This window comes from Larus michahellis, chromosome 3 (genome assembly GCF_964199755.1).
Source record: "Larus michahellis chromosome 3, bLarMic1.1, whole genome shotgun sequence".
Taxonomy (NCBI): Eukaryota; Metazoa; Chordata; class Aves; order Charadriiformes; family Laridae; genus Larus; species Larus michahellis.
The window spans coordinates 112,053,147-112,125,235 of NC_133898.1; the positions used below are offsets into that span (position 1 = coordinate 112,053,147).

Sequence of the window (72,089 nt, forward strand, 5' to 3'; positions counted from 1 at the left end):
GTCCTCCGGGGCTGTGCTCAGGGAATGAGGTTCGGATGGATATCTTCACAGGGACAGCTTATACAGGCTGCGTTTTCGCAGGTGTATCTTGGTGTTTGATAAAGTTGTTTCCTATTTTCTTGGCTAAATAATTGCTGTTAGGTGAAGCCAGAGGGAATGGGAGGCATCGTTACGTTGTCTCGGGAGCAGAGGAGGGGATACAGTCAGCATGCCGGAGTGCAGATCGGTACCATGGGGGAGCTGTGCATCTGCTGCATCTCCTTGCCTCTTTTGGGAGTTTGCCTTGGGCGGCTTTCTAAGGGCTTGTTAGCAAGGCAGCCATTAACTCTCAAGAACTGGAACAGCGTTTGTGATGGCCTGTGATAAGCTGAGCTCCAACAATTGAGCTCTGATACTGATTTATTAAGGAGTTTGGGTATTGCCAATTTTTACCCCCTGGGAAAATCTGCTTGGGAATGTTGCTGATACCATTGGATGTTTTGCCAAACCAAGGGAAGAATTAGGGCCTTGTCATCTCACAACAACATTTTTAAATAGCCATTGTGCTTTAAAATAGGTGTTATGTTTAATCTTTTTACAGACACAAAGGTAATGCCAGCTGCCTATGGAAAGAGTAGAAGAATTTGCCTGAAGGCTCCTAAAATGTATAAACATAATTTTTCCTGTTTTCTAACAGAAGACTAGTTCTTGTCCTTTTACAATCAGTTTCCTTTTTGTCTATATGGTTTTGATTGGTTTCGATCCAAGACTTCTACCTGTAGTTGTGTCAACATGGTGTTTAACCTGAGCTTAAAGCCTGGGTGAATGTTGGGTTGTGGGTCAAGACGAGGTAGCTGGTCTAGCTGGTGTGTTTTGCTGTATACCCTACCCTCTGAAGCCTGTCCCGCTCCATCCCGCAAGGGTGGCTGAAAGGCTTGGGAATTGGCTCTTCAAGTGCTACAGTTTTTCAGGCAGGTGTATAGACGTAATGGAAAACTTTTAGCTCAACAGCCAACAGCTACCGCAACCTGGTGGTGGCTTAAGCTGCTCCCACGCAGTCCACGCGTCAGTGCCATAGTTTGCACATAGTAGCCCGATTTAGATGATGCACCAATGTGACCACACAGCTTCCAGTTGGCTTTCTGAGTGGGCAAAGGATGCTTATGCCTTTCTGTAAGGGGGCTGTGCCCTTTTCTCTCTCTTAGGTGAGAGAAAACCATGTATTTGCTTATTTTCCCCTCTCCTAGAGAAAACACTTTCACTGCATTGATAGTGTTAGCCCTTTTTCTTCTGAACTCTGGTCATTTATGTTTATTTTTCACTTCTGTTTCCCCAGTGTTTAATCCTACCTCTTCTACTAACTTTCCCTGAAATGGATGCGTTTCTCCCTTGAATTCTGTTTCTGGCCTGAAAGTTATTTGCCTGTGTTTACAGGCAGAGTAGATATGTATGTAAATGATCGTTGCCTTTGCCATCGTAATGTGATCTTCAAAGGCTTGGACTGCAGTCACTTTGCTGCATTCTTTACATCAAACATTTCTCTTGGCAAGTTGCTGCCAGCAGAGTGCTGTAAGGGCCTGATCCTGCTAATTGACTTCTGCTCCCGCTGAACTAATGGGGCTTGTGTATGCATAAACCCGCACTTTCAAATGAGAGCTGTGTGGTCCTTACGCAGTTAGGTTCATGTTCTGCCATTTTGTCCTTTCTTTACTGATGTAATCTGGAAGTGATCAGCAGTTCTTTTCATGGCCATTTGGTGTTGATGGGGGTGGAGGAGGGTAGTTAGGTTCCAGTCCAACGTGGAAACAAGGTGCTTTAGGAGAGGTCTGCCTATATGAAGGTTGCCGACAGCGAGTCCTGAGTATGAGGCACCTCTGCAGTGCTGTGGTATCTGCAGAGCCCATTTTTGTCGTCTTCGCCAGCAAAGCCGCTCAGCGTGTGCGGTGCTCTGGCCTGACAAAACTGGTTGCACACTCCAGGGACGGGCAGAGGTTTGCTGGGAGAGAGGAGATGACATGTCGTGAGCAGAGCAGGGAAAAGGTGCGTCAGTGCCATGTGTCATCAGCTTGTATTGCGGTCCCCACTGTGGCATGACGTCCTCTGTGGAGTGGACCTGCACCTCCTGTGGGAGCAGATGAAAAGGGTGGGAAAGATGCTATTACAGCTTTCTCTAGTCCCCCCAGTCTAAAAGCTTTTTGCTGTTCTGATGCTTTTCTGGTCTTGGGACTCTGGAAGACGGAAAGGGAACCTCCCGCTACTGCCCTAGCTGCCATCCTGGTCTTACAATAAGAGGTCACATACTGGGAGGCACCCAGGCTCCCGTCCCGTGGGTGCTCGCTTACAGCATGGCCCCTCAAACCCTGTCTGGGGAAACGGAGCGGGGAGCAGTGGCATCAGCAGGGGTGTGGGGGCAGATGGTTTGCAAGGCTTTTTTTTGTTGAAGAAGCTTATTGGACCTACAGCCGTACAAATATAGCAGCTATTCATTAGAGGGTATTAATTGGCGTAGTCATAAGCGGTGTTCTGTATTTGCCCTGGAAACTGAGAGTGAAGCCAGTAATATCTGTTGAGGCATAAACTGCTGTAACAGAGAGAGGTGTTCACAAAATCCCACAATCAGCTGGCCCCATTCTTTTCCTGCCCAAACATCAGTGGAGTGCTACAGTTTGCCCAGGGCTCACACTAGCTGTTTAAGATGAAACCCAGAGTTGTACGACTATTTGGAAGAAAAACAAACCCCAAAATTTTGTGAAGAAGTTTTATTTTGGATTATTTAGCACTTACGTTATTGTGGAGTGTTGGGACTCAGCTCTGAAATAGTTGCATGTTTTACTCAACAAGTCAAGAATGCTGCAGCCAATTGCAAGAAGAGAGAGAATTTCTTTAGGTAAGGGGAGAGTGTGTTAATTATCCGCAGAAGATGCTCACATTCGGTGTTGCATTTCATGTGTTTTCATATCTGCTGAAGCACAGTAGGAGAAACGCTGTGCTGGGGCAGCGTGCGTGCATGGCTGAGAGCTGAATAGATGTAAATGGTTAAAAAGGGGTTCTCCGCTAGAGAGGAGGAGGGGAGAGTAAGAGTGCATTCCCAAAAAAGTACATTCCCAAAATAAAAAGCTTACATCATGGACCTCTTCAGCTTTCCCACACTTCTTTCCTAATTATTGTCCTGCAGGACAGCTGATCTATTTCAAACAGGAAGCTGTTTACAGATAACACTTGCAACTGTTTTGTCTGATTTGTTGAACTGTGGAAAAGCAAAAGACAACCTCTTTTCAAATTAAAAACTGTCAGACTTCTGTAAACAGCAGCAATGAGGTTCATCTGTGCAGTGTCCCTGCAGGCACAGAGCGCTCGGCAGTTCCCGTTTTCTCAGCAACCATAAGGTAAGAGACTTTTATACTTTCACTCTTCAGAAGCACGTAGAGGGAAAAGCCTGGGTGTTTATTAGGGGGCTGCCTTGTAAGCGGCAGAATGCAGTTGGTGATCCCCACAGAGTAGGGGAAGGGAAGGGAAATAAGAACTCGCTCGATTCTATCAGATAACGTCGGACCTTTCTGTTGAGAAGTTCCCATGTGGGTTAGATCGCTGAATTCCTGTTTAGTGTGGGGTTTGTCTTTAAAACGTACAAATGCCATTGGAAGAGCTCGCCTTCCTTTGGGCAGGGAAGGACAAAGGAGTATATGAATTTTAATTTTTCCTACAATTCAAACTTACTGCAGCTCGTTAATGGGTTGTGATTCCCAGTAACAGATAATCAATATGTCAGTTTAACTTTGGAAATATTAAGTGCTTTTCTCCATCCTACTTTTATTCCCAAGCGGCTGGCTATTTTCCACTTTAAAAAGTGAGCTTTTAATACAGCTGCAAAGCAGGGAATGAAGATTGGCATTGCAGAAGCGAAGCAGATGACAGAAGATCCAGTAAGAGCTAAAATTACACCACTGGGTAATTAAGAGCAAACTCAGTGAAAACCAAATCAAGTTGGTAGTAGGAATGCTTAATAAAATTTAAGGATGTAAAATCTTGATCTAAATGAGCTGGGATATGAGAGTGAGCCATGCTTCAGTAACTAGGAGGCCACATGCCTGCTTTTCAGGCATGAGATAGGATTCATAAAGGGACTTGTGAGTTTCCGTTCTGACCTCTGCGCGTGCATACCTACGTATGTGCTCAGTAGGGGCAGTGAAATTTAGGAGGGGGATTGTTTCCTGGCAAAATCAAATCACTGTGGAGAACTGAAATCCCCAACTTCACATGCCATACAGTGAAACTGAAAGAGCCTCTGGACTGGAAATACTACAACTTTGATCCTTGGGTATTGAAAGACTTGAAAAATGTAAAGGGAAACTATTGCCATGTCCTCTGTAGCTGAGGTCTTTTTTAATTTCATATAAATATGATCATTTATGTGATCATGGTCATTTAAGGCATTATAATGATCAGAGAATATGAAACAAACACTGACTTAAAGGTCACATAACAATGATACTAGGACCTTTTAATCTGTGAAACTTGATGGGCATCCCTAAAATTTTTATTCCTCCACTGATGCAGCATAAATAAGGTATGGAGATGTTGCAGGCAAGAAGTAATACTTCCAAGTTGGGTATTCCTTTTAAAAAACTTTGGACCGTCTTTCAGAAAATTCTTGGATGTATCTGTTAAAATGGAATTATTATTTTAATTAATACATGACAAAGAATATGTAACTCAAATTCATAGTCAAAATGGCATTTTAAACATGGTGTATTCCTAGAGTCAGCAGAGAATCACACTGTGGAAGCAGCAGAAATCTACTGTGTAATTTATAAATTGTACGTTGTGTTGAAGGCTATTTTTTCTAATGACTTTTGAGTGATTTTGCACTGTTTCTAAAGCTCTGTTTAGTCATCTTTAGGGCTGTCCAAGAACTCTTGAACCTTCTTTTGAAGTAGGAAGGCTTTTGGCGAAGTAGCTTTTTAAAGAAAAGTGTCAGTTTTCCGGGGTAGTTTAGTTCTTTTGTCAAAGTATTTTGGCTGAAAACCAGAAGAGTTTAGCCAAAAATACTCTCATGGTGTCTCCTGGGAAGTGTAGTTTGCGCTTTGCATTGCATTTCACTGCTGGCTGGGCTTCACAGTTGAACCACGTTTCCCATAAGGGCATGTGGTCAGGGTCTCGCTGTTTTCATTTCCCTTGATGAGAGGAGCATTTAGGATGTATTTTGGGAAAGGTAGTCTGATGGAAGAGGTCACGGACTAGGCTCGTAAGGTGTCAACTGCAGGAAAAGTCCCTTGGATTCCTGGTTGATAACTAGCTGGCAGCTCTTAATGTTCAAGCGCTTCCTTCTAGTTTGCACGTGAGCTACAGACCATCCGCTATGTGGGCCTCGAGAGCACGACCCTTTGAGAGGGCTTGATGTGTCAGTAAAAGGCTTAAAGCTTTTTGATGTTTTTAGCAACACAAACACCCGTACAAGGGAGAGGTTGATTTAAAAAAGTTTCTAAGACTTTGTTAGTGCTTCTGCCAACTTTTCTGTAAGAAATGCTCCATTTTATACAGTGGGAACTGAAAGCTGCAGGGGAGTATGGCTGGATTTTGAGAGCTAGGTAAACTCTTAAGTCAAGTGGAAAACAACCTACTCAGTCTGAAGCGTTAGAAAGAGGTGGCTTTGAAAATCCAATGAACAAAAAACTAGTCCTGGTTGATTTGCCTGTAGTTGTGTAAGACGTCTGTAGACAAGAAGAGAATTGAAGTTGGTCTGCTGAAGTTCATCGCTGGACTGGTTAATTGTTTATTAGGATCCAAGGATCCTTAGCTGCTCTGACTTGTTTGGATGCTGCTTCCTCAAAACTCTATCAGAAGATTGGTCAGGAGGTCTATAAGTTGTCCCGGAGGCCAGAACAGAGCAGTAAGACAGATGGCGAGGAGTTTTAGGGTTTACATTGGTTTCCGTCTGTACTGAATCATGGAATGTTTTGGGTTGGAAGAGACTTTTAAAGATCATCTAGTCCACATTTCATTCAGGTGCTTTATTGTTGGACATGAATAAATCATTTCACAATGCTGCAAGTTAGATACCTGGCTCCAGACCAAGAATCCACATTGTTTACATGCTATATGGAGCAAATGGAGGAGAGCTAAGTGCTGAAGAAAGGGACTCGCCACAGCCAGCAAAGTGTGTGATGGCCACAGCAGCCAGCTGGAAAATACTTGTGAGGGAGATGCTCTGGGATTCCCTCTGCTGGATGTGGCTGTGGATAAATTCACCACCGTTTGTGCCGAGTGCCTGCAGGAACTTGTGTTCCAGAAGCTGGAACCTTGCCTTGAATGTATGTGTCCAGTTGCCCTTCAGGCATGGGAACTTTGAAAACTGGCTCTGAAAAAACAGTTCTCTACAGTTCTGTTTGAAGAATGGACTGCTGCTACCCACCTGTCACGTAATCTACTGACCAGGAGCACTCACCTGGGAAGTGAAGCAGGAGATGTGCATGCAGCTCATAGCACTGCTTCAAACCCCCACCTTCCACCTGCTGGAAAGGTGCCACTGACTGACACAATAATTCGGGATTGGGACCACTGAACATCCAAGATTGTGTCCACAGCTCCTAAGGCGGTTTCTGATGTTGACACTGCTTTGATTTTAGAAAAGAAAAAAGAGAAAGCCTAAGCAGTCCAGGGGAGCCTATTCCTTTGATATGAGCACTCCTGTAAAAAGTTAGTCTGTAAGAAGGAAGCATCTCCCCACCATGTTTTGGAAGGGAATGTCAGTGTTTTCTGTTAAGCTTCCTGCTTACAGTGTGCTTAGAGGAGACTGAAGGAGTTTGGATGCACTTCCTTAATGGGCATAAATGGTCTATGGGGGAGAATAGTGTCTTGTCACTCTCTTTGGGCAAGTCGTTGGCCATCTCTGGTCTGTGCTGTAAGAAACGCTTAGGCACCCAGGTGAGTTTCCCGGCAAAACCACAGGCACCTCCTGCTTCTTAAGGTGGCTGAATTGTTAGGAGAAGGTTTTGGATGCTTTGTTTTGACTTGGAAAGAGGCCACAGATACAGATTCAGTGCTAGTGTTGCCAGTGTTGACTTAAGCAACTCTCATCTCAAGGTTCAGGGGTGAAGAATGGGGACAAAGGATGGAGAGTGGAAAGAGAAATGGCTTCAACTCTGGCTGGTTTTTGAGTGGGGACCTTGAAGAATGAAGCTGTGTCAGTAGCTGTGCTTAGGTTCCTGGTGCTCGCCTTTGGTCTTAAGCATGGCTCACTCTGTGATTATTTTTTATTTTTCTTTTTGGTCCTATTAGTATGATTCCCTAAGTGTGGAATAACCATAAATAATAACAACAAGAAATCCTACAGATAGCACTCTAAGATTTTCAGTTTAATTTGAGTGATTTTTCAGGCTTAGCTGGGGATCCCTCCAAATTTTTCCGTGATAGTGCTGATGATTTTAGCAGATATTGAAACTTGCTGATAATAGGCATGCGTTTATTCATCTGTGGTGGACTCCTTAGAAATAGCCTATGGGCCTCCAAGAGACCATGGATCAGGCGTAGATTTGGTCTCCATCTGATCTGAATGCTGGGGGCTCATTTCTGCTCATTTCTGTGCTGTGAGGGCTCGACAATGAAGCTTACATGAAGTAGTGGTTGTCTGGCTAAAGAATGCACTGCACAGACACAGAAGGGCTCATAAATCATTCACCTTCACTAAGAAGGCACCAAGATAACTCACATCCATTTTGCAAGGCTTCACAAGCACTTCTTTCTTTAAATGAGTCTTGTACAGCAAAGGCTGTTGGTTATATGAGAGTTAAGGGGAGAGAAGAAAGCATTGAAGTTTTTGTAAGGACATTACTTAATGTAAGTAAAGTTTTTGTGATCGTTGTCAGAGAAGCATTTATAAGAGATCATCTAACATTTGGGTATTAAACCAAAAAGCTTTAAAAAAAAAATATGTAAAGAAACTGGCAATGTCAGATGGCACAGTAGTTATGGCCAATCAAAACAAAAACATCAGACAAGAATGTAATGAAGACCTAGCACAGGAAGTGGCAAAAAGTGTCTTATTACATAGAAAAAGAAAAAAAACAACTCTCGATGAGCTCTCTTGTCAGAAGGGTGTTAACGAGAAAACAGGTCTCTGATGGCTGACTCTTTAGTGGAGTTATATACAAGAAACAGTAAGGAAACGGACACTGAGAACATGTAGTAGAGTGTGCTGCAGAGACTCCAGGGTGGTGGATCTGTCGGCAGCATCCACAGATGTGTTTGCAATGCTTCTCTCTAGTTCTGTGATGAACTTGCAGTTTAAAGCCAATGCAGAGATGAGGTGAGATGATATAACAAGACCCATGGTATGAACTGCAGGTGAAAAACCTCTTTGTTGGACGTTTTCTTTCTTTGCTGCCAGAATAGTTTGGGCTGGAAGGGGCCTTGAAAGGTTGTCTAGACCAACCCCTCTGCAATGAGCAGGGACATCTTCAACTAGATCAGGTTGCTCAGAGCCCCGTAACCTGAACTGACCTTGAATGTTTCCAGGGATGGGGCATCTACCACCTCTCCAGGCAACCTGTTCCAGTGTTTCACCACCCTCATTGTAAAAAATGTCTTCCTTATATCTAGTCTACCTAGCTCTTTTAGTTTAAACCCATTACCCCTTGTCCTATCACAACAGGCCTTGCTAAAACGTTTGTCCCAGTCTTTCCTGTATCCCCCTTTAAGTACTAAAAGGCTACAATAAGGTCTCTCCAGAGCTTTCTCTTCTCCAGGCTGAACAACCCCAACTCTCTCAGCCTGTCCTCACAGGAGAGGTGCTCCAGCCCTCTGAACATTTTTGTGGTTCTCCTCTGGACCCGCTCCAACAGGTCCATGTCTTTCCTGTGCTGAGGGCTCCAGAGCTGGATGCAGTACTCCAGGTGGGGTCTCACAAGAGCAGGGCAGAGGGGCAGAATCACCTCCCTCAACCTGCTGGCCACACTCCTTTTGATGCAGCCCAGGATGAGGTTGGCCTTCTGGGCTGCAAGCACACATTGCCAGGTCATGTCCAGCTTTTCATCCACCAGTACCCACAAGCTCTTCTTGGCAGGGCTACTCTCAATCCTTTCCCCCCCCAGCCTGTACTGATACCGGGGGTCGCCCTGACCTTGCACTTGGCCTTATTGAACCTCATGAGGTTCACACAGGCCCACTTCTCGAGCTTGTCCAGGTCCCTCTGGATGTCATCCCATCCCTCAGGTGTGTCAACCACAACACTCAGCTTGGTGTCATCTGCAAACTTGCTGAGGGTGCACTTGATCCCATTGTCTATGTCATTGATGAAGCTATTGAAGGGTACTGGTCCCAGTGTGGGCTCCTGAGGGAGTCCCAGGCACAGAGGTGGGGCTGACAGGTCAGTAGTTCCCAGTGTCCTCCTTTCTACCGTTTTTAAAAAGGGGTGCAATGGTTCCCTTTTTGCAGTCACTGGGAACTCTACCCGACTGCCATGACTTTTCAGATATCATGGAAAGTGTCTTGGCAACTGCCTCAGCCAATTCCCTCCGGACTCTGGGATGTGTCTCATCAGGTCCCGTACACTTCTGTATGTTCAGGTTCCTCAGGTGGTCATGAACCTGATCTCTTACAGGGGGAGGGTCTTTTCTCCCCCAGTCCTTGCCTTGTGGTCCTTGCCTCAAGAGGTGTGGGGCGAGAGGTTGCCAGTGAAGACTGAGGCAAAGAAGTTGAGTACCTCAGCCTTCTCCTTGTCTGTTGTTACCAGTTTGCCAGTCTTTGTCATCAGCGTGGGGTACACTTTCTTTGACCTTCCTTTTCTGGCTGACATACCTGTAGAAGCCCTTCTTATTCTTTGCATCCCTTACCAAGCTCAGCTCCAGCTGCATCCTGGCCCCATCCCTACCCAACTGGTCAGAGTAAAGTTTAATATCCTCGTGTCAGAATTGCTTTTTGTGTAATTGTGGAGTGCCCAAAACTCTATATTCACTCCCTACTTCCCTTTCTTTTTTTATAAATGTTACATAAAATCTTCATGAATGTGTGGACACCTAACAGTAATTCATAATTAAATAGTTCAGAATTAGTTTAAAATCCTTAGACAACATACATAGCTATTTCCTTATGTCTGCTCCATTTAAATAGCTCTGAACGTAATCCTAAAGTTTAAATCTTCAAGGGAGGATTATAGATTTTTCAGTACCATCTTTCTTTTGAAATTTCAAGGGCAGTCCTTGAAAGGACAAGGCATGTTTCTCCACCGGGCACTCACAGATAATCTTTGCTTGTTATGTTGAAGAAATAGCAAAGAGGAACCTGAGTTATCTAAAGAAGGCCTTGTGAAGTTCTTGGGTAGAATGTGAGAATTTCTGCCAATTTCCAAATCTCTTCATGTCTTCAGTATCACTTCTCCAGAATTATTCAAGTTGGACTATTTAAGTTTAAATTGTCTGTGTGTCATATGTGGAGGTAACTGTATTATCTTCACAAGTTCTGTGGAGATAGGTAAACAGGTTACATACCAGAAGTGCTTTAAATAACCATTGATTTTGACATAGACCACGTCCACTGCTACATCTACTCCTACATCTACTCCTACAGTGCTATGCGTATAACGAAAACTTAATACACTGTTGAAAAAGAGTGCTCCATCGATGCTGGGGCAGTTTTACTGTCAACTTGAAACCCTCCACCTGAAGAGAGACTAGTTGGGCATCCCATGTCTTGCAAATCCTGTTCAGTTTCTGGATGATGTTTGTCAAGCTTGTGTAAGCAACGCCAACTTGATGTGCCCAGGGAAGTTGCTGTATCAGCTACAACAACGTGTGTGCCTCCTTTCTTGTAAAACAAATCTGTTGGCACCTGATGACAGGGTCTGTCAGGTGCTTTTTTAATGGTTCTGATCACAATAGTTTTCACCCTGTCTCCTAAGCAGCTCTCTATTTAAACATGTGTTTGCCCGTTTTTGTTAGAGAATCTGCTGAGTACCAAAGCGGGTGGAGATGCCAGTAGTTATCACTTACTTAACATAGCTTGTTCTATTCCTGCCTAGAAAAGTACATTATTTAAATAAAGAAATGTCTCAGGGCAGTTGGTTAGATGGAAGGACTTTAATAAAAAAAAAATCCCAAAGGGAGCTGTCATCCTCAAGAATCTTTTGGTAGTAGAAGCATCTTGGCGTGCAGATAAGGGAAGTAATGCCTTCAGTTTATATGAATTGTTTATATGAATTGCTTCTTTGCGAAACGTGTTCTGTGCATTCTGTCTGTTTCTGAATTCACATTTCTTTTCCAAAATGAGACGAGTTTGTCAAAAGCATGCAAACCCACTTGTAATCATGTAATTTTTCTCAATATTTCTAAGTCTTTGTAGACCACTGCATTGTACATGGCGATGGATTTTGAATGCACGTTGCATGGTATAAGAGCTGCTCTGGGAGATGTTTTACCACTGAGAGATATTCTTTCAGCTGGCTTCCATTTGGCATACCCTCTAAGCAGGATCATGACTGTTGCCAATGATATGGCCTGATTAGTGAAAGTCTGCTGTAGCATACTAGTGTAAGAATGTTTTCACTTCTGAGAACTTTGTTAATGTCCAGTCATCTGCAGGAATTGCATATCTTGGCACGTGCTTTTACTCAGTCACATCAGATCCATACAAACCTGTTTTTTTTTCTCCACTATATTTTGCTTCTACAAGCATCTCTACAGACTAACCGTATATTTTCTCTTAATCTGGGGAGCCGCTTTGGTAGGTTCCCCTTACTTTGGTCGTCTTGCCCTTATCTGCACTTGGAAAGGTGTTTCAGGGCTCTAAGAGCGAAATGACATGGAATAGCACTATTGCTATCAAGGTTCACCCTTCACTTGGCCAGTGAAGATACGTGGCTGTATTTCCTGTGAGGCTTGCTTTTTTGCTCTCATGCTCATGTTTTTCTCTTGCATTGAGGCTTGGCCGTTTTACTGAAGGTGTTGTTGGTCTTTGTGACAGCAATACAATTTATTTCCCTCCTTTTCCTGGCTCCTGGGAGCTGATATGAAAGGTTCAGCATAGGATCGCACGTAGAGTGTTATTTGCTCCCTGCACATCCCCAGCTTGAGAATAAAAATAGCCTTTTATTGAAATTGCATTGACACTGCCCCACTTCAAATGCAAGATTGTGATCATGCATGCTTACGGACCCTGGTGTTTTGTTGTTTTGAGGGTATCATTCTGAGAAGTATGTCCTTGTCATTTGAGGATAACACTCTTGGATCATTTCCATGACTCTTGGTGGCTTGCATGCTATTGCAAAACGCCTCATGTTGTTGTATCTCCTATGCTCTGTATCTTTTGCTGGATATTATTTTCCAGTGCAGCCTGGTATGTTGCCTTATCTTTCCTCCTTTTAAAATGTTCCCACTCTAATTATGTGTTGGGGTGTTTTTTTCTGGTGAATTTAGTCCCTTTAATTCCTTCACTCACGCATCTTTCTGTTTTCTGTATACTGCTGGCATGCCAGCGCACAGTTTTGTAACACGCTGAAGGCCATGTCAGCTGCTGCCAAGGGCATTTCTTTCCCTGGCTGGCAACACTTTTCACAGGAATGATGGCCATTTTACCCTCACCAGGAACCAAGGAACTAAATCAACTGCAAAATAACATTGCAAAAAGAGGAATAGCTTTCTGCTGGCACAGCAGCCTGTGCTAGCTGATGATGGGATCAGCTGGCGGTCGGTGGCAGTACGGAGAAGGGGAAGGTAATGTGTGAGTGCAGGGGGAGCCAGGCTGCTGTTAGCCCTCCCATAGCTTAGCTTAGCTAATTAGTGATGGTGGCATTCACCTAACTCTACATATCTACAAGGATGAGCTGGTCATACTGGGCAATGACTAGATATCTCCAAAGTCAATTATCTGTCCTGTTTTAGGATTAAATTAATCCCCACACCAAGGTGCTTTTCTCTGACTTGATTATATGGGGAGCTCAGGGTGATTTTCTCGGTCTGAGCACCTAAGACAGAATGGTTGAATCTCTCCCAAGGGTCTGCATATAACTTCTGCTAGCTTGAGATCTAGATCTAAGCAAAGTTGTCTTGATAAATAGACATCTGCTGATGTCTCTGTCTTGTGGCTCACTTTTTGAGGTGTCATACTTGCAGCATTGGGAAGGACTGGGCAGCAGTCAAGTGGCTTCTCTTTATTCTTAGAACCTCCTTTAAACGTATCCGTCGCATATCTAATGTGTGAGCAAATGGGGGCAAATGCTGTTTCTGCTCTATTGTGTTTGCTCTCCTCCTCAGTGAGGAGTAGGATGCTGGGACAACCAAAAGCAAACCTTTCTCCCATCCACTTGCACTCTGGGGTGGTGCCATCTCTCTCTCTGTCCTTTCTCTGCTCCTCTCCCCTCGTGGGGCCTCTCTGGTTTTTCACTTTTGTGTTGTGTTTCTCCCACTACTTGCCTACATCCTGTGCCTCTTGTCTTTACTCCTCCTCTAGCCTCACAAACTGCTTTGCTTAGATTTTGTATTCTGTCTGGGTGTTCCTGACCTGTTCATGTGTTTACGCGTGTGTCAATTGTGGGACATAAAACCAGAAAGCAGGGAAGGAAGAACACTCATTTTGCCCTTTTTTAGTCTACTGTACTACCACTAGGCTTGAGATGGCTTCTTTACCAGCTTTCTCCCCATCTTGCCTTCCATCCCTTAATGTGGGATGCCTGATTATAATCTAATCTCAGCTGCTGTGTCCATCCAATGGGAGCAATTACTCTCCTGGGGAACTGGAGCGGTGGGTTCAAATCTTTCTAAGTTAAGGATGTTCCATAGCTGGTTCTTCTCTCCTTTTGGATCAATACTTGAGTGGCATTTCTGTTGTGCAAAAGGCATGTGCCACTGCTGATGTATCTGGGGTGACTGGATGGGGCCTCGATAGACCATTCTGCCTCTTCTCTGCACCTCCAAGTACGTAGCTGTGGGACTGGGACCACCCTCCCCAGGTTAAGTTTGCCTTTTTGAGCCTGTCCAGTGCCCTCAAGAAGACAACTGTCAGGCCAACATGGAAAACTTCTAAGTACCTGGAGGGCAGGAATATGTTGGAAAGCATAAGTTGGTTGAATTAAGCACTTAAGTATTGCACAAATATCCCAACCTCTGCAGCCAGTCCTAAGCGTCTGTGGATGTGGAGGACTGAAAACTGATGCCTTAAAGCTTCAGAAATAAGGTGACAAAGGCATATGTAAATAATATGTACTTATTCATGTGAAGAAATGTGCCCTGCAGTGTTCTCCACATCATTCACTCATTCTTGATGAATCCTCGGTGTTTTATTTCCTACAGATATGTGAGTGTAGATAGCGTCAGCTTCTCATGTGGATGCTTTATAGGAGTGGGGCTGAACTGAGACAATTTAGACACAGGTTTTAGAAGAACCAACAGCTGTATTTGAACCCTGTATTATTTTTTTTTTATTATTTTGTGGTAGTTAAGAGTACTGAAAAATTAATCTGACATATATCAAGGATGGCACCCAAAATCACAAATTATTTCTGTAAGTTATAGCTGCAAATGAGGCTACAGCAGAGATCTTGTCATCTAATAGGGATTTTGATTAAAACCCTGTGGGAGAAATTTTGTTTAGCATTTCTAGTTTTCTCTGACAGATACACAGAGAAAGATAAAATTCTACCTGAATGTTAGTCTCTACCATCTAAAAAAGCCATACAGAGATACTGTGAGAGATTTGGCACTCGGGGCAAGAAATCAGGTGGGTCCCATCTCCCTCTAGTTACAGGTTTTGAAAGCATACTTACCCCTTCTGGCACTATTTTCATCTCCCCCTTGCTGAAGCTCTGATTTTATATTTTCAGCACAGGTGAAAGTAAGTTAGTTCTGACATAAACTCATTGACTTCAGCAGGACTACATCAGGAAGAAATTTGTCTCAATTTTTAAAAACATTCTTCTGGATGAAAAGTGGGGCTGCTATTCCTACGCGTGACAAGGGCACCTACGTTGTACAGTCAGAACTAATAGTCCCTCACACCTCACAAACATGGGATGAGGAAATAGCTCTATTGAGCCAGAATTAAGTGTACTTTGGGGAGTAACCAATGACTTCCTATCAGTTAAACTCTGAGGTAATGTTGGCTTCCCATCAGCTTAGACTCACTCTTTTGTCCTCTGCAGCAAACCTTGCTGTTCTTCAGCATCATCAGGACCTGAAATGTGTTATGTCTCTGCTTTATGCTACTCCATGCTCCATAGATTTCACAGAGACTTGGTAGCAGAGGCAGTTATGGTCCTCATTTTTGAATTTCTATAGTGTTAATGTTTAGGGATATTTTTTTTTTTAAATCTTTCAAGCCCGTTGCTTTAACCTTTAAATCAACACGTAGAATTTAACTTCAGAGCATTGCGATGTTATGGAAATGACCACCCATTGTTTAGCAGCTTTAAAATGGATTCTGATTTTTATATTCTGTCTAAATGGTGAACTCTTGATTACCCAAGGTAATGCACAAGGGAGCTGGGAGGACAAATGAGAGAAATGCTTAGATAAAGTAAAAGCGTAGCTGCACAAAACATCTGTAGGTTAGGATGATCAGCAAGGCTGTAATGGAGAAAGAAGAGGTCAGTGACACAAGTTTCATCTCCAGTGTGAAAGACATCTTCTCCAGGGAATGATCTGCAGCCCTTGGGCCAAGGGGTGAAAAGCAGCTTGGATGCGCAGCGCTGGAGGCTTTGTCCCTTCTGTTTCTCCTTGCTTCCCCCAGAAACGTGTCCCTGATCTGCGCTGGGCCCTGGTGCTACCCTTGTAGCCTTGGGACTTAATTACTTTTTTCTTTTTCTTTTTTTTTGGCTTTTATCTGTTTGAAATAGTGTGAGGTCTGTGTCCCAGCCTGGTATTTCACTGGCATGATTTTGTGGGCATGTGTTGCATCCGTAAGGATGCGGCTTAGGGCCGGCTGGGGCATTTAAGGATACACAGGCTGACAGTTCTGGGAGGTGTTGGGATGCGGATGACGAGGACTTGAAAAGTCAGGGGAGTGAAAATTGTTGAAAGCTGTTGATGCGTCTGTAGTGGTGACTCAAACCTGCTTGAGAAAAATCACCCACCAAATGTGGCTGTGGCTCTGCAGATTTGTGTGCCTGACTGTACCGGGGCGCACTCAACTCGGAATATAGATCAGTCAGCTCAGATCCCTGAGAATGAAGGGGGTTTTAAAAATAATAATAATAAAAAAATCATAATAAGAGTGAAAACAACTCAGCAATAGTGAAATAAAACCAGCTCAAAGAGGAGTCCTATAGGACTATACAGAGGATTGCAGCCACTCTGTAGCTGTTTGCTGGCTGAGCATTAATGCCAGCGAGCATCGTTCCCCTTCTGTGTTTCTCAGCCATTTGGATTCAGCTAGGCAGATCGTCTGCGTTGTTGCTTCTAGGTCCAAAATGACGGCGTGCAATAAGCCATCGGCCCTGGCGGAGCAGCCGCTGCCAGACACAGGGTCTTCACGCAGGAGGCGTTTGCTGGCTGAAGTGATCTCCAAGCTTTCCACCCACAGCTGGGGGTGAGCCGGGGGGACTCAAGGAGTGCTGGGTGCCAGCTGGCCTGGCTGGTCCTGCAGCGGTTTTGAGCGAGTTTGTGGTGCCGCGGGGATGCTCCGATGACCTCTCGAGAACTTGTCACTTGAAACCTGGCTTAATAAACCTCTGCTCTCTTGGCAACTGAGGCAGATTCCCTAAAGCTGGCAGGTCTCAAAAGTTGTTTTGAAATTATTTTGCTGGTTGCGTTGGTACGTTTCCATTCCTAATGGGAATAGAGGCATTTTGCTATTATATTTTTTTAAAGGAAAGACCATGTAAATTTTGCCTCTTCCTCCTCCTCTTCTCACTTTTTTTTTTTTTCCAAAGCTTTCAGCTTACACTGATTTAATGTCTACCGCTATAAGTGCTGCAAATTTGACTCCTGACCCCTGCATAGATAGTGAGATAATAGTCATAATTTCACAAGTGCTGAATGTCTCTAAGTTTCTCTCTGGCATTGGTTTTACCAACTCTGGAGATACTCCAGATACCAGGGCGAAGACAGTGTTTGAAAACACAGGCTGGCATCTCTTTCTGAGGATCAGTTTCAGTGGGATTTAGTTTTCTAAATGCCTTTATGAGTCTGGATCTGAAAGGACTTGAAGGTAGGTCAGAAAGGCAAGGAATTTTCCAGGATTTTAAAATGAAAGGTACTGCTGCAACGCATACCTAGAGATCAAACTCTCATTTCAATCATATAAGGCAATTTTAGCTGCAGAAGAGGTGGTTTCTTTTTAAAGCAGAAAAAGGTGGAGAAAGTGATATCCAAAGTGCTTTTGGTTTGATTTCTACTACTAATGTGTCCCTTTACTGCAGCTGCAGACTCTATAAAGTATTTAATTTGAAACCTCTTCAGAGATTTCCTCTGTCAGTGTCTTTTCTCAGACCGAGGAAATTTCCCGAGTATTCATGTGGGTCCGGGTGTTGTGACCTGACCGACACTAAGAAACTCCGTTTTCCTAGACCATTTTCTCTGCGAGTCAAGCTATTGCGAGGTAGGATTAGGTGTATCCCTTGTGTGTCTGAGGCTTGTAAGCCCTGCAGCAGTAGCAGACAGTGGGGAATGTGATGAAGCTTCATTGGAGGTTTCATTTTCCCTAGAAAATCCTTCATATCTGGCTGCTGAGCAGAGCCACCAAGCAGCCCGGGCTGTTCTCTACTGCTCGGTGCCTGTCTCATCTCTGAGCTGTGTAGGAGTTTGCAAAGGCAGATTAATATTTAACATACCTGGAGGCTTTCATCTTTTAGTTGTAGTCTGGATACATCTAAAACCTTATGAAATGCAACCAGAGGAAGTGATGCTGCCTTTTTATTCACTAATGCAGAGACTGGAGCACCCTCCTAATTTCAATTCTTTCTTCCGTCTGAGGGCATTTCATTCCCCTCCGACTCATCTGTCGAGAATCCTTATCACCAGCCTGCTGGGTGCTCATGCTGAAACCACCTAATTTCCAGGCTTTCAACTACGTACCTAAACCACTTGGCTTGAAAGCCTCTTTGTCTGATCTTCTTCTGGATCCTGAAGTGCCCCTGCTACAAAGAAAAGGTGGGATGTCCTGCAGGCTGGTGGCTGGGTGCTTTCCTGGGCTGTGGGGTGGGAGCTGCAGGCTAAGGCAGACCCGTGTCCTCCGTTTTCTCAGCCCACAGAGCATCTGTGTGGCTGTTGTCCAGGATGGTCCCACTCCCTGTCCTGCAAAGGTGGCTACTGCTTTGGGTTAACACCTACGTTCAGGTGTCTGCGAGTCTGGAAGACTTCCAGGCGTGAGTCTCTGCCACGTCCTCCTGGCTGGCTGAGGCAATGACAGCTCATTGCTTTCCCACATAGGGAGTGTTGGTCCCCATCCCAGTCCCAGGCATTGTGAAGCCTGTTTTTGCCATGGACCCTCTCATTTTCCAGTCTACCAGCATTGGCTATTCATGTCCCAAGTCTGGTCCTAGAAACCTTTGAAGGGAAGATCTGGAGAAACACCTCTTCAACCTTTCCTCTTGGCTAGATTTTGCTGCCCCCTCTTTTGCTTGCTGACTGTTACGAATCACGGACTTGACAAAAAATGTCAGGACAGTCCACCGTGGATACTATGAGCTCCTCTGGGCCACAAAGCGCACCAAGATGCAGTGCCTTGTACCCTGGGGTTAGGAACCTGGGGAGATGTGGCCAGATTCAAGCTTCATATATGTGAAGTAATTTGTTTGGTGTGCGCATGAGGATATTTGGGAGAAGAGTGCCATCACAGAGATCTGATACTTCAAAACTATATCAAGACTGTGGTCAAATAGTTTGTATAACCTTAGAAGACTAAGCTGTAAAGTGGCCAGTGGCCTGACGTGGTTTCTAGTAGTCTGGTCTGGTTCCATGCATAGGCAAAGGAGGCAGTAGCCCAAGACAGCAGAGGACAGCAACACAGCAAGCACTTTCCTGATGGTTTTGTCTGTCAGAGCCCTGAGGAGCTGGGCTGGTTGCTGCTTCTCTATGGCAGTAGAAGCTTTATATCCAAATTTGAATTACTCTTCTCTTTCCCCCCCCAGCTATTGCTGTGTTCTCTGTGTCTACCTTTATGGTGTGCCTTCTCCAGCTCTGGTTCCTCATCCTTGGGTGGCGACATTCAATTTTGCCTGCACTCTTGAAAAGCCTGAAGTGATGTTGCTGCAATTGTGAAAAAATGTAACATGGCCAAAATATTTGAGCAGTCAAGGTTTGTACTTCTGTAGGTTTCTCTGCTCCTAGCAATACCTGAGCTGGGTATTTTAAAGCTGATTCAGACATGTATATATGAGCTGTAGTCATCTTAGTTGTGGTAGCATAAGCAAAATTTTGGGAACTGAGCACTCGTGAAAGGAGAGAAAAAAAAAAAAATACTGTAAGCATCTGTATATGACTGAGTGTTGTCCCTCCAGAACCTGCACCCTAAGTATGAGATAAGACTTTGTTAATGATATTATTACTTAGTAGTCTGGCAGGAGAGTTGGTGAGGGTACAAAATGCATCTCTAGTAAGACTGTGTATATTGCCATCTGCTAGACTGAAAGGTAATAGGAAATTGAAACAGGAGCCTTGAAAATAACCTTACATTACATTACAGCTTAGTGGAAACTTCCTTTTTTTTGGTCCATGCTCTCCTGGGTCTTCTTTCTGGTTGGCAGACCTCGTCTATGAAGTAGTTCATGCCTGTCCCATTACAGGAGTTGTGAAAATCCCCAGGTAGTCCCTGTTCCTCCCTTTCTCCAGGGGAGGATTACGCAGCACCAATGATCATCTCTGCTGTTTCCTGCCCCAGTGTAGTAGTCCATTAGAGTACGACTGTATCAAGATCCCTTGACCCGGGAGCTCTTCCCAGGTCCAAGCATAGACTCCACCTTTTTCAGGCGTGGTTCTCCTGCTGCACCTCACTGGGAAAGCTGGGGAAGGGATTTGGGTCAAAAGGGGCTCACAGCACACACCGGTCTGTGCCCCAAACCTGGATGATCAGTGAGAATTGGCGGGGGGGGAGTGGGGGGTGTCTTGTGGAGCACCCCTGCCCTGCGGTGTGGATGTAGCATCAGACGGTGTAGCGAGGATGTTGTGAGGCAGAGCAACCTCTCCTGTAACTCACGTCATGCCTTCCCTACATGAGGAGGGAAACAAAATCTGCTCCCATCTGACCTCCCTGCTGCAGTCGACTTGTTTTATCTCCTAGAGGATAATGGAAGCACTAGCCGGACAGCAGTTCAGAGGGATAATTTATTCCCTCAACTCCAAAGTCATCTACTTAGTCTTGCTGCTAAGACATCTATTAAATATATCAGAGATGATGGTGGAATTTAAAATTAGAGCAAGGCTTTTTAATAGCATAGGCAAAACAGAATTTTGCTGCACATGGAGGGGAGCCTGCTGCCTTCTTGCTCCATGCCTTAAGTTCTGGTATCTGCTTCACCAGCTCATTCTCACCCTGAAGCTCCTTATTATCCTGTCCCTTCATAACTGAAAAGCAGTTATGCCTTCTGGCCATCCCCAAAACAACAGACTCCCCCCTTTCCTTGACCCCCAGCATGTTGAGACACACAGACCCATGTACTGGCCCCACCTGTGCCTAATCCTTCTTGGCTTATTTTTGCAGGGAATCGGACAGTGGGGAGTAACATAGCCCAGTCTTCTTGCTCTAGATGTAAAATGCGCACATCTGTATTGTGGCTATAAAAGTTGATGTACATGTACTTTCTCTTGAAAACCTGATATGACTTTCAGCTTGTTTGTGTAGTACAGAGCCTGGGTGAAAGAAGGACTGGAAAAACATATCAGAAGTACATTAATAACACTTTTGTCAAAGAGTATTTCTACAGACTCCCTAAATATCGGCTTTTGATGGTCCCTTCACGCAAACTCCACTTCTGCACTGTTGTTTTCTGAGAGATCTCTTCACAGGCTAATACCAGGCAAGCCATTTCACTTGCAGGCTTAGACAAGGGTAGTTTCAGAGGTGAATCTTTTCAGGATTTATTGAAGGCCCTGATGTAACTTCATTGTATGATAGAGTGAAATACTATCTCCCTTCCACCCTCAATGAGTTACAAGAGGGCTATTGTATCAGACAACTTGCTGGGCACAATTTCGGTGCTCAGATAGATGGGAAGTGAAATTTCAGGCCTTTAGGTTGGTCTTATCATCCACTGAATTGCCTCTTTAGAGCAGTGTGCTCTCTTTCTAAGTGGCAACTTAGTACAAACATCTTCCAGTGCAAACCCGTGTACTGTATTTTCTCCTTTCACCTTTCCAGATCCCTGCCTCCAATGAGAAGTTGTGAACACAGAATTGCCTGTTATTAGCATTGCTTATCTTCCTACTTCTTAACTATGTTTATTCTGAGCTTTATCTTACCCGGTCTAACTCCAAAACAAACTGCTGAATGCACTGCTGCGTGTTTCATGTATGTCTGTGGAACACACAACCTGCTCGGAGGACCTGCCCTTGTCCTTCTCATGCTGTGTGGGTTATGGCATGCCAAAATACATTGCATTTGTAGTAGGACGCTGCATACATTCAGAAACTGTTGAAAGTCTTTGGAATTCTTATAACTGTTTATTCATTCTTTTGTTTAGGAGTCGGTGACCTGTAAGTGCTCATTATGAAGAGAGATCTGGTTTTCTTGGTGACTCTAATTAGCCTTGCCTTCCTGTCACTGCTAAGGTCTGGATATCCTCAACATATTGCAGAGGAGTCCTGCTCTGTTCAAATTCTTGTTCCAGGCCTCAAAGGTAATGTGGACGTCTACTCCATCATTCAAATACTAATCCTTTCTTTCTAACAAACAGGCTCATTTGCACCACTGACTGTTTCTAGCAGAGACAAAGAAGGTGCCTTTCAGTTGTCCTCTTATTTGTCCCATTCATAGCCTCCTTAAAAATGGAGTTTTAATGTTCATAAGAGGAACTTAAGTTTGTTAAAATGAACATGGTTCAGAGAATGCATGCCATAGTTTCCCGGACTTGCTTCTGATCAGTAGCGCTTGTTACTCTGATACGCTGCCTGGTTGCTTTCTCTGTATTTGTACTCGCGAATGGTGCACATACCCCAAGACTGTAAATCAGGCCCTACTTTATATCCGGAGAGGTTTTCATTGCCATTTTGTGATGTACTAATGGGAAGTATTTTGTATTTTCTAGTCTTCTGCTTGTCTTCCCTTCGTTTATAAATGCTTAAGTGCCTTTTAGAAGAAATAACAAATTAGCTAGATTTTTGGCATTTTTATAGTTTCTGTTGACAAAAGCAACATTTTTACAAAATATACCCCCAACCTATTGCCCCCAAAAGATGGCATAATAAATTACTGATATTTTCGTAGCAAAAAATGTGTTAAACTACTTTAGATAGGAAATCAACAGCTGGGAATAATTAGCATTTTAAAGCAACAGCATCTACTATGGTGTGAAATCCTATCCCTGTTTAGCCAATAACAGTAATTCTTATTATGTAGGCTATGGTATTTCTATTGTTGTGTAACACCCGTGAGCATGGGGAAATACCTATTAACTAAGAACAAAAAACCCTATGAAAACTACCAGTTTATCATTAATGATAAAGAAATGCACAGTTTAAGAACTGCACAACTAACCTTCCAGTTTTTCCAGCAGTTATGCATTGTAGTGTCACAAAACTCGCCCAACGATATCGATGCCACTAAGATTATCTAGCACAAACGTGGGCTTTACCCAATTGCCTGAGGACCACAGTATGGACTGCAGGCCCTGTCTGTGCTGGGTAATTGATTGGTGAGGGCAAGGCTCAGTTCTGTCCTGCAATTGTTTATACAGTTAAATTGCGAGCACGGCCTGGCCACACGTTTGGCTGTGGCGTAAACTGTCCTCTTCAGACATTGCCCGGTTTGGATGCGGCAAGAGAATTAGGCTGTAGGGATGTGGGTTGTGCTTGGGCAGTTGGCTTCAGGACCAAAAAAGCTCTCCTGTTTTTTTTTTTTTAATTATTATTATTGATGCAGCTTTGGATGCCTGAACAGACCCAAAATATGTATATATATTTTTTTTTTTTATTTTACTTCAGTAAGCGGCCTTTGAGGCCTTAATATTTACACCTTCTGCAGATGTTCTAGTTAGAAAGAACACTACACCCAGGTCTTCTGAGGCTTGACTAAGCCTTAAGTAAAACTGTTGTATTTGTTTGATATATTTGAAGTGAAATAGGCATAAGATAGTACTGTTGATGTGTCTCACAGAGGAGAACACAATCAAGTTAAATATATGTTTTCTAAAGTCAGGAAGATCAGTCGAAGGGTCAGACCCCACAGCACTGGGGACCGAAGCTTTGAAATGATTTTTCATTTCAAACAAGTTGACAAGCTTTGATAAATTTTGTAACTTCTTTGCATTAGTTTCCTTATTTGTGTAATCAGTCAAAATTAACATCTGTGATTACTATTTTTATGAAAGGACCGTTATTATTATTATATGCAGCGGAGTTTTTTTTAAAACGTATAAACAGTGCAGGACCCTGGCCCTTTGTCAGAAGGCAATCCTGTGCCAGGAAACAACAGAGAGGCCTGAAAACCATCATGTGTTAATGATCTCACTCTGCTTCATGGGATGTAAGCCTTGAAAAGTGAGAGAGATTGATGTACAAATTCAGCGAAGCACAAAATGGCCCGATACAGCCCTAGTTAATGTGAAATCCCTAAAAAGCTATCAATGCTCCAGCTACGCTGTCAGGGGGACTGGCTCAGAGAATTGGTAATGAGATACTGCTGTCCTCCGCTGGCGCAACTCCAACCTGTTTCGGTGGCCAAGGCTTCCTTTAAACTGAGCATATATGTGGCCGCGTGCCCAAATTTCAGCTCCCACGCAGTGGGATTCGCTCACTGCAGCTTTCGGGATCTGCCCCGTCTTCTCCTCTGCTGGGCTGCCAGCAACATCTCCAATGCTGGAGGGACAGAGCCCCGCACCACTGCTGGGCACGAGCCTGTCGGGATTTGGGAAAAATAGGCAAAGGGAAGAAGTGGAAGAAAGGAATGGAGACCATGGGGTGTGTGAAAGGGAAAAAACAGGAGGAGAGGGTTAAGCCCAAGAGGTGGTGCAGGAAGTGGAGCCCAAATGGGGTGGTGAAGGAGAAAGGCACCAGGGAAAAGCACCCAAAAGCAGGGGAGCATAACGGAGACATTTTAGAAGAACAGGAAGAGGTAAAGGGGAAAAAAAAAAAAAAAGAAGGGCACAAAAATGAAACTGAGTGGAGAGACTGGAAACTCAAAAAAAAAAAAAAAAAAAAAAAAAAAGATGACACAAATCCAATTAGGACTCCACAGAATAAAAGGGGGAATCGGAAGGGGGATGAGATGAGAATGGAGGTGGAAACAGAAGATGAAGAAAGCCAGTAAAGACACCAAGAATAGAAAAAGGCACAAATGAGTTTAAGGTCAGCCACTTAGGTCTTAGGGACTGATTTTTTTTATTTTTTATAACCTCAACAGTATAAAGGAGTAAGATGAAATGCAGAGGGAAAAATACCATGGCTCTGAGAATCCAGACAGCAGACTGATCTGTGTTTTAGAAAGCCAAAAAATATTAATAATGGGAAAAGTGTATTGTTTGTGAAGAAGGGATGGATGATGAAGCCTCCCTACATTGCTCACTCATATTCTTCCTAAAGTCTGCTTCCTTTTGATAGCCACATGAGATTGAAGTTACTACTATTGTGGAGAAAAAAATAACATAGAACAATCCTTCAAAGCCTGAATTCTCAGTTTGCCACCTTGTTTTGTCTCCCTTTTAGAATCTAAAGCAGGAATTGTCTTAATAGTCTCAATGGCATACAATATATAAAAAAGTTGATGGTACATAAATAAAATAAACCCAATTTTTTTACGCCCACACTTGATGCGTCTACTCACACAAGGAATATGAGTAACAGAAGAAAGTTATATTTGGCGTGCTATTTTCATTATAGTAGACGTTACAGCTTAAGGTAGGCAGGATGCAGACATAATCAGAGACAAATCCTGTCCCACAGAATTCACAAAATTGACAAGCAAATTGAGGCACATTGACAGCAATGGTAAGATAAATCACCTGAATTATGAAAGATCTTTCCCAGAGATGACAGGCGAAGAAGCTTCTAGTAGTGTCAGGGTTGTGCCTGATACCTGCGATCCTGCTGCAGCTCAGTTGGGCACCGGGGCTGCACTTCTTTTGGGGGGGTGTGGGGCAACACATCAGTGTGGAGCACTGCGGGGCACATCTCACCCCGTCTCACCTGTGTGGGCAAGAGCTGCATTGCGTGGAAGAAGGTGCTCTTTTGTGCCATAGGGCTGGAGCAAAAAGCCGCCCGGGCGGGGATGGAGAGGAGGCTAAGCAGGACGTGTATGACTGCAAAGGGACTGTGGCTAGTGGAGGAGGCCACGGGGGAGCAACAGGGTAAGGACCACCATGCACCAATCCCAACCTCCTGCTCCAAAGGGACTGGGTGTAACATGTGGCACAGGGGCTGGATTCCAGAAAGGCCGTGCAGAGGCGTCTTTCTCTAAGTTCATTTGTTTGCTTTTTTTTCCTAATTCAGGAATCAGAAGTTAAAAATCAGCTTTAATTGGTGATAAATTAAATTGATTGAAATTCCTTGACAGAAAACTGTTTTGTTGCCCATGACACCTGCACAGGCTTTGCTTCCTCAGCTTGCACAGGCCTCAGGGTGCCTACAGCAAAAATAGGGACTTAAACACGGCAAAACTGAACTGGACCACGGATCAGTCCCTCTTGGCCAAGGTCTTGCCACTTAAAACAGCTAGATAACAAAAAAAATGCAGAGTGGCCTGTAGCTGAGCCTGTAATGGGGTAATCTCCTCCCAGGGAAAGTTTCTTAAACACCCACACTAAGGAATGCAGTGTCATCTTATTATAGGAATAAATGCAGGCAAGTGTAATGGCCTGAAGCAAGAGTGATCTATTTTATTGATCCCTAATGCACAGCTTTCACTCTGAAGAACGTGTAAAGCAATAGGCTGTAATAGCCTGCTCTCAGCCTCCAGAGAACAGGGAAAAGTCATTGTCAGGATTTATCTTTGGGAAGCAAAGAACTCATAACCAGCCCTGAGGGGGGAAAGGCAATCATACAAAGCCTATTGGTTACCTGATAATAAAAGAAGTGACGTTCCCAAATGTGCCAAATAATAGCCTGTTTCATACTAACAATATTATTCACTAGGGATTATGTGAAGTTTGTCCTCATTAAGGTCAGAGAACGGCCTATTTTTGCATGTCTGAAGGCAGGGAAGATGGTCTGGAGCCTGCTGGCAGCCTGAAGAAGGAAAATATAACAGATGGAGGGCCGAGTTCAGCTCACAGCCACCTCTCTCTACAATAAGGGGGGAGAGAGAGAGCTGGAGGCTGCATATTTGAAACGTGCCATATTGTGGCTTGTTTTCACATGTCGTGTCTATAGTCCCTCTCTGAACCACAGCTGCCAGCTATGCCAGAGAGCAGAGCTTGAGGGGTGCATGGTACGTGTTTACTTTCCTGCTGTGGTGCTCACTTCATCTTCCTGGAGAGCTGCTGATGCTCGCTCTCCTCTGTAGAAGTACGGCGTTGGGGCAGCAGGTGCGTTGTGCTAGCTCTGGCTTCTAGATCCTGGCAGTTTCTTTTCTGTGGAAGGCATAGAATTTTCTTCTCCTTTGTGTAAATCCCTTTTGTAAAGGTGGCTATGCAAATCATTCTTTAAACTTCTATTTGTTTAAGGGATTTTAATTTTATGTCAATGGCAAGCTACAATAGCAGTACAATAGCAGGGGGCGAAACAAGCTAAGCATCCCCAAATTTCCAATGAAAGGCACCAGCGTGGCAAACATTTACAGAAACTGATGTTTAAATATGCTGAATGTAATAAGGCACCATGAGCCACGTGCACCTAAGTACAATGCACAGTGGTTTGTACCACGGACATTAAAAGGCACAGCATATAACTGAGAATATGGATCAGGAGATACTCTCTCATGCTTAAAAATGATCCTCTAAATAACAGATGTAGCAATGCCTTCCTCTAGACCTGATCCATCCTTACTCTGTAAACAGAATAAACTTGTTTCTTTTTTTTTTTTTTTTAATTCGAGGTTATAGTTAAGTCATTTTTACTTGAAACTTAAGCATGTTCTCAGCAGACACTCAGGAAGTGTTTGGTGAACACAGACACAGAAGTTTATGTGCTAAGTTGGGGCCTAGTTCTGAAGCTTATACTTAAGTGAATTGTGCTGTTGGGCTTTTTGGAAGTTGATGGTATGAGTAACATCCACAAAACTAGACCCACTTATGAGACTTTGTTAATGTATTGACTTTGGTTTTGTCAGTGTGTATGCCAATTGCAGGAGACTGTTTTCCGTGCATCAAGTAAAGCTGTTAAGTCAGATGGTATCTGCTTATCTGCTTTTGTTTTTTTCCCCCCTCTTGTTATAGTAGGTTTTTATTTTCACTGAGGAGAATGGCGCTCTTGTCACTGCTGCCAACAGAGAATAGTCCTGGTTTAATATGATTGTTCTTTTTGTTTGCTTTTGTATCGACAGGAGACGCTGGAGAAAAGGGGGAGAAAGGGGCTCCGGGTCGTCCAGGCAGAGTTGGGCCTCCAGGAGAAAAAGGTAACTTTGTTTTAAAGGAGATATTTTGAAAGTCATTCCTGACCAAATGCTGCTTTTCCTTCTGAGGCCGTGATGATGGGGATCCTCTCTCCCTTTGCTGGGTGACAAAATCATCCTTGGGCATTCTTCTATAGCGTTGTGGTTTAATGCTGGTAGGCAGCTCAGCACCACGCGGCTGCTCGCTCACTCCTGATGGGACGGGAAAGAGAATTGGAAGGGTAAAAGTGAGAAAACTCATGGGTTGAGATAAAGACAGTTTAATAAGTAAAGCAAAAGCTGTGTGTGCAAGCAAAGCAAAACAAGGAATTCATTCACTGCTTCCCATCGCAGGCAGGTGCCATCCCCAGGACAGCAGGGCTCCATCACACGTAACAGTTACTTGGGAAGACAAACGCCATCACTCTGAACATCTCCCCTTCCTCCTCCTTCCCACAGTTTTTATTGCTGAGCAGTACATCATATGGTATGGAATATTGCTTGGGTCAGTTGGGGTCAGCTGTCCCAGTTGTGTCCCCTCCCAGCCTCTTGTGCACCCCCAGCCTACTCGCTGGTGGGGTGGTGTGAGGAGCAGAAAAGGCCTTGGCGCTGTATAAGCATTGCTCAGCAACAACTAAAACATCCCCGTGTTATCAACACTGTTTTGGTGACAAATCTAAAATATAACACCCTATCAGCTGCGATAAAGAAAATTAACTCTATCCTAGCCAAAACCAATACAGCTGTATGCATGCATTTGTAGACTAACTATTGGTTTCCGGTCAAAAAGATCCATTTTGGAAAAAAAAAAAAAATCTTGATTTTGTAGAAAGGTCTCTGTGAAGAAAGTCATCATAATGTCATCTTCATAATTTATCTTCCGCAAATGAAAACATTATATTAGATCAGAGGGAAAAAATAATGAGGCTTAATTTTCTTGTTTCCTTTTGTTTGTAAATGGGAACACTCCCCATACCTTAATTAAAACCACTGAAGGAAGGCAGAGATGACCATGAGTGATTCCACATTTTTGGGGTTACAATTCAGAAATATTTATGGACACATAATGGTAATGTTGTTTGCATTGTAGTTCAAAAATATTTGGAGCTCTTGAGAGCTCCAAATAGTATTCGGTCATACAGCTGAGAGAAATGTGGTATTTCTGTCTTGCAGGAAATCTGTCTTTTCACATTTGTTTTTCTCCTGAAGCAAGGAAGAAATTTGACCTTCATAGGTTTTACAGGAGTGCACATTCTGGAAAATTCACATTAGGACTAGTCAAAACCTTTTATTTCAATATTGAAATTAAATATTTGAAATTCCTGTCATCAGAACAATGGAGTAAGTTTTTACTGAACTGAATTTACAAGCTTCCTTTCAAAGCAATTGCAGTGGTAATTTATGCTTCCTTGTGATGAGGCATGATCTGTTACGTAGTTCTGCTGGGCAGTTACAGGACTCTGATACCTGCCGTTTTCCCTGGAACCAAAATCCATGGCTAGAGCTCTTCCCCCTACAATGCATTGAAAAATTTATAACTCCCATGAGGGGTGTGTGTGTTCAGTCAGTGTATTTCCCTTATGGAGATGTACTCTTCAAGGACAACTCTTACAAAAAATATTGGAAACTAAAATTTCAACTCTCACAAGGTAATGCAGCATGAAGAGAAGTTAAAGTACCACAGAATAATTTAGGTTAAAAGGTCATAAAGAGCTTATCTAGTCCAATCTCCTGCTTAAATCAGGGCAGACTTCAAATTTAGATCAGGTCACTCAGGGTCTTGTCTAGTAGACTTTTGAAGATCTCCAAGGATGGAGATTCCACCTCCTTTTTGATCAGTTTGTTCACCAGTGTCATCACGAAAGACCTTTTCCTTAGGGCCAACTGAAGTTTTTTGTGTTGTAACTTGTGATTGTTGCCTCCTGTCCTTTTCCTATGTCTCTGAGAAGAGAAATATCTTCTCTACAAACCACTTGTAGGTAGAGGAAGACTGCAATTATGTCCCCCCTTACCTTCCTCTGCTCCAGGCTAAATAAAACCATCTTCCTCAGCTGGACTCCAGTTTGCTTTTCTTGTATGAGGGCCCAAAAGTCTCTGGGTCCTTTTATGCAAAGGGATTTTTTAGCCAGCCATTGGCCAGCCTTCATCAATGCATTGCAGGTGAAGAACTTAGCATCTGGCTGAACTCATGATATTCCTGCAGCTTGTCAATGTCCTCCTGACTGCCACCAAGTGCTCCTGCCAGCATGGGATGTCTTGCTGACTCACAGAGGTTCTTTCCACTTATTCCTTTCTGTCCCGGATTAAGGACTGGTTCCTGAGGAATCGCACTCTTTTCAGCTGCTGATTAGACTTTGGCAGCCTTGCAACAGCATCAGATAGCCCTCTCAGCACCCTTGAATGCCCTCTGGCCAGTGCCATGGACCTGTGTACATCCAGCGAAAGTAGTCCCTAACTCAATTGTCCTCTACCATAAGTAGCATGTCCTCCCCAAATCTTTGCTACCAGACATGTAGAACTGGAAGGCCAGAGAGCAGACCTTGCCAGGGGAGACCAAGGCAAAGAAAGCACTAAGTAACTTAGCCATTCCTGTCTCCTTTGTCACTAGGTTGCCTTCCTCCTGACCAGCATGCCCATGTTATCCTTGATATCTCTTTTACTGCTGTACTGTCTTTCATGTTGTACTTCATACACATAGCTGAGTTCAACTCCAGCTGAACTTTGGCCTTCCTCGCTTCCTCCCTGCTTGCCTGGGGAATACTTCTATATTACCCTTTGGTAGCCTGCCCCGGTGTCCACCTCCTGAATGCTTCCTTTCTGCATTTGGTCTCAGTCAACAGCTCCCTATTCAGCCAAGCTGGCCTTCTGCCATAGCTGCTCATTTCCCTGTACATTGCAATGGATGGTTCTTATGCTTTAAGGAAATTGTTCCTTAAGATTGAGAAGCTCTTTCTGGGCCCCTTGGAACTTCATAGGAACCTCTAGTAGGATCCTGCCTATGAGTTCCCAGAACAAGCCAAAGTCCAGAAAGCCAGGGCTTTTATCCTGCTGCTTGCCTTCCTCACTTCCCTCAGAATCTTGAAAGCTGTCATCTCATGAAGGCAGTCATGATCACTGCAGCCAAGGCTACTGTTGTCTATCATATCCACAACCAGAGGGTATGTGAATAACAGGTCTAGGAGACTACCTACTCTAGCTGGAAACCCAGTACCTGCATCAGATACTTGTCCCTGATGCACTTTCTGGATTGATTGCTCCTCATGGTGCTGCTCTCGTGGAAGATGCTGAAGCTCCAATTACGGAGCTTCTTCCAGTTGTTAAAAGAACTCTTCACATCTAGTCCCACTTCTCGACAAGAGAGTCTGTAATGAATGCCCAACACGACGGTCGCCTTGCTGGCCTCCCCTCTAAATCTGACTTACATGCTTTCAACATACCAGTTGCCTGTTATGAAGCAAAGTTCTATGCATTCAAGGTGCCCACCATGCAGAGCAAAACCCTTGCCTTGTTCTCCCTGCCTGTCCTTCCTAAAGAGCCAGTACCCACCCACTGCAGTACTCCTGTTCTGGCTGTCCCATCATACCTGGGTGATTGATGTCATTGAATGGACTCTCAGTTCCACCTGTTTGTTTCTCAGGCTGTGATCACTTTTGTACAAGCGTTTGAGATGGGCACCTGGTCACACTGTTTTCTCACGGGGAGCTGGAGAGCTTCTCCCATCGCGCTGTCTTGCATGTTTCTCTAGCTTGGCATTTTGTTAAATCAATTAAAAATGTTTTGGGCCATCTGAGAAGTGGAAGTACTCTTTTTCAGTCAGGCTAATCCATGATGTAACGTTTCATTTATATATTTTATACGGCAAAATTGCATTTATTTGGAAAATCACTCTCATAAGGAATGCTTGAATAAAAACAATGATAATTTTCCCAGTTTTCCATACCTCCAAAAGTCCAAAATTCTGAGAAGACTGAAAGAAGAAACACTAAAGTGAAAATTCACCGCAAGAAAACATACTTGAAACAGAAAAGGGATAAAAGAAAATTGAATATTAATGCATACCATATCTGTATTTTTCCAGGCAGTGCTTTCAGGTTAGACACAGGCAAAATTCTTACTGCTTCTGTAGCAACATATTTTTTCCGCTTTCATTTGTGCATCCAGATTTGACTTGACACGTGTATGTTCTTCGAGTATTTGGTAAACAGCTTTATTTTAGCATAGTAAGAAATTTCTACAAACAAGCTCCTGTTTAAAATGAATTCTAATGAAGTAATCTTTTCATTATTGCTGTACATTTTGCAGATATTTGTCTTCATCAACTTCTTTCCACAAATGCTCCTTCAAAGAAAAATAAATTGTTACCTTGAAACCAATTTGGACTATATGGTGCCAGATTTCATCATGATACCGTGTCCAGCGTCACAGTGTTGACTGGATAAGCAAACAGATTTCACAGATGTGATTTCTACCATATGGAAAGGACAGAGAAGGATACCCAGCCTTGACCTAGAATACCCTTTCAGTCTCCTGACTTTTCAGTCAGGTTAACCTCCACAGACAGCGTGTACTGCCCAGACCTGAAGTTAAGCTCATGCATAAATACTTTTCTAGACTCTCAAGCCAAACGAGAGTGACTCAACTGTATATTCTTTTCCAGCAGTCCAAGGGTTTTCCCATTTGTTAACCAGAAGCTGGAACTTAGAGGCAAAAATAAAATATAACAACATTCTTGGGAAAAATCATGTGAGCTGCTAACACTGAAATATCCGATACACTGATGTCTTTTTCATATTTGATTGTTCGTCTTTTTATGGATGGGTAGGAACTGAGCATCATCTGGAGGCTGATAATTTGTTCACAGTTTTGGTCTCAGAAATAACCTTTTTTCCTGGACAGATTATCTAATATACATTCATGACCTGCTATTGGCTTCACTTTTTTTCTCTGTTTTTGATCTCTTGATGGGCAGTACACCACTGATGTCCTTCAAAGTGCTGTCCAAGTATTTTAAAATCTCAGTTGGTGTAAAGCTTAGACTTGTGATCCAGGTACGTAACGCATAGCTTAGCGGGTAATGAAAGATGGAGAAAATTGTGGCCTCACTTTGCGTTTGCTCCTTTCTAAGAGCACACATGGATGATCACAGCAGCCCTGTTTCTGTGCAGTAGCCTGTTAAACTGCAGTCACTGTGTTAAGATGTGTTTGACTCCCTGTATTCCTATTGAAGCCTGATAATTGTTGTCTTGTTGGGCTACTATTTGGCTCCTTCTGTTGATGGAGACTGCTAAATTTCATTATATTTTTCTGCTATTTGAATAAGTGATGGTTTACGTGAGGGAGAAACTGTAATTCTTCTGCAACATTTGTAGAGTTTTCTACTTTTGGTGTTAATTTACCTTAACAGAATCACAGTAATCTTTTTTTTTTTTCTTTCTCCTTTCTTTGTTTCATTTCTCAAGCAAATTCATCCTAAGAAAATGTGCTTAGTTTCTTTGAACTCCTTAGGTATGTAATAATCAGTGAATAAATAACTTACGAGAGAAATGGTTTTCTTATTTTATGTTTGACCTGAAATGAACACCTCAAGATTAGAAAGTGCTGTAAATTTCTTTTTATCATATCCTTTCCTCATTATATTTTCACATTTTGGTAGTTCAGAAACTGATAAACATTAAAACTTGCTGGTGCTTACCTGAAATAAATCTGGTTCTGAGTGTCCTGATGTTTCAGGGTGACATCAGACATCCTGATGTCTTTGAGCACTGATTAAGGTTAAATTCCACTTACTTCTCTCATTGCTTTTAATTAATTGTATAGGTCAATTATGATGCATAGCATGTCAGCAGAATATAAAACTGTGTTGGCCTTATGTAAAGCGTAGAGCGTTGGATCAAGTGCAATGGCTGATTCAGATGAAAGTAGCATGTACTGCAGCGCAAGTTTTGGGGTGTGAAGTTAATAGATTTCACTTTCCCCACTTGCACTGATTGCTGCACCGCACACTCCCATGTTGGGAATGAACTCAATTATTTAACTGAGTCGTGATCCAATCTGTGAGGCCATAACTTCCACGTATACAAATTCCACGCAGATATTTTAGTAACAATACAATTCTGCAAATATTCCCAGAGTAGAATGGATTCTGCTTACGGCAATCAAAATAAGGAGGAGAGGGTGAATTTCCTGTTGGAATGCACAATCCAAGAAACAGCACATTAAAAATGTGTTCTTCAAGACACTTAAATGTATTATTTTAGTGTTTTAATTAGAGCCTTTGTACATCGTACTTCATTTATACTTAATTATAATGATATGTGAAGCAGAGTCACATACTATTCTTAGCTTTGGGATTCAACTGTCTCTACCTTTGCGGTGTTAGCACAGTGATGTTGGCTTTTGCCAGCTAACACTTTCCCAGGCAATTCTTGGGCATATTTTGGGAGCTAAGACAATGAGCAGCTTGCAAGTGATTATCCTGCCTTGAAAAGTAAGACAATTTAATATTGTGGAATGTACCGTTCTTGGCCACCTGGTTCCCACTGCCAGTCCCAGGCATTTAGTTTACTAGTACAGGCATAGCCTCTTAAGTAGGAGAGAAGACTCATTAATTTAATTGGATTGGAGCCAGAGTGCTCAGTCATTTGTATAATCAAATTCTAAAGAGAGGTAATAATATCTTAATTTATATTTTAGTATTACTGATTGTTCATTAATATGTAATCAATCAATCCTTTACTTTTCTGAGTCAACTTTTACATGAATTTATTGCTTGCTAAGGACTGCTGCAGGCAGGATTCCATATAAAAGTCCTGACATTGACGGTTATGGATTCACAAAGTGGGTATCTGGTTCAAAAATGTCTTTCAGTTCCACCTGAACTCAATAGAATTTTGAGAAAATCTGTGCTAGACTAAATGGACAAAAAGATGGCAGATGGGCTTCAGTGTAAATAAATATACTGCCTGGGGACATTAGGGATGCATAATTTAGTCCATACTTACGTGATGCCAAAAACCAGAACTGTCACTTAAAACTCAGGAACTGCTCTGAAGTCATTAGCAGCAGCCCCAAAGCCAACAAAACGCTGCCCATCATCAGAAAAGATTCCAAGAACAAAAGCAGAAGCTCATTTTTGCACCTGATTTTGCTCTGTATAAAAGCCTGACATTGGCCCTCTCAAGTAATGACTGTGATTCTGGCCTCTGTCTCTCAAGAAGGACATGAGAGTTTAGAGAGGGGCACCATAAATGTGAAGAAGATGGAGGAGCTGCCTCATAAGGAGAAACTGGACAGGTTGAGACTCTTGCATCTGTACAGAGTAGTCTAAGGAGGATATGATTGAGGTTAAAAAATCACCAGATGCCATCATACCTGAATTAGGAGGCACTCACTGAAACTGCTTGGGGAGAGATTCAGCAGCTCCATCTGCAATGGACTGCAGATAGCGTCTGGGGTTGCATGATCTCCCTGTATTGCACCTTCTGCTGCCACTGTGGGAATCAAAGTCACGGGCTAGAGGGACCTCTGGTCTCAAAAAGCTTGGTATTGTGTTGTTAATGTAATTCTGGCAAGATATGTGTTTTGAAAGGGCAGTTATTTGTGTTTGTGTGCATCTGAATGTGAACTCCTCCACTCAGAAATGGACCGTACTATTTCCATTTCTGCTGCCTTCCTAGATTGGCTTCCTTTTTCTTACTATCTTTGGTTTCCTTGGCAGATTTTCTAGCCTTTCTGATTTCTAGTCAGTATGGATTGATAATAATTTCCTCTTTTATTTCCCCAGTTTGTTATGCAAAGAAGTTTTAAAGTTTCACTTTGTCATTAAGATACCTGTCTAACATGAGTGGTATGGATCACTGCTGAGAGGTCTTTATTACTCCATTGCTACCACCGGAGCTTAAATAAATAGCTTAGACTGAAAACCTAACTTTCAGGTGGATAATGTTGGGTGAAATTATTTGCCCCAACTACGTAAAATGCCACCTGGGATGATCCACTGTTTGTTTATATAAGATGTAACTGTGGTGTAACCACTGTTCCCTAGCCAGTCACCAGCCTTCAGTGGTGTGGATAATTCAGATTATTTAGCGTAAAGCAGTACTGTAGCCTATTGGTATATTCAGAATTTTCTGATTTCCAGTTGCCAATAGTTTTAAAAAGTTAAGTATCCTGAATGTAGATTCATAACATACCATAACATCATTATATCCTTCAAAAATACTGTTCTCGTTCAAGTCAAGGTAAATATTTCCATTGGGAATACTGACTGCTGCAAGACTAAGGAGGGGGAAAGACACTGTATGCTTGGTCTGTACCTTACATTCTTTTTCTAAGTATCGTCTGCAGATTGCTGTCAAAGATGGCACTAGGGTCAAGGGGCCTTTGGCCTGGTTTGGTACACTTCCGCTTTCATTGTTAGGTAGGTGTCCATGATGTCCGCTATGTGAAACCATGAAGAATTTCTATCTGTCTGATTTGTCTTCAAATCCTTAAGTTTGGGAAGGAAACTACTGCTCTCTTCCCTTTGACATGATTCAATTCAATTTGTTTGTGACATGGTGAATTTGTGTTTCTGCTGGATTTGTCTTTTTGAGACCTTTTCCTTTTTTTAAATAGTTTTATACCCTCTTGTCTGTTCCAATTAATCCTGTCTGAAGAGATTGGCCATACTGTATGAAGACACCCGTTTATAGTGTTGCACAGAGCCAAAGCTCCTCATTTTTTCCCTGGTTGTGCAGCCCACCATTCATCTCTGGTATTTTATTTCTTCTCTTGTTTGTGGGCCTGAAAAAAGCCACCAAGAAGATCATTTGGAGTTGCCTTCTCTTCATTTCCTTCCAAAATCCTTTAAGTCTTCTATAATTGGTTCCAGTATATAGCACCTTCATCTGAGACATGACAGATGACTTGCTTCATATTCTCCATTCAAACTTTCTGTTAGATTTCCTACTTTTGGTCTATGGAGACTTAATTTCTTTCATTGTCCTCATTTCTTTCCAGTTCTCACTTCCTGATTTCATTAAGGCTCTTTAGACTGCATTTTTGGCAATCATAGGGCCACTAAAAAGGACTTTACAAAAGCACTTAAAACTTTTGAAACCCTCAAGGCAGATAGATCTCTCTTGAAACCTTGTGATTTATTCTGCAGAAGAAGCAGAATAAGCAAGCCCCTGGAGTAGAAGCAGGGGTTAGTCACTGTAAGAGAAAACCAAATCCAAACAGTTCTTTTAATGAGCACAGGAGACTTAATGTATGTCTTCATTGTTTGAGATAACACACTTTTACTTCTGAGCAGATCACGTAGCTTTTACTGGCTATTACTGAGACATAGTTCGTTTTCTGGGCAGTATCTATGAGAAAGTAAGTGAAGTTATTTTATATATAATATTTTACTTATAAATTAGATCTATGTGTTTATTTAATTTCAGGTGTAGCAGTCTGAAAAGAGAGAACATTCAAATAACTGACAATCTGTTATGATAATCCCAATTCATAAATATCCAAAGCAAGAAAGGTCACTTACAGAGCAATTTGATAAACTCATTGCAAACTGATACTTTAGAGATTTTCAAGGAAATACCCTCTCAATATACTACCTATATTGGATAAATATGCAATAGTAGCATCAGTACCTTTATAAACTGCAGAGCCCAATGGATTGCATCTTTAGGACATGCCATGAATCTCTTCTGAAAGTGAAGCTGTATTCCAGATGCAGATCTTCATCTGTCTGAGTGGATCCATTCTTCCAGTAGGAATATATAGCTCACGGGAAAAATATTTTTGGTTTCTGGCAAAATTTCCTAATTGAGTCCATGTCCAGTAGTGACTGAATTTGATCCTTGTTGTAAACAAAGGAAAATCATTGATCATAGGACTTGCACAGTAATTAATTAGACCAACAAGCCATCCATATTCAGCTTCTCACAGTTCAGAGGAAATTATTTCTTCCTGCCTCATGCCATCAACTGACAGTTGTTTGAGACCCCATGGAGTAATACAGAGGACATCTCTTAGCCCAGTGGTGGTCAATTTATATTCTGAAACTTGTTACTGATTACACTTTTAAGTTAAAAGTAATGATGAAATGTGACATAAAATTATCCAGATTTTACAAATAAATAGAGGAAATACATGACTTTCTGTCTAGTTGCATTAACAACAGAGGTCAACAGATCTTCAGTTGTCATAGACGGGGCTGAGCTATGACAAGCTCAGTTGCTGGATCCCTGTGGTAGATTTTCCTCCTAACTTGTCTCATTGATACCCTGCTCCTGTGCAGCCGAACAGTGCATAACAGATGTTGCTTTGAGCAAAGAAACAATCTTTTTGACAATCATTGAAAAAAATGCATCAATATTTCCTAAAGCAGTCTCGGCCATGGGTTTCTGCAGGATGGGAGCCTCAGAAGGCATTTGGCATACAGGCTTGTCCCTGTAGTCCCTCCATAACCGCTCTCCATTAATACTGCGTGGTACAGTGGAAACCTATCTCATACGACTTAGCTGTACAGCTGTGCTGCCTCCAGACCATGTTTCTCCTTGAAATCATGATGCAAAGAGGCCTAAATCTGATGGCAGAGCATTGATTTGCTCAGGTGTTGCACCCAGGAAGGGGTATCACCAATGTACACTGAGATGTGGTATTATTTCCTGAGGCTCCTCAGGCCGTAGGAACTGCAGCATCAGGCAAACTCTGCCACGTTCAATACATGTTGAGTGTAACAAAATGACAGGCCTCAGAAAGTCTACCTAAACCAAATCGGGGAATCCTCTCTAAACCAATGCCAGAACCAAAGTATCATTTAGAAATAATAATCTGACAAGTTTAGACTGCGTAAAGTTTATTGACTGTAAACGGCTTGGTTTAAGCCAAAACCTTCAGTTATCTGTAAACCTGTTGTATTTACTCTATTAGGTACCTAGTGCTTGTTGATTTCAACTGCCGATCCCCTAAACTTGTAGATGAGCACTGTAGACATGGGGTTGAATAAGGCGTTGCTAATACATGCTAAAGTTCTTCTCTCAGACTCCCACTGTTAAGCTAACATTATTTTCATAATGTTTGAGAAATGCCATCCATAAAAAAGTATGATTTTTTTTTTTTTTAATATTTGAGCTCGGGAGGAGCTCAGATCAATGACATCAATACTTGGACTGTGGCACACATTTTATTAGTAACAGTGCTTCAGCTTGGTTTGTGGAGACAGTGACGGCAAAGCAACTGCCTGTTCCAGTGCGAATTCTGTTTCCCCTGAAGCCATTCTAATATTCACTTTACATCACACAGGAAAGTACAACTAATAGAAAAGAGGTCAAAGTCAGACAAAGTAAGCGAATCAAGCTGTATTACGTTAGATTTCTGGGCATGCCTCATGAACGCAGGTAGGTGACAGTGGCTGGTTCATGCAGATTTGTTGACAATTTCAATTGACCTTAAGAGGTGGATAGATGCCTTTTATTTGTAAAAACACAGCTGAGGAAAACGATTTTTTTAGCAGCTCCTTTGCTACAATTACACTTTGAAGTATCCTGTGGAATTGTCTTTAAAATCAGTAACATTCAACATTGCTGGTTTGAGTCAGACCTTGTATGAACTTGTGTGTGTCTGCGTATATATGTATATATGCCTGTGTAAGATTTCCCTTAATTTTCCTTTTTCAATAATGTAATCTTCAAATGCAAGTGCAAAGCATGAGGATGTGACTGCCTCCACAGTGTTTATATTGTATGAATTAAGCCCAAATTCAGCCCTCAGTCACAGTGGAGATACTGTGTTAGATGGAGCTATCAGTTGTGCTTGGATCCTTTAAGTCTTCTCAACTCTGTGATAGTTTTAATCCACTGATCCATGTTTGAATGCAACGCCCCCTCATTTTCAACATAATTCTGGCAGGAGCATCTGGGAGAAGTTTGTAAAAGCTTTTCCGGTGTCTCTCAGCCAAGATCCGTTTTCATTTACACCTGTATGCCTCGTTAACGTCAATTGCTTTGCAAAGATTAAATCACTGTCTAGGTCGTTATATGTAAGTTCTTCACAAGGAGTGAGCTGGACTCTGGGGTTCAATGAATGTTGGGGTTGTAGTGTGGTTTTGCTCATTGTAACAATTGATATTGCAAGCATCTGAATGAATCAGACTACGTTGCTACCTTCCTCTTTCTGTTACGTATAGGAGAAATGGGGGACAAAGGACAGAAAGGCAGCATGGGACGGCATGGAAAAATTGGTCCTATTGGTTCAAAAGGTATGCTTTGTTCAATTGTTTCTCCATTTGTGTTTCAGATGAAAAAATCTGTGATCACTTATGCTTGAGAAAAGCTTAGTGGCTTGAGAAATGGTTAGCAAGCCTCAGAGTTTAACATAATAGGGAGTTTCTCACCCTGTTGTCAGCCAGATGACGGAGATCTCTCAGCCAGTTACCTTTCGCTCTGACAGCAGTATATTTAGCCTTAAAACAGGGTGAGAATCCTGGTTTAAGGCTAAATAAAGAATTTTGTGCACTGTCACACAAGTATGGACAGTTAAGAGAAGCAGATGGGAAGATGCACTGTATTTTGGCAGACATTTAAGAGCCAGAAGACTTGAATTCTGACCTTGACTACCCCATAGGCTTTCCATGTGAATTTGGTTAAGTCATTAGGACCGATGTTTATTTAAGCATCTAGATTTAGGCACCAGAGTAGCATATCCAGCCCTTTCTTCTCTGCAGCATCTGAACTTCTTGGTTCTGTGAAGTTCATGAATGTCAAAAAATAGATATTGATACATATGTTCCACTTTCATAGTTTTGGCTGGCCTTTGCTGTGGAATGGAAGGACAGAAAAATCTTTATTTTTGCTTGGGCATATTTCTACTTTCCACATTTGAATGTTACTAGAGAAAAAATAAATAAGTGCCAAATGAACTGTTGACTAAAAAGTCTGCCTCAAATTTATATTCTTTTTCATGTTTTTAGGTGAAAAAGGAGATAATGGTGACATAGGACCACCAGGTCCTAATGGTGACCCAGGTAATCCATGACACACCTTGTGTATGTGAAGGATTTTACAAGATGCATGCATCATCACCAAAAATACATGTCTGTTTACATACTGGGGGAAATAATAAGAAATTAAATATTTGTATTGGCACAGTAATATTTTCAAATTACTTAAAATTATTGAAGCTGCAGTAGTTTCTGGACTTGTAGTGCATTTGTTGAAACAATGTCTCAGAGCTCCTCAGAGGAGTGATCACTCTGAAGACTAGCGTGAAGTGCAACTGTCCGTATCATTCATCACTGGTGCAAAGTGACATCTCTGCATATCCCACTCTGGCTTCCAGCCAACTCAAAGGAGCCAGTTGGAAGCTCCTGCCCCTCCATGGATTATTGCTAGAGAGCAGGAGACTACCAGGAATAGAGATATTCCAGAGAAAAAGGTGAAATCCTGGCTTAAGAAGTGTAAGTCTTACAAAACTGGCAGATTCAGATTTTGCCCAATTCGTGCCTTCCTGGCAGGATCCACTAAAGGTGCGCCAATTAGTTTTCTCATGAGAACATAATTTGTCACTCTAATTCTTGAGCCAGAGTACCACATACCTTGTCATCTAGCAGAGTTCTGCAGTGTAAGTAACCATGCTTAGACTAAATTAGACACCTAAGCTGAGTAATTGAGTAGTCAAATGCAGATTTGAATAATTGCACACAGAACTGGAAAATCTAATTGATCCTTGTTTGGAGATTTGAGCTCATAGATGTAGCAATTATCCTTTTAGTATTCTCATTCAGGTTATCTTTGTCAAACCAATATCAATTTGGGATAATAGATGGTTTTCTGTTGTCTTATTTTATTGGAAGAGGCACAGTAAATTCTCTACTTTCAAAAGTACAGAGCCACGTTTTGCAGGTAATTATGTGCATTACATGGTTGGAACATTATCCTTTTGGATCTGCTGTGTTACATTCCTTGTGAGGAACAGGCGAACAATGCACTGTGCAGATTTTTGCTGTGGAAAAGGTTTTCTTTGGAGAAGCCTGAAGAGAATAATTTTACTCAAAATGAGAAATATTGACAAATATTATTAGTTAAATTTTTTTTTTTTTTTCAGGGAATATCTGTTGGTGTTTAGGTTAACACTAATCATGCAGGGCTGAAGCTTCATGGGAAGTGAACTGAGCTGTTCTGGGTAGGCCCAGACTCCCGTGAGAACCATATGCTGGTGCAGGGTAGCAAAGGCTATGGGTTTCTGACCATTATTTGCAAGGCAGGTGTCTTTCTCCAGGGCTGTCAGGCTTTTTTATTTTGGTGTGTCTCTGTCATTTCACAGGCATCCCGTGTGAGTGCAGCCAGCTAAGGAAGGCTATTGGTGAAATGGATATCCAAGTGGCCCATCTGACAACGGAACTAAAATTCATAAAAAATGGTAGGTTCATTTTGTATAAATATTTTCCTTTCTCATTGCTGCATTTTACCGGTGGAATTGCTCGTAGAGAGCGTCACCGTCCCGCATCTGATTTGTGAAGCTATTTTGGGGTGTACAGTAAGTTGGTTTATAGAAATGCGAGTGCTCACTTTTCAGCACTGCCCTCCCCCGCAGCTGTTGCTGGTGTGCGTGAGACGGATAATAAGATATATCTGCTGGTGAAAGAAGAGAAAAGATACAAGGAAGCCCAGCTCTACTGCCATGGAAGAGGAGGGACGCTGAGCATGCCCAAGGATGAGACTGCCAACAATCTGATTGCCTCCTACATCAACCAAGCTGGGCTCACCAGAGTTTTCATTGGGATTAACGACCTAGAGAAAGAGGGAAATTTTGTCTATTCTGACCGATCACCCATGCAGACCTTCAACAAATGGCGCAGTGGGGAGCCCAACAATGCTTATGATGAAGAGGACTGTGTGGAGATGGTGGCGTCTGGCGGGTGGAATGATGTTGCGTGTCATATCACCATGTATTTTGTGTGTGAATTTGACAAAGAAAATGTCTAAGCTGTCTGCTCAATCTTTATTTTAAGAAAAGTTTTAAAGCCGATTGTATAAGTTACCCTATGTTTATAGAGTACAAGTGATACTTTGCAAGTATGTGGCATCGGTGTTGTACAGCTGTAAATACAATTTAGGTATTTCAAATATCAGTATTTACCCTTCAGAAGGGAAGAGCAGTGATAAGACATAGCTTGTTTTTTTTCTGTAGGAAAATATATGTATTTAGATAAAAATGTGGTTTGGGGCTAAGTTCTGCCTTCAGAACAGTTAACAAATGCAATTGCATGACTGTAAGGGAAGGCAGAATTTGGCCTCTAGTTGTTAGAATTATTATTTCTGAAGAAGTCAATTCCTGGTATTCTTTTATCTTAGGAAAATTTGTAGTTATAAACATTAATTGCTTGTAGTGCTACAGGGACATTTCAGCAACAAGGCAAATATTTTGTATACTCCAGTTAATAAGTACAAGTATTACCATAAGTTTTTTGGATGTTGAAGGCATTACAACTCTTTTTCTTTTTTTTTTTTGAAAAATAGCCAAAGCAAACCAACAGATCAGGAGTCCTACCAATTTTGTAATGTTTCTTTATTAAACTCTTCACAGATGTGTGACAAGGAGGCACTTAAGTAAACTGAGTTTTAGCGCTGAGGGAGAACAAAGTTCTTATAATTCAGTACTGAAAGAGGGAGCCCAGCCAGATGGGTGTTTTGGGGTTGGCTAAAGGTAAAGTAATTCTTTAGTTGAGAATGATTCAGTATTTCAGGGCCCAAATAATTTCTTAAAGTAAGCGCGTTTCACATTTGTATAAGATGATGTTGGTGCATCTTGTTACAAAACAAACAAAATAACAGCACTCCACAATTTAAGGCAGACTTCATAAATAGACAGCAAGTCTCATAAAACCAGTTTAGCTACTAGTTCTTTTTGGTAGGAAAACATCTTACTTGTTTACTCAGATTCCAAGGGTGACCTCCTGAAAAGCAGCAAGAGTTTCCAAAATTTTCATGATTATGTATATAGCAGTAATAAGTAATTTTGCACAAATAATTTATGTACCCAATTTACAATTGCATGTAATGGAAAATGTGATGTATATATATAAAAAAAACCCCAATAACACAGTTTCACAAAGGAAATGGTGAATTACTTTGGATCTTCCTAGGAGCCAGTTGCATGACATCTTATCTTGCTGTTGGGCATAGAAAGATGACTGTAAAATCTCTGACTGTTTTTTCAGGAGTACCTTGCACAGTGTTTTAAGGTGATTTTTAAGCAGAAATGAGCATATGTGTATAACATTGTAATCAAAACACGTATCTGATCATTATGGGAGATTGGTCTATAGGATATCCACAGTGGATCTGGCACATGGTCCCAGACATTTCCCTACAGCAAGGCAAGACCAAATCGTATCACCTCTGCAGTGCCGTGTTATATGAAAAATCAATGACCATACAAGTCTGTTCATATCCACAGAGTCTGACAATATTTGATGCGATGCTATTATTATATACCTAAGAAAACAAACCATTTTGCTTGCTATATTTACTCTGTGAATTTGAATCCATATATATATATATATATGTTTGCTATTAATTTTGAAGATCAGTAGCAAATTCCTATAGTATCTGAATATCAGCCCAGCTCCAGAACAATCACTCTAAGAAATGAATGGTCCTTTGATTGCTTTACTTTCTTTCTAATAAAGGTAAGTGTGATTCCTGTATGTTGGGTGTTCTTCCAACTGCATATTGAAATCTATTAAATAATGGGAATATGGTTCTACGCTCATATTCAAAGACTCTTTACATAATTTGCAGGAGCTAACAATTCCAGTGGAGCAATTCGTTTGGTTAGAATAGCGCCTTTTGAATATCATGATTGGTTCCTGCCTGCTATAAAACCCTCAGTTTAAATCTCCAACATACTTTTGTCAAATTATTCTAGCTATATTAAAACAGTCCAAACCTGAGTTACAGGTATCTGGAGCTCCCTCATTGTGTATGTGCTAAAGTTGCTAATTGTTTGTTTTTCACCCAGGTTTTGAAAGTCTCTGTTGTAATGTTTGATTTCCTCAGAAACATGAAAAGAGGCCTTTTGAGGAGGTGGGAAGCTTTTTCAGAACAATTGCTCCTATTTTATCTGGAAGTCACACTGCATTTATAAGGATTGCCTTGATGTGTGGAGCATTTAAGCAGTCTCAATTTCTATTAAAATTTAAGATGAAAAATAAAGGCAATGGAAAAAACATTTATTTCCCCCAGTTTTGTGTTCTTCAGGACATATTTTTGCAGCTCTTGGTATATGAGATAGAAAGGAAATTAATTGGACTGTCAGAGCCCTGTACATTGTCTGCAACAGTCCTTATTTCACCATTTGGGCAAGGGGAACAAGGCTGGTGTGTAGGGTCTCTAGCTGTCCCACAAGGAGAAAAGACTGCACATCTGATATTTACCCCTTGTGAGGAATTGGGCAAGAAATGATGGAGGGATTGGAAATGAATGAACCCTTCATAATTTCTTTCACCCTGCAGTTTCTGATCCCCATATGTGGACTCTTGCTGGAGGCGCAAATCAATGTTGCTTATAGTACTCAGCCTGCACAAGGCTTGCTGATGTGCATAGTAAGACTTTGTATTGTGTTTGCATGGCAAGGTTTTGGTAGCAGGGGAGCTACAGGGGTGGCTTCTGTAAGAAGATACCAGCAGCTTCCCCTATGTCCAACAGAGCCAATGCCAGCCAGCTCCAAGATGGACCCACCACTGGCCAAGGCTGAGCCCAAGCTCATCAGTGATGGTGGTAGCACCTCTGGGATAACATATTTATGAAGGGGAAAAAAGAACTGCACAAGAGAAAACTGCACCCAGGGATAGGAGTAAGAAGAAACAACTCTGCAGACACCAAGGTCAGTGAAGGAGAGAGAGGAGGTGCTCCAGGTGCCAGAGCAGAGATTCCCCTGCAGCCTGTGGTGAAGACCATGATGAGGCAGGCTGTCCCCTTCCAGCCCATGGAGGTCCATGGTGGAGCAGATATCTACCTGCAGCCTGTGGAGGACCCTATACTGGAGCAGGAGGATGTGTCTGAAGGAGTTTGTGACCCCATGGAGAGCTTGTGCTGGAGCAGTCTCCTGGCAGGACCTGTGGGCCCTTGGAGAGGAGTCCACAGTGGAGCAGGTTTGCTGGCAGACTTGTGATCCTGTGGGGTCATGCTGAAGCAGTCTATTCCCGAAGCACTGCACCCCATGGAAGGGACCCACGCTGGAGCAGTTTGTGAAGAACTGCAGCCTGCGGGAAGGACACACATCGGAGAAGTTCATGAAGGACTGTCTCCTGTGGTAGGGACCCCACGCTGGAGCAGGGGAAGATTGTAAGGAGACCTCCCCCTGAGGAGGAAGGAGCAACATGTGATGAACTGACCACAACCCCCATTCCCTGTCCCCCTGCACCACTTGAGGGGAGGAGGTAGAGAAATTGGGAATGAAGTTGAGCCTGGGAAGAAGGGAGGGGTGAAGGGAAGATGTTTTAATATTTAGTTTTTATTTCTTATTATCCTACTCTGATTTGATTGGTAAAAAATTAAACTAATTCCCCCAAGCCAACGCTGTTTTGCCTGTGATGGTAATTGCTGAGTGATCTCCCCGTGTCCTTATCTTGGCCCATGAGCCTTTTGTTATGTTTTCTCTGCCCTGCCCAGCTGAGGAGGGGAGTGATAGAGATGCTTTGGTGGGCATCTGGCATCCAGCCAGGGTCAACCCACCACAGATTTCCATTAGTCTCAGTGGAATTTGGCGCTATTGTTTTAGGAAAAAAATAAAATGATAAATTAGTTTTATTTGGGGTATTTCCCATGTGCACTAAAGCCACAATTTTGTGTGGCTTTATGAAAGCCTTTGGAACATGTTTTCTGGCAAGCATGCACTGAGGTTTCCCAGACTGTTCTTATATGCTTTATGTTTGATGGATGATTTTTCCTTGTAAATACTTCCCCATAGCCCTTCTTTATTTTATTCTTAATTAAGAGGCATGTTGGTGCATTTTAAGAAGGCAACAATAACAGCTTTTCTTTTATGTAATCATCCATTCATCCTCTTGAATGACTTCTTCACACAAAATGCATATTTCATTCAACTATATTCTGCACCTTTAGATTCTAACGCTGTGGTGTTGTATTGCTGATGTCAGGGCCAGATGTGCATTGCCCCTTCTAGGAGATGACTTGGCAAAGGTAGAGCATTTAGCAGTCTGAGTTCAAGGGCAGCTCCTTTGCTGGTGAGAGCCCTGCATTGCTGCGGGCTTCCCAGGGGATCACTGACCTTGACTGCCGCCTGGATTTGCCACTCCACATCATGGTGCCTTGTTGGAAGGTGCTGCTTCCACCTGCCTTGTTATCCTCCTTGGCTCCTGGTTTGCCATCCCTCACGGACCAGCTTGTCCTCACTGTGCTCTGACAGCTGACGTGATTATCCCTGGAAATATGGTTTCCTGACAGGTTGCAGGTTAGGAACAGAAATTCTCCCTGGTTGTGAGTTTTCAACTATCTTAAGTCACAGAAAAGAAATGTAAAAATTAATATTTATACATGTGATATACAGTATTCTTATACATATAAGAAAAATGGAAAGCTTCATTTTTCATAAGCTCAGGAAATGCCAGTTCAAATATGCATTACAAAATAGCAGCTGCTTGGACTTTTTTGTTACATTTTTTGATGAAAAGTGAAGCAAGATGAAATTAAAACAATTTTTATTGTAAAATATAATCAAGGTTCAGAATGGACAAAGAAGTTCTGAAGTAGATATTTTCAATATGGTTCCTTTTAAATTTTTTCAGAATTATATTTCTGAGTTCTGAAGCCTCATTTTGACCTATAAAGGGATTTGATTTTTATATTATTGTTAATGTATTTTACACTATGTCAGTAACAGCATCCAGTATAATGCTTGAAATATTTTACTTTATTCTTTATGTCCTAATTTCCCATTGGAATAAGTTATCTTTTTGAGAGTTCTCTTTTCCCACAGTGAAAGAGTTTGACACTGGAATTGGTTTCTCCTTCTGGGACTGCTATGCCACTGTAAACGTTCTGAATACAAAGCAATAGATAATTCAACCAACATTAAGTAGCAGATATTCTTACTGATTATGAAAATGATTCATTTAAATATTATGCCATAAAACTAGCAGTTTATGTGCTATTACAAGACTCCAATCATTAAATAAGATAAGGCAAATACAAGCATTTTAAATATGAAGTTTTTAAAAATGTAACTCCATCCTGAATTAAAACAAAAAGATGTCAATGTCACCAAATTTCCAGTAAAGCTGAAATTTCATGTCTCCCTGAGGTCTACGTCCAGCTCCAGGTTTGATGGGAAGCTCAGTGATTTGTGCTGCTTGTGGGTGAATCAAATCCTACAGCAGACAAATTAGCATACAATGTAAACACTGATTATATATGACTCTACCCCTTATACTTTTTGGACTGCTTCCCCTTAGCACTTATTTTCAAGCATTCTGCTCACTTAGCTCTTTATAGAAATGTGCTCATGAATTTTTCCCAAGGGTCCATCAATTTTCACTGGAGATTCTGGTTTTCAATTTTTGGTTTGCCCTGTGGTGTCAACAGGTCTACGTCACTCAACCTGTCTGCCAGAGATTACGGACCAAGAGATGGGTTTTTTGTCCACTGTGAGGAGCTGGAAATGCTCCGTGAAATGAAAGTGTGTCTGTGAAACCACCTGCGATGTGAGAGGTATTGTGCTGGACCAGAGACGACCACTCACCCATTCCTTGGGGCGCATATTCCTGGTTGGGGAGAGGCAGTCCAGCCTGCCGAGAGGAGAACCGACCTTGTTATTATGGGTAAAAAGAAACCAGAGCCTTAAGATTTACTTAGGGGAAAAAACTGTGCAGTGAAGGGTTTTGGCTATTTACTCTACAGAGGAGCTGAGAGAAAGAAGAGTTTGTTTTTAATTTTGCTGTGTTAGGAGAGTACAAACTATGTGAATTGGGATAGAAGGGGCTTGTGGAGAGGACGATAGCTGTGTGCACAAGGTGGAGTTCTGGATGCGTGTCTCCTCCTAGCCGGGAGCTTTTCAATTGGATGAGGAGGGGAGTCCTCTCAAGAGGGAGAGCATGAAATGGGAAAGGTGGGAGAAGCGGTGAGCAGTTGTACGGAACCGGCAGCGAGTGGGATGCCCGTGAGGCAGAATGTAAATGTTACCTCCAGCCATTCTCCTGCTTCCTGCTAGGGAAATATAATTATCCTGCCCTTTCCGTCAAAATGTCTCACTATAGCTTTGGATGAGTAACTACAAAAATAGAGGGAGGTGACCAATTTAGCATAGTGTCTAGATCTAAATAAAGCCCAGTTTGGGTCTATGGCCAAATAATAGCATCCAGTTCTCTTTGGTTATATTAATGTATGAAACCACCGGGGATATAATTAAGCCCTGCTATTCATAGGCTAGCTGTGTAGTATGGATGCTTTTCTGTATGTTTTTTACATATGAAAGTGTGAATGCTGCCAAGAAGTCAGCAGCGGAAGGTCTGGCGTGCAGCCGAACGATAAATGTGTTACCACACTACCATCTAGCGGCACTTAGAGGCAAAATGAGCGAGCTGAGCAGTAGTTTGCTCCTGCTTGCCTCAGGGTTACCGTGATATTGAGTTCAACCACTGATGTGGTATCGAATAACTGATTTCCGAGTTCTGAAGCCTTTAGTCAGCTTTTTTCGCTTTTTTGTGAAAAGATTATTTTGATTTATAACAAAGAGACGTGCACTGATTTTAAGTCCAATGCCCAGGTGGGAGTTTTGACTAAGAAGTGACAAGCGTGCCCAAATGAGTTCAATTATCATGCCTTGAAGTTAAGAAAAAGAAAACAGGTCAAGCTGTGCTCTGCAGGCTGGCATCTAGATTGCAGGTGCAGATCTTCCTCTGGCATCAATCAACTTCAGTGAAGCCAAATTGATTTATACCTGCTGAGACTTTGGCACAGTATCTTCAGAAATTCTAGATTTATGCTTGTTTCAGAAAGAAAAAGAGAGGTATTTTGATGTTTTTTTAAATTTATTCTGACCACTGTTATTCAAAGACTGATCTGGTGAAATGCATACATCTCATGCAAATTTCTGGCCTATAATCTGTTGTGACACAAATATTGAACGTAAAATAGTTGAAGTAGATGTACGTTGTGAAACTTTACCCTTGCAAGTACACAAGTAGTATGATGCAGAACACAAAGAAGCATTAATAGCATTCGATATAAAGAATAAGTCCTATATAATTTTATATTCTTCTGTGAAAATTAAACCTTTGCTTTTTGCCACACTTACTTAACATTAATTCTTTGGAGTAGATGGGTGCCATCTAGTGAAGAAAAGATTTGTTGCATATCTAAAGGGCCAAAAATCCAACTTCGTTCTTGCTTCATTCTTTAGTATGATCAGAACGATAAGGACAGAGAAACATTCTGAAAGAGAAACATCAAGCAATACGTTCAGTTCACTGAAATAAAAGAAAGTATAAAAATGCAAAATACTAACTTCCTTGCTACAAAGTGCCCTGCACATATACGTATCAGCTTGTTTTATTTAATCCCATTCCCTGCTTCTTCCCCAGCATCGCTTCTCTTCTCCTCTACATAAAAAAAAAATCGAATATATCAATTTATGACTTATTTAGGGAAAGTTCAATATCTCTTCTAAATATTCCCAGCTGGACTAGCAGAAAAGCACACCGTTGACCTTGGTGTAGGCAATTCCTTTTTTGTGCTGATTTTTGACTATGTCTTACCATTCAGAAGCTTCAGAAAGTGGAGGATAAATTCTGGACCCCTTAACCTTGCATTGCTAAAGCATAAATGCATTACAGCTGATGTGTTGACACCATGCTTAACACTTAGTGATAACATCTCTTTTAAAAAAATACTCTTTCAGACTACTGTCATGGTCTCCACAATGTCCTCAGTTTTCTTCTTAAAGCTTCTCTTCTTTTTGTTTTTTGTCAGACCCGCAAGGGAAGTTAATTATATACTTTTATTATACATTCCATACTGTAATATCTTGGAAATTGATTAGCCTGTGCAGTTATTTTGAATCATAAGCAATTTTAAATGGTTTCTTTGAAAATATGGTTTATGCTATTAACTAAGACAGATCTCCTTTCAGTCTAGACAGTTTTTGCTTTAGAGTAAACAGAAGATCAACAAATCTAACCCATGAGAGAAGTCTGTTTCATGGTTTTAAATTAAATTGAAATGGGCTGGTTGTTAACAGATGAGAAGTCAGTGTCCATTGACCTTATAGTTCAGATAAAGCAGGGCCCGAGTCTGCTGACGCCAGGCTGTACTGTGGCATGTCCACTATTAGCTGACTATTAGGGATACCTGCTCTTGTGCTTTGTGGGCCTTACATTTGGCCAGTTTTACATGGACCCAAATCTCTCTTTCTGGTGCCACTTGGAGTTCATTATGTAGCAGTGCCTGTCTCAGGCACTGGCTGCTCCTTCTACCATCAGGGTTAGCCCAGTTTTCGAAGAACAAGGCTAATGTGATTGCATGACATATTTCCTCCCAACAACTTTTGAACATTTTAGCCATTTTCAACCAGGCGTGTCGGAAGGTCTCAGGGATCTGAAGTTTTTAAACATTTTGTGTAAAGACGTAAGTGGGTGATGAACAAAGAATTCCTTCAGTCCCTCCTCAGGAAATGGCTGCAGTGTGAACTCATCTGTTGTTAAACACCAAAGAGTCATCTTGGAGACAGACTATACAAAATCCCAACCACAGGAGAAGATTTTATTAGAAATTGTCCTTTTTAGGCACTGAAGACTTGAGATAATAGTGGCAGATGCGATAGGAAACCAGCCTTTCTCAGTCCCATTGCTCACAGAACAACTCTTCTGTTCTGTGAAGTCCAGTTGGTGCTGTGCTGACTGCAGTGAAAAGGGACCATTAGATCACCTCTTATCCTAGAAGAGAACACTTTGCATATGTGTCTTTTTGAATCAGCTTTGCTGTGAGTGTAAATGATATCTGATCTTTTTTTTACTTAATCCCACGCTGATCCCATGCCTTTCCCCGCCCCGCCCTTCTTGAGATCACTAACCAGGGATGAAGACAGAATTTTCAAAACCAGTCAGCATTGTGCTGGCTCTCCTGGGAGCAAGACCCCACATTGACAGAGCCAGGCAATATAGAGTCCTGGGCATCCTACCTTTTCTGCTGGTTGCATGCTGCATGCTTTATATTTGTATTTATATAATGTTTTATGCCTTTTCCCGCTGGCTGTATTTTGCTTCCCTTACTCTTTACCTTGTTTATGCTGAGATGGGAGATGGGCAAAAAAATTGCCCTTCTCTGCTGTTTTAAGCAAGTAATGTACATGTGTGATTGGAGGCTACAGCTAAGTGTCTTCACATAAATCCATTTTTAATAGTGGGCACACAGGGAAAAATCATTTGTCATAAGATTACAGAGAGGAATATATAAACCTGTTATGAAATTTTTAAAGATCTTAAGGAGTATGATAATTATTATGCAGACTAGGTTTACTGCTAGGTATGTAATGAAAATGAAAAGAAATCAAAGACAAACACACAGCAGAAATCAATATTAACTAAGGTATTATGTATGAAATTAGTCTAGAAAAGAAGTAATATTTAATTTAAAAAGGATTGAGGGAAAGCAATCACGGGGCATAATTAACTGGGCAGTTCCTTACTTTTGTGGCTTTTGGTGAGCCCAATTTACCCTTAATTACCCTGAGCAGATTTTTTAAAAAGGTTTCTTCAAATTAGGTACATTTTTTTTGTTTATTCTTACAGGTTGCTTTACATGTTCTCAATCCCTCACTTCATTGCCAATCTCCTAATAGAGGATGGTTTACTTGCTGTAAGTGACAGCGTATGGGGGTTACTGTGCTGGGAGCCCCACCACAGTAGATAACCTAGCCTGGTTGATGTTTTGTCTAGCTAAGGGCAAATTTTTGCATCCCTTGAACAGAGGACAGTGGATAAATTTGCTGAAAGTCTTGGATGTCTTGGGGTACCTCAAAGAGCACTAGGTGTCTGTATGAAACAGCTGAACTGAGCCTACCACGATGGTCAATTTATCCTCCTGCTAATTACCACCAACAGCTTTGGCAGGAGATTTCTGCTTGGCTGTGAGAGTTTATGTTCCACACACGGAAGCCAATGCCTAAATGGAGACTTTTAAATGGAGGTGTCCGGATCCCCTTGCTCCCCTGACTGCTCCTGGTTTCCCAAAACACTTGGCTCAAGTTCGCTGGGTGAGAATTGTCTCCTCTGGTTTTAAACATCAGCACTGTAGGTATCTGCATCTAAGCTAGTCACACTGTCTCTCTTTATAGTCTGTAGGGAGAAATAACTGCATTCAGGGTATGATTCATCTGTCCTATTTTGGATGTCTATATTGGGATGGGAATGTTCCTTGTTCTGACTGCTCATTTCTTTCCATCACCCTAAGGTGAGACCAAGGTGAAAAGCTAAAATGCAGACATTTCTGACTGATCAGATGAATTCCACCCATCAAATTGCAGGAGCTTCCACCCCCAAATCCCCATTATATAGAGCTGCCACTCAGATGTCTCCCTTGCTGACCAGCTGTGCTTGTCCTGTAAGGTTATGAAGAGAAGGCTATATGAGGTTGTGAAGGAGGTGTGACCTCCACTAGAAGAGCATGACCTGCCACGAGTGACTTTTTGTCACATGGTGGACCCAGATGCCCCTTCCATCACACAGCCCAGTTTGGTACTGACTCATGAGTCACACTCAGAAAAAAAAAACAGTGCTCTGCCTGCAGAAAATATCTCTCCTTTCTCACCTTCCCAAGCTGACAGTTATGATCACTATTTTAGAGGCAAGCTGAATTTCTTCTTACCTCTCTTTCTTGCATGAGAGAGAGAGAGAGAATAATGATTGCCTGACATTGTTTCTTCCTTCCCTGCCACCTGTGACATGTGCCTTTCCTAGTCTGTGCTGCGAAGCAACAAATCACATCTCCAGGAGAGACAATGGGCAGCAGAAAGAAACCACACAAGCACAGCCATGGCAGAGACCATTTCAGTGACTTCCATGCACAGGGTGTCTTGCTTGACTAGTTTCATCAGCAAAGGCTTGACAGAGAAGCACTGTGGGTGTGCTCCATAACCCAGATGGGAATATACCATATTGAACGTGTTGAAAAAGTTGAAAAAATAAACAAAAAGTTTACTTCTTGCTTGTAAAGGTAAAATTGAACATCTTCCAGTAATCTAGCTCTAGCTAGGACTGTACTGGGTTTTTATAAGCTGGTCCTCAATACTTCATCTAAATCTGTGAGCTAGAAGACAGAGGAAAATGAAAAAAGGTTCCTTTTGCATGGAGAGTCAGATGGGGAGATGGGAAGATCTGAAGGCAAGCCTGAAGCTCTCAGGACAAGATGGCTGATGGGCTGAAAAGAAAAGGAGAACACTGCCCAGATGGTCTCCGAAAGAGTTATGACGTGCTCATGGCTCTTGCAAACCTAGTGCTGTTTCTCTTTTGGACAGGAAGACCCCAAGGAGCCTTTCCTTACTGAAAGGTATGTTCAAAACATTAATGTGTTTATAACATAAACAACTTTTTAATACAAAATAGATTAAAAAATCCTGTCCTTTTTCTGTGAAACAAAATCTGGGTTTGGTGGCCTTTCTGAAAGGGTTTAGGCTGCCAGGGGAAGACATGTGCTGCAAAGAATCTCCTACAACACACTGTGTGTGTGTGGTATCTCTGCCTTTTTAAGCGTCCACTGGGGAAAAATGCCATTGTGGAAGGGTGCGAAGGCATTGTGTGGTCCTGGCATAACAGTCAGTGCTAATCGGCAGCACCGTTGGAGCACACAACTGCATCTGGACTACCCAGAGGACAAATGCCTGGTGGTGCGTCATGAAAATGCTTTACTGAGGTGCTGGTACTGTATAGACAACGTATTTCTTTTTAATTTGATGGGAAAAGCTTTTGTCTGCTGTGATGAAATAGGAAAAGCTGAAAGATTTACTGTCTCAAGGTTAATTGCAATCAGATCTTTGGTGCAATTAATTTCAACAGGGGAAGAAAATCACAGGCCAGAAGAGAGAAAGGTCAGGTTAAAGAATATTTAGATGAGTTAGAAATGTTCTTGTCAGCAGGGTCAGGTGAAATTTGGTACAGAATACTTAAGAAAGTTGCCAAAGCAATTGCTGAACTATTAGTGATTGTCTTCAGATGCTTGTGGAGGATCAAGAGGTCTCAGGGCCCTAGAGAAGCTTTCACATAGTACCTGTATTTAAAGAAAAATAAAAATAAAGTAACACATCGGGCAGCTTAACTAGCATACCGGAGCAAATGGTTGAACAATTAAGTAAAGGCTCCGAGTAGATAATAAAGTGATGGAGACAGTCATTGTGGATATGTCAAGAATGAATCACATCAAATCCACCTTTATACTTGTGACTTCTTTGCTGGTTTGGTAGATGTAGAAAACCAGTAAATATGGTATGTCTTGATGCTCACATGCCAAATAGGGAATAGCTTTGATTAGTTCCCAGTAAGTGACTGCACTCCTTAAAAAACTGCTGTCAAAGAAACATTGTCAGCGCTTTGGGGTAATAATGAGAGGGCATTTAACGTCAGAGTTTTGTGAGGTTTATCCTGCACACAATTCTGCTCAGTAGCTATACTGATGTTTTGAATGGTATAATGAAAGAGTAAGGAGAATTTCAAGAACTGTGGGAGACAGGATCATCTTTAAAACTGATTTTTACTCAGTCGAAAAATGCCTGATATCGACCAATTAAATACAATAACAGAAAGGGAAAAGTATTGTACATAAAAAAAAGTGACCAAATGCCCCAAGATATGTGAAAAGCAGAAAAGATGGGGAGGTTTCAAGTTAACATCAGTCCTAAACTGCAGAAGATTTGACGATCTGATGGTTTACCAAGTAATTTCATTCTGGGATGTACTCATATATAAAGACATGGAAGGCAGTTACTTTCTTTTCCCTTGTGTGAGTGGGGTCTCAGCTGGAATACTGGGCTCACTTCTGGGCAGTGGATACGGACAAAATGTTGGTAATCCAAAGGTGAAGCAACAAAACTGATCAACAGTTGGAAAATATAACCTGTGAAGTAAGACTAAGAGCTCCATTTAATCTAGAAAAGAGTTAAGTATGGAAGTGTATGGTGCAAGATATAAAGGCTCTTTATAAAGGAGATGATAACTGATCATTTCCAGTGCCCACTGATGACATGGCATGAAAAAAAGAGGCTGTGAAGCCAACAAGGTTTGGTTTGGATACCAGGAAAAGTCTAACAAAAGGGACAATTAAGTTCTAAAACAGGTTTTCTAGTGAAGCAGTAGTGTCTTTATTATTATTGTTGTTGTTGTTATTATTATTATAGTATTTCCATATTCTTCACTAAAAATATTTGCACATTAAATGCAAAAAATTCTTTTGGGCTTGTTTTAAAAGCAAGATAAACTGTATTTGGCCCCTAATACAGGAGGATGGACTAAACTAGTGTTTCCTAATACTGCTGTAGCTAAACCTCTCTGCTGCTGCCTTTGTCTCTCCCGTGCCCTACGGCTTCTGACTCCTGCTACTCCCCTGCCTGCCTCCCAGCCCCCGACCTTTCCTTTTTCCTGCCCTCTTGCCCTCCCCACACCAGCCTACGCTGCTGCTGTTTTCTGCTTGCCCCTTAACTGCCGCTTTCAGCAGTGGTGGCTGGGAATACAAAAGGCTCGTAAGAGAGTGTCATGACTAGCACACCTCGCCACTTGCAAGCCACTGGGCTGTATAGTTTTGTCTGGTCCATTCCAGGCCCAAATTTCTGTGCTGCCATGACGCTTTGATTTCTTTTCCTGTCAGAGTCCAGTGTGACATAGACAGTGCTTGATAATGAGTGTGAAGCAGAACTGTGCAGAAAGGATTTTGAGTCTTCTTCTCAGTCAGCCGCATGCTGATCTGGCCGCCTACCTATGCCCGCGCAGCATCAAGGATGCACAATTATGCTGACTTTCAGAAGCTGTGAGGAATTTGTTGATTTTTCCTATCCAAATCCCTTGCAGCTCTTGTGTGTAGCTCAGGCGCTTTTGGGCTGGCTCAGCACCAAGGGCAAATCAAGTAATAACAGGGTGAGTCTCCCGTGGCTGGTAATGCAAGTGCCAGTGCTGTGCTCTGCTCCTGGCACGGTGCAACACAGGCCAACCGCAGCCAGGAATATGTGCCCCGAATGAAATCTCACTGGGAGCATGTGAGGCTAACTGCTGCAATATTAAGATATAAATAGCCATATGTGTTTACACTGCAAAAAGAATTACACCCACACACATACAACATCACTCCAAAATAAGGAAACGTATTTTGGCCTTTTAGAATCAATATTAAGTCCAGTGGTTTCTTGCTGCTCAGATGTATAAGTTTGCTTTGGGTTCTCCATAATATTTTCCCCACTTTGATCTCTTAACAACTGTCTCTAGTGGATACTGGATTGGAAACAGGCATAAAGTAATTTTTTAAAAATGTTTTTAAGTTATTTTTTTGAGAGGCTAAATTACATTTCACAGAAATATAAAGGCATTTCCACTAGAATTAACTGTTCCAAGTTAAATACATGTTTTCTAAAGTAATTTCAAAGAAATCTTGTAAATGTTCCAAATAGTGTTTCACAACATTTGTTTGTATTGAGCATGAGTCCAGCTAGCTTTATCTGATAGTCATTGGTACTTGTATGGGAAGAGACCATGAATAGTCAATCCTTTCCAAACAGCACGTGCTCCTCACAAATCCACAGACCTCTATAGTATGTACTGTAACTCATACCTCTTCCTAGTCTACTCAGATGTTGCCCCATTTCAGCACTGTGAGTATGACCCTATAATTTCTTCTTCCTCTGCTGCTGCCCTGCTCCTTTTCCCACACTACCGTATGTCTATCCATCCATCTAGTTGACGCCATGGATGGCATCAACTGTTGGACTCAACCAAAAGAATAGGCAGAGGTAAGACAGGATAGTTTTTTCTTTGAAGACTTCAGTGGGGTCCACAAACCTCCACATGGACCTCCCCATGCTCATCGCTTTTCTTTTATGTTGTCCTCCAAAATGGTGCTCTGACAACTGATGCTTAAAAGCCTGGAAGTAAATTACTAAATAAATTACTAAATCTCTGACTGAAGAAGATCACAGCCATTACCTGTATCTATTGCTTGTGTCTCTGACACAGACAATGATGTCCTACACCAGCACAAAAATATTTTCTAGAGTAAACCTGGGTCTTCTTAGAGTCTAAATCATGAAGGACATGGATCAAGGCCCCCTGTTTGCCCTGCAGCCCTAGCTTAGTGGTTCCTATCCTGTCAAGGCCTCTGGAAATCACCCGTACTAGTAAAAAATAAGATGGTGGTAAAAGTATATTTTGACAATATGACTCAGCAATAAAAACAGAAGTATATATCAGCCTTACATCCTTGAGGGAAATATAACTTTTACAGAAATTAAATTCTACAATTCTACATCACCTAATACTTGCCTTTTACATTTTTCAATATGTGCATATTGTAAAGCATGTAGACAGGAGAAGAGTACACATGTAAATTCTTTTTTAGAAACTAATAACTAATTCCAGGCAAATTAGTTTTCTTGGCTGCTGAATAGGCAGAGAAAAAAATTGTGGACATACTAAAACAATGATCTTTAACCATCGATAATTTCAAAGCAGAAAAAACTCTTTCTATATCTGAATGACTTGGCACGTGAAGGTACAGGAAAAAACCTAAACTTCTCTTTCTAGGTGAAGATCAAAAAGTGTTTTACAGACTCTAAAAATTAAGGTTCTCAACATCTCTGCGCATCAGGTAATGTTCTAATTTTACATGTGCGAGGAACGAAGGCACAAAGAAATCTCCAGATTTATGAACCATGTCATTGCAAGCCTGTGACAAAGATCGGAATAAAACCTGACACTCTTCAGTATAGTCTTTTGCTTTAATTAAAGTTCTTTCTTAAGAGTTCTCTGGAGTTTTAGCAGATGTACAGATTGAAATTCTGCTAAGATAAGTCATTGAAATATATATTGCACCTTTTGAAAGCTTGGAAATGAGGTTCCCGTCATCGGAGGGTGGGCACGGACAGTCTACAGCAGAGCTCATGAAAAGGAAGTTACTTTTCTTTTTTGACAAAACCCTCTCCTTTCCTCCCTAAGCTTCACCTTAAATTGCAATAAGTCAGTAACATAATCTGGTTTTTGAGTGTCTTTGGAGTAAATGGAGATATGTACTATAAGTGAGAGAGACTATTAACTACAGGTGAAATAATATCTTGCTGAATTGCTTTGTGTTCTGAAACCACACCCTTACATCTGTTTGCAAGAAAGAAGACAGAATGTGTTCTTTAAAATAGCTTGTAATTAAAAGATTGTTTTAATGATGCATTACTGAATCATTTGTAACTCAAAAGGGGGAGAACCCAAACTAGCTGGTATCTGCCAGAGAAAGGGCAGGTGGCTGCTGTTGTAGGCAGATGTGTATGTTGGAAATGAAATGCTTGCAAATGTCATGTGAAATAACTGAAAGTATTAGAAATAGGAACTACACATACAGAAGCTGATGGCCATGAGAAAACATGCATGCAGCTCTGGGACTGCAGGCTAGAATTTACCTTTCCTACCTATATTCAAAAACCGGTGAAAAGGCTCTGACAGATTTAGCTGCAGCAATTTCCAGTGTTAATTTTCCTGCCTGCCCTATTTTTCTGATAGAGGTTGCCACCACTTAGCAGAAGAGGCAAAATGGGACAGGTTGCTGCACTTCACCCACTCCTGGTCACACCTTGCTTATTAACACAATTCTCTCATCACAGTGGATGGGGTTAATACACTGAAATGGGGTGACTGAAGTGTGGACACGCACCCGCTTCTCTTGCTGCTGGGATAATGACAGCAGTTTCTGTCTGAGAAACAAGGGGAAGAGCCCGACTGGTAATGTTCTTACCAGCCCATCATTCAGTCTGGAGATCAGAGGCCATTTCACCCGCCCTGTTCCTGCAGTGGCCCCATCACACAAACTATCGGGCAGGATGGTTTTGTGATGGCAGACATGCTATGTGCTGAGTGGCCTTGGCAGCAAGATGCAGAACTGCAGAGGAGGTTGGAATGATCTTTGGAGGTCACCCAGTCCAAACCCCTGCCCAAAGCAAGGCTAACTTCACACATGGCTATGCACGTGCACTCGCAGACGCTAACATTTCCTCTGTAAACTGGTTTCAGGGAGCTTTTCTTTTTCAGGTCCTCTTCAGGAGTAGTTCACTTTTATAGATAAAGAACACAAGGGACGAAACAGTAATTTTTAATTTTTTTAAAGGAAAAATTGCTTGGTTGTAAATGGAAGCTGATGTATAGATGCATTTTTTTTGACATACAAATTTTCACAAAGTATTAAATTTCTGGTTTCTTCTTTTTAATAGACATTGTTTACAACAGGTGAGCTTTTTTTACTCCATCAGAAGATCTATTAAAGTTACAGTGGGCTGATGCTCAGCTTGCCCAAGACCAGAGATCTTCCATGTTATAAAAAAACAAATAAAATCAGTAGGGTTGGGGGAGGAAAAATAATCATGATGTGCATAAACAAATAGGTAGTTCATGTTGGTATTACACAGAAGTTGGCAATTGTACAATAAATTTTAGGATTTTGTACCCATATTCCTTTACCTCTCGTGCTTGTTACTCTTGTATCTCAACTCTCCAGGTGAGATGGGTTGAGCTCTGCATATTCTCTATAAGGGGAGTTAGGATAAGCTGCCTCCCTCTCCTGAAGATTATGTGTCATCCTGGCGCTTCACTGCAAGCTTGGAACCTCTAGTTGTCATCCAATATGGCAGGAAACAAAAGTTCCCCAAAGAAAATCAAGCCATTAAGTACATAAAAGAAGAATGAATGCCTCTAGAGGGTGGACAATTAAGATACAGAAATGATGACCAGTGTGACAGTGAAGTCTTTGAAATGGTAGATGGTGTAAAATTTTATGAGCATTTAACTTCTGTTCCTTCACTGCTCACTTTAACTGTCAAACAAAGCAGACTGTACAGAGCAAACTTCAATAGGGGATGTGCTAATTATTTAAACCATATTTGTATTCTTGCTCCTACATCCCCCTTTGTTTTTGATAATGACAACATTTTAGCAGGATTATTATTCTTTCGACAAGGAAAACAGCTAAATATATTTTGAAATGTAGGCACATCTTTTGAGAATTGTGAGGTGAAAATGAGAGAAACAATGAAATTTGACAATTATCAAGATCAAAGCCAACCTCCAGTTGTCCAGAGGAATGGGAAACCCTTGCAAGGAAGTTTTGTGCATTTAAAAAACAAATCCAACACTAGGACAAAATTTCAGAAACACAAAAATTAGTATGAGGCAGAATTTCTAGGACAAAAAAAAAAGGTAAAATTAAAATGCATTTTTTTAATTTTTGTCCATCTCATGAACTTTACCAGCTCCCTAGTAAAACAGCTTCTGGGAAGCAGTGTTACCAGGAAGATGAAGAGCTGATATAGGGAATGTCCAGAGAGCTGTGTCATTAGGAAACTGGTTACCCACGTAGCTTGGACAGCTTGGGGGACTGTTTAGGTACCGTGTTTGGTGCTGTCTGTGGCATGCTGGAGCCAGCTGGCTGCAGAGTGAGGCAAATAGCTCTAGATAGTTCACCTTTGTTGTTGTACTATCATGATTTCCAGCTGCCCAGGGAACCGGTAAGCCTTACCAGCTCCTTTATGAACTCGGACGGTGGCTGAGAACTCTGCCAAGCAGACTGGTTATAAAACCCCCAAAGAGCTCAAGAGATTAAGCAAAGGAGGAGTTGGCTAGATAAAGGCCTTTAGCAGCCAAGCACCCAGGAGATGGGCAGGTGGCAGAGTGGCCAAAACCAAGCAGATTTTCTTCAAAGGTTGCAACATAACTGGCATATCCCTGCAGAATGCTTTTATCCTGTCAAATCCATTATTTTCTGACTGCTGCTGGGAAATTTCTGATAAGCTCCAAATCTAAAAACAAGTAAAAATCTTTGCATTTGTGTTTTTGTTTTTCACATAATGAAGCAATAAGATATGTAGGTCTCACATTACACCCAGTACAGTAACATGTAATACAGGTCTGAAAGCAAAGGACCTTATTTAGTAGTGTCTTTTCTCTCATTTACACTTGTGAAAGTGTCTGTAAAGTAAGTTTTAAAGTGAACACACTAGTGAAAATGCTCAGGTGCCTTCTAAGACATATTTCCTCTGGCCTTTGGCTGTTCTTCCAGTGGAGAAAAAATTTGTATGAGCTTGATTATGATTGCAAAACTTTCTGATTTTTGATTACAGATGTAATTCAATTGCTGTATCATTACTACCATAATAACAACTTCTGAAAGGTACTAATCTGTAATCAGAACTCAGGCGTAACAATCTGGCTGAAAATTATTTCTGTGAAGCAAAGGAGATGTTTTGTCCCTCATTTACCATTTTCTTTCATGACAGGGTAAATAATAGTGCAAAACCTTCTTTGGACACATCCTTCTCCTGATGGCCTCTCTTGAAGAAGGAATTGAAAATTTCACCTTACCTCTGATAGGCTCCATTTCAGTAAAGTATTCCTATAACATTTAGATATATAAAACTCTGACTGAAGTCAGCACAGTTATGGTGAATTATAATACCTTGGAATTGAAAGCAAAATTTAACATATTGAAATGAGCATCCCCAGCTTCTTTTAACGTACACCAACATAAATCCTTTGCTTGATGCAACTTACAATTTAGCTATGACATTAAATATTGGGGAAAAAATTGTTCTGTTTATTACAGTATAAATATCTGCCTGCATTTAACTGAGAGCAGAACACAGAAGCACAGTCCAGAATTTAAACCAGATCAGTTTGCTGATTATGGAAAATGGACAGATAGGAGACAAGTAAAAGGATTTCAGGTAATACACTGAATACCATTCATATTATAAGTAACAGTAGCCTTTAAATGACACTCAAAAGAGATAGAAGCAATAAAATTGGGCAATTTTATTGTGATATTTTCTAGTTCTTTTATGATGATTGTAATAATTTGCCTTATGCTTGAAATAACTACTTTATAGTATGAAGCACCCCTGAAACTACTGGGCTTTTTTCATCCACTGAGAATGCAGAGCTTCAGCTTTCACACAAATTTCCTGTTTAACCAGTAGGTAAAATTAACCTATGCTGGCCTGTGAAGAGCTTCATGCATATCTGAGTACTTTTTGTGTTGTCACAAGTACATTCTACAATGGCTCTTATAGCGAGGAAATATTCATTTTTTCCTACTTTGCACTGAAATTTATTAATTCTGAAAATGTTACTAAACTTGACAGTAGTTTTCTCAAAATACAGATGCATCCAGAATGCAGTTCTGCAATTGAATGATTTTATTAGCCAAATTTAGATTTTGGTGTGAATGGTCAAAATGGTTGTCGCAGTTTGGGCTGGGTTGGCCAATGACAAGACAACAGATGCTCTCCCCTAAGGAGAGGAAGAAGAGAGATAAAGAGATTCATGAGTTTAGAAAAAACTAAACTACTGTAATGAAATACACAATGAGTTGCAGAAGTGACTGAAGGAGAAGGTGAATCGAGTCAATTTGCAGAGGTAAAAGCCATCCAGCTGTCCTTAGACATTGCTGAATGAGAAAACTATCTCTTTACGAGAACTCTATCTCTTTACTGACTCATGGATATTGGCATATGCTCTGTGGGGACGGTTAAAACAGTGGAAGCAGAGCAACCGGCAGCACAGAGGTAAACCCATCTGGGCTGCTGAATTATGGCAAGATATTGCTGACCGGCTTGGGAAAGTAGTCATAAAGGTACACCATGTAGATGCCCACGTACCCATGAGTCGGGCCACCGAGGAACATCAGCAAGTGGATCAGGCTGCTAAAATTTTCCAGACAGATTTGGACTGGGAACATAAAGGTGAACTATTTTTAGCTTCAGGTCATCAAGGAAGAGATACAACATATAAATGGGTCTGTGACTGGGGGGTGGATTTAACCATGGATGCTATTGCACAGGTTATCCACAATTGTGAAACGTGCTGAAATCAAGCAAGCTAAACGGTTAAAACCTTTGTGGTATGGGGGATGATGGTTGAAATATACGTATGGGGAGGCTTGGCAAATTGACTATATCACACTCCCTCAAACCTGCCAGGGTAAGCGTTACTTGCTTACAGTGGTGGAAGGAAGCACCGGATGGTTGGAAACCTATGCCGTACCCCATACCACTGCCCGGAATACCATCCTGGGCCTCGAAACGCAAGTCTTGTGGCAACATGGTACTCCAGAAAGAATTGAGTCACACAAAGGGACTCATTTCAAAAACAGTCTTATAAGTAATTGGGCAAATGAACATCGCATTGAGTGGGTATGGAACCTGATGTAGTTGAAGATGTCCCTGCTTACTGCAGGGGGTTGGACTAGATGACCTTTAAAAGTCCCTTCCAACCCAACACATTCTATGATTCTATGATTCTATGCACCATCTTCGTGGAAAATTGAGCAATAAAATGGACTATTAAAAACAACCCTGAAAGCAACAGATGGTGGAACCTTTAAAAACTGGGACAAGCATTTAGCGCAAGCTACCTGGTTAGTTAACACCAGGGGGTCTGTCAATCGAGCCGGTCCTGCTCAATCAGACCTTTTACATACTGTAGATAAAATCCCTGTGGTGCATGAAAGGAATATGCTGGGGAAAACTGTTTGGGTTTTTCCTGCCTCAGGCAAAGGCAAACCTATTTGTGGGACTGTTTTTGCGCAAGGACCTGGATGTACTTGGTGGGCGATGTTGGAGAATGGAGAAGTGCAATGTGCGCCTCAAGGAAATTTGACCCTGGGTAAGAATACTCAATCCTGAGTCTGCTACAGTAGACGAGACTCTGCAATTATGAACTAAATGGACTTAACGAACTTTTGTGTATAAAGATAAATCATAAATGACTGACCTGTGTATATATATGTATATCTGTATATATTTGATGGGCAAGAAGTATTAGTGATCTGAGCATGATGCAAATGGTACAGAATATGGGGTGGAATGTCCTGGTTTGGGGTGCAGCAGAGCCACCTTCCTGTCCAGTGAGAGGCCCTGGCCCACACATGTTGCCGTGGCACCCAGGGTCAGCTGACTCAGGTGTTCACCCTGTGGAAGGTCAGGTGACCCAAACCGACCAATCGGGTGTGCCATCCCATCCCCCATGCTCAGTATAAGAGCTGAGGGAACAACAGGGTCAGGTTGGCTCTTTGTCTTCAATGGCTTGGTTTTTTTGATGACTGATGTCATTTGCTAGTGATTACTAGCCAAAATGTTCTTGAAAATGCAAAAGGGAGGGTGAAGAGAAGGAGGTATGAAAGTACACTTCCCTACCACACTCAACAGTGAAAAGGCGAATTGGTTCCTGAAGACCACTTACGCTTTAGTCTGCCAAGCTGCTTCTGTGAGAAATAGTGCCTACCAAAGGTTTCATTTTTTTTCTTTCTTTAATATTGTAACTAATTTGTCACCCTGCAGAGCTTTTCAGTGCTGATGTAAAAATTGTCTGCTCTTATAAGGGACGCTGTAACAAAGTTTAGCTGTTCCTGCTCTGAGAAGGCAACACTGGGACTGTCAGTAGCAGCAAAATAAAATTTTAATTTTTTACTAGTGAGAGTGATGGTACTCACAGTGAACAGTAAATTTTAGCAAGAGAGGTCAGTGAGCTTTTAGGATGTTACAGTTTTTATCCTGTAATTCTGTGCAAATTATGAATAATCTTCCCAAATGTACAGACAACTCTGTTATGTTTCTGTTTTGTCAGAAAGAAGCTAGTCAAAACCATTAAGATTTACTCAGTTTTACTGTTGCTCTGAAAAACCTTGCAGTACAGTAGAAATAGTCAAGAGCCTCGTCAGACTGATGCATGCATTGCTGTTACTGCCCCTTAGGGAGACTGGAGCAACAATAACACCCAGTAGCATTTTTTTTTTCCTTTTCTTTGGACAGTGTTAGACCTAATGGACTGCTGCAATACAGGATTCAGTCATTCCAATTCAAGTACTGAACGACTGATAAACCATATTTGTGCTTTCTGTTGTGTATCCTTTATCAAGATTTGTGAGCAATTCTTTTTTCTTACACAGTTTATACGGTATTTAGAAAAGAAATTATTTTTGTTTGAGTACCCACAGGAATAGCCAGGAATGAGAAGATTTGTGTGATTGTATCAAAACGACTGAGGGGAGATAGTTGAAAACTATCTTTGTATAAAACTGATCCTTGTATTTTGAATGTGACTTAGATTCATCTGTTTTGTTCTTGTTGGAAGTTGATGCACACAGTTTCTTGGAAATTCTGAAGGTCTCTTCATGGATCAGTATTGCCAGGAGCAGCACAGATGCAGAGATGTAGAGAAGGGCAGACTTAGGCAAATAAGCCTCAGCCTTAAACACTGGAGGCCGGTGTCTCTGGCTTCTGGGCTCTAAGGAATGCTTAACCATGGCTCTCCCCCAGAGTTATGTAGCTGCTTTGATAACCCCACATGTTAGCAACCAAGACTTTTTTCTCTCTGTCTCCTCATGCTCCATCTCATTTTTGTGCTCATCATATTTTTGCTGGCTCAATTTTTAGCAGTGCTGTGCTAGTTTTTGGCATTTTGAATGGATCTGAAAGTTGGAAAATTTTAATGTCCAGGTAAGCTCTATTGGTGAATCAATCACTTCTCTGTGAAATTAAGGAATTCCTTGTTTGCATGAACAAGATTAGCTAGCTCACAGATCTCAACTTGAACAAAATTATTTTAAATAGTTGAGATAACGAGCATGAGCACTTGCTTAGCTCTGTTGTGGCACTGAAGATGACACAGAAATTTTGGTCAGATTTCATTGAAAAAGACAACTGCAGAAATAAAGTATGATGCTTTTTTTTGTTTTGTTTTGGGTTTTTTTTTTTGTTTTGTTTTGGTTTTTTTTGGCAGAGTGCTTATTGGTGTCTGAATTGTGTATTCAAAAATGTCACTGGCATTGATATAACAGTGCCTGTCTATTGTGATGCATATAGTATCATAGACAGGATTTTGGATTCTGTGGTGATGGCAGTGCATAACATTTAGTTTCCAGTTCTGGTTGAAGTGATGGTACCCATGTCGTTTGTTGTGTTTCTTTTAGATCATAGAATCATAGAATTGTCTAGGTTGGAAACAGCCTTTAAAATCATGGAGTCCAACCATTAACCTAACACTGCCAAAACCACCCCTAAACCATGTCCCTCAGCACCACATCTATCCATCTTTTCAATACCTCCAGGGATGGTGACACAACTGCTTCCCTGGGCAGCCAGTTCCAATGTTTAATAACCATTTCAGTGTCAAAATTTTTCCTAATATCCAATCTAAACCTCCCCTAGCGCAACTTGGGGCTGTTTCCTCTTGTCCTATGGCCTGTTACTTGGGAGAAGAGACCGACCCCCACCTCTCTACAGCCTCCTTTCAGGTAGTTGTAGAGAGTGAGAAGGTCTCCCCTCAGCCTCCTTTTCTGCAGACTGAACAACCCCAGCTCCCTCAGCTGCTCCTCAAAAGACTTGTGATCTAGACCCTTCACCAGCTTTGTTACCCTTCTCTGGACTCCCTCTATCACCTCAATGTCTTTTTTATGGTGAGGGGCCCAAAACTGAACACAGTATTCAAGGCAATCCTTAGTTAAGGATTTCACAGTGAAGCCAAAGTATTTTTAGATTGTCTATTCCATTTGGATACAAATGAACAAGTTTTGTCTACTGTATCTTTTTTTTCCTCTGCAGTTACAGTGAAACAGGAATTATACCAGCCTGATGGGAAAAGGAAAGAAATGATAGTAAGTGTTTAATTATGAATACCACCTGTTTAAATTACTATGAAGAAATACCTATTCATTACTTTATGCTTGTATAATTTATGTTTAACAGTTAAAATATGCTATTCCAGGGAAGAATATGATATGATAATAATATCAATTTACCTGAGATTCATTATGTAAAAATTTGGATACAAAGATAATGTTACTCCTGAAGTTTGTCTTAACTTTCCTTTGTCCATACTGTGTAACTATTTAAACATCACTCAACTGGGAATAAATTATTTTCCATATTTTTTAGGAATTAAGAGTAATTATTACTCTTCTGCATTCTTTGCTGTAGACTGTACAAGTAGAAGTTCAGACAGTGTAACCTATAGATGACATTTAGTGATTAATCAGAGTCACAGAATTGTTGAGAGTGGTGGGGACTTCTGGAGGTCATCCAGTCCAAACCCCTACTCACAGTGGGGTCAACTAAGGCAGGTTGCTTGGTGCCATATCCAGTCAGGTTCTGAGTGTCTCCAAGGATGGAGACTGCAGTCTGTCTGGGTAACCAGTTCTAGTATTTGACCACCCTCACTGTAAAAAGATTTTTTCTTTCTTACCTATCTCTGATGCTTTTTCTCTCTCACCTGAAACTGATGCCAGGTAAGTAAGGCCTTCCCATTTTTATGCCCTGCTGTGAAGTCAAAGAGTCTGACCTAGGTCACACAGGTGTTAAATTAGCTTATTTGGATTTGAACTGCTACAGAGGATGTGAAACACTCAAAATTAGAATGCATATACCATAGATCATAAACCTAAATCTATTAAGGCTTGGTCACATGGAATACGTATAGCCCGTTTTTCTTACCACTTATTTTGCAAACAGAATGAGTTTAGTTGTATATAATCCATTTACCATGGGAGTTTTTAAGGCAGTATTGATATAGATAAAGCAACATTAAACTCTATATTCTTTCTTAGCCATTTGTGGCAGTTTGACCTGTAATGTGTACGTTTGCATTGCCACATCTCTGCTATATTTATTGTTACATACATCTCAGGCCTGTCACTGCCTGAGACACAACGGACAAAATAGAAGGTCATGCACTACTGAAGCCCCATTTGAATCCTACAAATAGGTCCTAAGTGGTTCAAATGACTTTTGTTGGAATTTAAGCAAGCCAAATAGTGGGCTATTTTAAGACTGCGGGAAGCCCTGAATACTGTGTGCATGTGCAGAGCAAGTCTGTTTCATATGTGCAATAAATCCAATCTCTACTTTGTCCAGTCTTCTCCCTCTGCAGAGAAGGCAGACTCCAGATGACTGGATATATGTGCTGTCTCACTGAATATTTGATTTTGAGTCCAGTCTTGCTACGCATAAGCTTTATAGTGTAGTCTCACTCAAAGTGATATAGATTGCATACCATACAGAGTTCCTTCGGGCGTGCTTAGCCAGCCAGAGCCTGTCATTCTAATTCTGAACTTTATCTTTGCATTCTCTCATATGGCACTGAAGGCTTACAGGATTGGATTCATAACAGTTAAATGGGAAAAGCCTTTGATAAATTTATACATTTTGAATTATAATTGGATTTTTATTTGAAAGAGAGATTTACAGTAGTTATTTTCTGGCCCTGACATAGCTTTCACAGTAAAATATAGTGAAAATTAACTGGGCTAGGTTTCTGTCTTCACTGAATCTGTACCATTTTTACTGAGAATAAACAAACAAAGTTAATCACAAGCAACTTTTATATGAGAAATATGTCTTGAAATTTTGGTTATTGACTTGATACATACTTGATATAAATTACTAAACTACAAGTTCGTAAACTGTCATAGTAAAACCTGTTAAAATTAACATTTTAGTTCCTGTGAATAAAAAACTACCAGTAAACTTGTATTCTTGGATCTGCATTATCAAAGCTAGTTTAATGAAACAAACATCTGGGTCTAATTTGAACAGAAGCGTTTCTCTTTGTACAGATGTTTGTGACATACTTTATAAGAGTGCTTTGGCAATAGAGAGGATTTACAAAATATCACTGTGGAACTGACACTTTTGCTGTATTTTATTATTTTCTCTCTATCAAATCGTATTTAAAGCAAATTCTGTTTGTTCATGCATATAGACTGAAACACAGAGATCAGATCTAAGTGGATGACTTAAGCATCTGGGAACATCAGTTCTTGGGCTGGGGTGGTCACTCCAACCATGTCCTTTCTGTATATCTTGATGAGAAAAAGGTGGTTATTATTGTCCCCTTGTTGTACCTTCTCTTCCATTGAAATGATATCACGAACATGGACAGAAAGAAGTCTGTAGGCAATAGCTATACTACGCAGTGCCAGAGCATGTTTCCCTCTAGCTGTGCCTTTATTAATACATTGACAGTGTCCTAGAATATGTTTGTGTACTGGAACTCAATTATCTGTACTGTGACATGCTTCTGGTTTGTGCCAGCTCATACCCTGATTCCCAGACACAGCCTGGAAGTTAGGATGGAGCAGAGACCATTCTCAATAGGCATGAACCCCATTTTGGAGACTAAGTGAGCTTAATATTTTGAAGTAGACAGGTGATACCATATGGTTTTGGGGCTGGGGAATAGATATTGTCATGGTTTTGTTTACTAGTGTAAATCTTAGAATCATAGGGTGGTTAGAGTTGGAAGGGACCTTAAAGATCATTTAGTTCCACCCCTCTTGCCATGGGCAGGGACACTTTCCATTAGACTAGATTGGTCTTGAACCTGGTCTTCTCCTACAGTGGGAGATTTCTTATTCTCCCAGCCCTTGCCTTTGCCTTCTGCAACTTGGGTGATGTGGCTGGAGCCATTGCCAGTGAAGACCGAGGCAAAAAAGTCATCAGATACCTCAGCCTTGTCTATGTCCTAGGTGACCAGGTCTCCCATTCCCTTTTGGAGAGGGCCCACATTTTTCCTAGTCTTCCTTTTGTCCAGTGTGGGAAGTCCCTGTGTAGATGCCTGTGGGACCATGATTTTGTGATAAATTGTCCTGCAATACTTGTCCAATTTAAGATCTTTGAATTCCACAAATATTCTTTAAAGCTAGGAAAATGGTAGCTATAAGGGAAATTAGAGGACTAAAATAAAAACTAAAATTGCATCATTGCCAACAGTAGTTAACATATGCTCCATCTAGAATGGTAACAGCACTTGGTGGCCACCTTCATGCTAGTATGGACAGGGCCAGGACTGGCAAGTGACAGAATAAAATTTCCAATTTGTTAGTGTAGTCCCTGACACATTTTTGGCAAATATCAGTCGACACTCTTTCAGACAGTGTCCTCGTTAACATTCCCTATGGGGAGGATGGAATATCCTGTGAAGAATGTTTAGGTATGGATACAAGCCATTTTGTGCTTTGTGCGGTCCAGTCCCTGGACCTTTTTATCTGATTGGTATAGATACAGCTAGTGAGGCTTGCTCAAGGCTAAATACAACGTGAATGTTGAAAGAAAGACTGTAGATTTTTATGTCTAAACAATTCCTTGCACTATACATTTGCTGGTAGAATCCCATCAGTGAAGATCTCTGCCTCGCTGATTCTTCGTGCCTTCTTTTTCTCATGCAGCTTTTGCATCTAAGGACAGGTTTTATGCTGGAGAGAAGATTTATGTTTTCCTACCTTTGCCATTACACTAGCAGCAAATCTTTGTTCCTACTGGATCCTCATCACCAAACATAAATTCATTTGGAAGAATAGCTTCAAGTTACAGAAAAGTTTACAAATCACTGCAGTATCATTAATAATAACAGGGCTCTATAAAGCATAAACTAAAGCAAAATGTTGCCAGCAATGTCTTTTTCAGTAGGTGGGGAAAGCAGATTTTAGAGTTACTGGCCTACTTGCTATAAATATTTAGCTGCTTATTCTGGTTTGAACTTCTGTGTGGGAAATCCTTTTTGATTCCAAGTCTCGATTTTTCACTTCTTGGCTTAGCAAGTATTGGAAATGTGGTGGTGGCAGCTTATTTTCTCAGGGGAGAAAGCTTATCAGGCCATTTGACAGCGACTTCTCTGGTTGATTAAATTGTGTCAGCCGCTTCAGAACAGAAAAGTCTTTTGGACAAATGGTGAATGAACATGACACAGGTTTTTGAGGATATAAGACATGAAACAGTGAAAAACTTGGGATTCCTCAAGTATGACAGATTTTCCAAAATACTGACAAGTAACATATTGCACTGAACAAAGATAGTATTTGAAACCGGGACTAGTGTTTATGTTTAAGGAATGCTTCTGAGAAGAAAATATTTTAAACATCTTGCATCAGCTAATGATGTATGATTTTTCTGCAGATTAAACCAATAATTCATAGTTCTATCTGTGTGCCTTCCAGATGGCAATTTCTCTATAATACACCACGTAATATCAAGTAAGTGTGTTTATAAATCAGACATTTACGTTTGGTTTTAGATGCTAATACTAGTATTAATACTGATTTAGATACTATGAATTTGAATTAAATTTGTATGGTATGATAGCAGGCCTAATTTTTCCAAAGTATCCTTAAGAAAGGAACGAAGTTGAGAGTGACAATGTATTGCAATGCTTTATGCTTTGTTATGTTTTATGCTATGCATAAAACTTATTATATTGCTTATGCAATGTTTTATGCTAGTGAAATATAAAG

The 72,089-nt window shown here is 41.4% G+C and overlaps 1 protein-coding gene across 2 annotated transcripts; it reads left to right on the forward strand.

The window, feature by feature from the left end:
• The first annotated feature begins 3,099 nt into the window (after positions 1–3,099).
• Positions 3,100–44,788, forward strand: COLEC11 (collectin subfamily member 11). Of its 2 annotated transcripts, none has more exons than XM_074581778.1 (7): positions 3,100–3,365; positions 21,581–21,736; positions 27,532–27,603; positions 39,752–39,823; positions 40,535–40,588; positions 41,887–41,982; positions 42,157–44,788. In XM_074581778.1, the coding sequence occupies exons 2-7, from the start codon at positions 21,607–21,609 to the stop codon at positions 42,546–42,548; spliced, it is 816 nt and encodes a 271-aa protein (XP_074437879.1). In that variant the 5' UTR covers positions 3,100–3,365; positions 21,581–21,606; the 3' UTR covers positions 42,549–44,788. The 2 variants fall into 2 exon arrangements, with proteins under 2 accessions (XP_074437879.1, XP_074437878.1); XM_074581777.1 differs by having other exon boundaries at positions 3,224–3,365; positions 42,139–44,271.
• The last annotated feature ends 27,301 nt before the right edge of the window (positions 44,789–72,089 follow it).

Excerpts from the sequence above, each read along its gene's own strand:
- COLEC11 (XM_074581777.1), top strand. The coding sequence starts at position 21,607 with ATGAAGAGAGATCTGGTTTTCTTGGTGACTCTAATTAGCCTTGCCTTC. Across the intron at positions 21,737-27,531 it reads TCTTGTTCCAGGCCTCAAAG|GAGACGCTGGAGAAAAGGGG; the intron begins GTAATGTGGACG and ends TTGTATCGACAG. Across the intron at positions 40,589-41,886 it reads AGGTCCTAATGGTGACCCAG|GCATCCCGTGTGAGTGCAGC; the intron begins GTAATCCATGAC and ends GTCATTTCACAG.